At 38.9% G+C, this 71919-nt stretch overlaps 4 protein-coding genes across 8 annotated transcripts; all 4 read right to left on the bottom strand.

The window, feature by feature from the left end:
* Positions 1 to 10821: 10821 nt before the first annotated feature.
* LOC149851398 (DHBP synthase RibB-like alpha/beta domain-containing protein) lies at positions 10822 to 23741 on the bottom strand. Of its 3 annotated transcripts, XM_090000575.1 has the most exons (9): positions 23436 to 23741; positions 22189 to 22304; positions 15983 to 16036; positions 13314 to 13338; positions 13087 to 13209; positions 12833 to 12996; positions 12668 to 12737; positions 12154 to 12252; positions 10822 to 11167 (listed from the first exon to the last, which is right to left on the bottom strand). In XM_090000575.1, the coding sequence occupies exons 1-9, from the start codon at positions 23640 to 23642 to the stop codon at positions 11123 to 11125; spliced, it is 903 nt and encodes a 300-aa protein (XP_089856701.1). In that variant the 5' UTR covers positions 23643 to 23741; the 3' UTR covers positions 10822 to 11122. The 3 variants fall into 3 exon arrangements, with proteins under 3 accessions (XP_089856701.1, XP_089856713.1, XP_089856706.1); XM_090000587.1 differs by lacking the exon at positions 13314 to 13338 and having other exon boundaries at positions 13146 to 13209; XM_090000580.1 differs by lacking the exon at positions 15983 to 16036 and having other exon boundaries at positions 23436 to 23740.
* A 4339-nt stretch (positions 23742 to 28080) lies between these two features.
* Positions 28081 to 31727, bottom strand: LOC149851397 (stress-related protein-like). Its single transcript, XM_090000566.1, has 3 exons — positions 31619 to 31727; positions 31137 to 31358; positions 28081 to 28684 (listed from the first exon to the last, which is right to left on the bottom strand). Exons 1-3 carry the CDS (start codon positions 31631 to 31633, stop codon positions 28247 to 28249), a joined length of 675 nt encoding a protein of 224 aa, XP_089856692.1. The 5' UTR covers positions 31634 to 31727; the 3' UTR covers positions 28081 to 28246.
* Positions 31728 to 40506: 8779 nt separating this feature from the next.
* ASY1 (DNA-binding HORMA family protein) lies at positions 40507 to 51962 on the bottom strand. Its single transcript, XM_090008352.1, has 22 exons — positions 51927 to 51962; positions 51493 to 51549; positions 50291 to 50387; positions 50116 to 50184; positions 49920 to 50012; positions 49508 to 49631; positions 49325 to 49394; positions 49182 to 49223; positions 48961 to 49092; positions 48753 to 48881; positions 48405 to 48432; positions 48275 to 48313; positions 47446 to 47570; positions 47335 to 47347; positions 46490 to 46566; positions 46293 to 46400; positions 46025 to 46175; positions 43577 to 43653; positions 43451 to 43493; positions 42266 to 42456; positions 41875 to 42009; positions 40507 to 40560 (listed from the first exon to the last, which is right to left on the bottom strand). The coding sequence occupies exons 1-22, from the start codon at positions 51960 to 51962 to the stop codon at positions 40507 to 40509; spliced, it is 1890 nt and encodes a 629-aa protein (XP_089864478.1).
* A 4782-nt stretch (positions 51963 to 56744) lies between these two features.
* On the bottom strand, positions 56745 to 65641 carry LOC149851395 (uncharacterized). 3 transcript variants are annotated; one of them, XM_090000548.1, is made up of 7 exons: positions 65537 to 65641; positions 64888 to 65256; positions 63868 to 64016; positions 60467 to 60592; positions 60044 to 60368; positions 57418 to 57755; positions 56745 to 57049 (listed from the first exon to the last, which is right to left on the bottom strand). In XM_090000548.1, the coding sequence occupies exons 2-7, from the start codon at positions 65033 to 65035 to the stop codon at positions 56831 to 56833; spliced, it is 1305 nt and encodes a 434-aa protein (XP_089856674.1). In that variant the 5' UTR covers positions 65036 to 65256; positions 65537 to 65641; the 3' UTR covers positions 56745 to 56830. The 3 variants fall into 3 exon arrangements, with proteins under 3 accessions (XP_089856674.1, XP_089856681.1, XP_089856685.1); XM_090000555.1 differs by having other exon boundaries at positions 64888 to 65303; positions 65537 to 65612; XM_090000559.1 differs by lacking the exons at positions 64888 to 65256; positions 65537 to 65641 and having other exon boundaries at positions 63873 to 63940.
* Between the last annotated feature and the right edge of the window lie 6278 nt (positions 65642 to 71919).

Below are 71919 nucleotides of genomic sequence, written 5' to 3'. Positions count from 1 at the left end.
CATAACCCAATGTAGGGAATCGGCAGGTGTTTTTCGGCGACGGCAACCTGCATCTCTGTACGTTGGTGGCCCTGCATAACAAACAGAAAAACAGAGCATACGCGTACCTGATGTCGCCATTGACGGAGCTGTTGTGGTCGCCGGAGAGGGACAATCTTCAACTCAGCCGGTATGCTGCCACCAAGAGCGCAGGACTCTGAATGCTACCGGTGAATCGACCTTTTCCCTCACTGAAATTTCTGTATTGCGCTTATGTAAAGGGTCGCTCATGAAACTCTTTTATAAGCCACGAAATGGGAACGGTTGAGTAACCGTTCCCTCTGATTTCAGGTTTAACGGAAGGAACACATTCATGTGGGGAAGCATTACCCACATCGTGGTAACCACCACCAACGTGGTGGTTAAACCCAACATATATTTTATGTGTAATATATGTTTTAATATATATAATACAGAGAAGTCCTCATTAACAGTGTCACCACAAAAGGAAGAATTATGTTATTCGAAAGAAAAAGGGATCTACTATATGCTTTACGTATGAATCTGAATAGAATGAAGCTTATGCTAGAAAGATGACTCAAACCTTCGTTTATTTAGAAACACATGCTCTCTCAATTGAGCTATTATTTCATCTCTAACTACGAAGCTCTCTACAATCCTCTAACTAAGCACAAAGAATGTTCTACTTCATGAACTGCCATGACCATGGTTTATATGGTCTTCATTTATAAGCATTTTTGACTATTGAATTTAATCCAGCACTAATTAGAGATAGTTCTTCATAAAAATCTAATAACTTTCTCTATAATCATTCTTGTGGTTCTTAGGGTTCCATTTAGGAGACCTTTGGATCCGGATCCAAAATCCAAAAGTACATGCTTGGTTTTATAAGAACTCATTTTTGGTCCATGATTTTTTTTAATGCTTTAAAATCACTCATATTCTTCATAAATATTCAAGGATTAAAAAAATCATATTTTTCATCGAAAATACATGAGCCATTAGTTGATTCTTAGCAAATTCACTATGCCAAGCACATCCACATGGTTGGATTTGCAAAAAAAAAAAAAGTGTTGAAAATGCCCATATTTTTAGTCCACATATTTTAGTTCTCATATTTTAGTGGTTGTATATATATATATATATATATATATATGTGTGTGTGTGTGTGTGAGAGAGAGAGAGAGAGAGAGATTGGTAGAGGCACTAAATGAGTGTCAAATGGGTTTTTCTAATCTTTTTTTATTTTATTTATAAATTTTGACTGTATAAATGTGATTTATTTACTTGGTTTTATAGGGATCGTGTTTGATTCCAACACATGGGTGAGATTTTATAAGGTTCGAACGGTCCAAAATCTTTTTAAAATTTCAAGGCTCCAAATATCATTTTTTTCATGGGAAACACATGATTCTGGTTAGCACCTAACTTGTGAGCAGCTCTCTCTCTCTCTCTCTCTCTCTCTCTCTCTCTCTCTCTCTCTATATATATATATATATATATATATATATATATATATATATATAAGCAAAAAATATTTTTAACGTGATAATATCATGTTAAAATATAGGATTTTCACAATAAAGAGCTTAAACCCATAGAGTTATATGTTGCCAAGACAGCAACCATAAGTACCACAGGCAAAGCTAGCAGGCTAGGTCTCTGATCCTGGGGGTGGTTTCTCCATGTAAATATAAAAAAAAATATCATGTGTTTTTATGGGATATCAGCCACCGAAAACATCATTGATAAAATTGAGATATTTAGCAAATATTAGCGATAGGTTACTTTGGAAAGCCAAAGCTTAGGCCTAGACAGTTCTGTTCCATGTACCACGTTTCAAGCTTTTTGAACGCAGATGAGGTCACCATCCATCTGCAATTGTGCCCACTTGATCTTATTCTAGATCCAACATAATATCATGATAATACTAGAGGCACTGCAACCACAGAACTCAAGAGTACAACAACAGAGCACCTGAGAACATATGGCACACTCAAATACGCGTCACCATTTTCATTATGAGCAACACTTTCAATAGTATCCAGGACTCAACTTAAGAATAAAAACTCTTGGTAAAAATGCAGCACACGAATATGGTTAGATCAACAAAAGACAACTTTTTAAATCACTAAGATAGTGTTTGAAAACTGATCAATTATATCAGACCTGAACTGTAAGGTCCACCCCTCCAAACCAGGTGGAAGCTGTGGTGCAACTGCTCTGTTTCTGGGTGGGGTGGGGACGATGGAGGTCGATGCCCCGACATGGTGAAGGTTTAGCAGAGGAGGCTAATCTGCGCATGGTGGTGGAAGCGTGAGGGTGGCCACTGAGAGTCAGGGTATTCCAGCCATGTATGCTTTTGCAAACAGGATGCTCCTGGGCCAAGTAATAGATAGAGAGAAGAGTAACTCCAGGGATACATCGGATGTTGGGGTGGTTAAAGCTACTAAAAGCAAAGAGCCAGGGAGGCTTAAGAGAAGTTGAGGCCCTAGGCATATTTCATTGGAGCCCATATTTCTTCATATTTTTTTTTATTAGAGGCCCTCAGTATATTTTTTTTCATTTGAGGAGCATCCCCAAGTGATTATCTCGGCATCCGGCTACCAGAAATTAATGGAACCGATGAAGTGGACGGCCCTGGCAGGTTTTCCTGGAGGATTGTTGGATAAAAACATGGGGTATCACTTTATGTTTGATTCCTGAGAGATCAATGGCAGTCGATTCAAAACCTTTTTTTCTTCTCTATCATGGAGAGTCGGAGGAGTGGAAGATTCTTACACATAGGGGAGCTTGGCGCGTTTCAGGAAGAACCTTAGTTATGAATACATGGAGACCTACCATGTCATTCAAGTAGAAAGAATCCACAATGGTTCCTATGTGGATCCAACCAAGGTTATCGGAAGCGAAAAATGATGCGAGAAGCGATGCACTTTAAAATGTATAGGAAGTGGGAAGTGAGGAATAAAAAAATAATATAAGAATTGAATGGAAATCGAAATGGAACGCAAATAAAAACTAAAATAAAAGTGACTTCTTAAATTTCATGATCTTTTAGTGTAAGAATTAAATTTTTAATAAAATCTAGAAATACTGACTGGCAATTTAAAGAAAGCACATGAAAGTGAGTAATAGACGTGAGAGAAAACACAAACAACATGAAAATTAGAGTGAGAATATACAAGAAGAATAGGTGAAGCCAGTGAAAAGCATAGGAAAAGCGTGGCAGAATCGAGAATCTCATCAAATTTTGAAAGTGAAAAGTATCATGCTTTTAAAGCGAGTTTTCAGAAACCGAGCTTCCCACGGCTTTTTGTAACTCTAGATCCAACTTTCAGAACTCTAGCCCTAGGATGTTTTTGAGGGTCATTGAGGCACTGGGGGGAGCCCTGTTGGGTATGGACTCGTTCACCCGAGCAAAGGAGAGGATTTAGTTTGCTAGACTAAGGATTGAGGTTCCTCTGGATTTGGGATGTCAAATGTACACGAGAACCATGTGGGATGAAGCAATGAACGGTGAAGATATTTGACAGATCACCTGATCTGCTATCACTCCCAAAGGTGAGGATCAGTGGGTATCGGACAGTGTTGTCAGTATCGGTGTTTATCGGCCTGAATCGGCCAGGCCTGAATCAGCTAATACATATTGTATTGCGAGAAAATCGATACGATACTAACCTGAATCGGATATTTTTTAATAAACATAAAAAAAATAGCTTAAAATTATTTTTTTAATATTATTTTGATGGCTTTAACATGTGTCACATTCTGATTGACACGTAATATTTTTTTAACCGATTCAGAACTATTCACTTGAGAATCGGTATCGGGCAATTCACCTGAATCGTTGGCCGAACGCTACAGGTCCGATTCCGATACTGACAACATTGTTCGGATCGGATACTTTAAGTGATATCTCCAGTGCAGTTGAAATGCACTCTAGGGCCAACTATTGGGAAAGCAAGCCAGAGCTGATCACACAAAGAAGAGGAAGCAAGTGCAGGATCAGCCTGCAAAGGAAAACATGGAGATGGCAACGGAGAGAAGATGAAGCACAAATCTTCATTCGGTGCTCAGTCACCCATAAACAATGTCCATGAAGATAGCGTCATGGAACATTAGAGGTGTGGAGCGGCGATGAGCCCACAGACATTTAACTGACACTGTTATCGCACAAAGTAGATGTGGCATTCCAAAGTCTCTGAAACTTATTCACAAATTAAGAAAGAGTTTCCTAAGTTAGAGATGAGAGGCAATTTTCATGCGGCCAATCATAGTCGTATCATTGTGTGCTTGAATCCTCTTTCAGTTAAGGTGGAGGTAATACTAGAAACTCAACTTTTTTTTTTTTGTTAGGCAAGTTGGGGTTAGGCAGACCCTTACCAAGTATACAACACCACCATTGAGATTCGAACTTTAAACGTACCAACACAAGGTGACCTGCACTAGCTGCTCCTACCAGACAAGCGGCGCCCCCCTTGGTAGAAACTGATCAACTTATGACCATTTTAGTACAAGGAGGAAATTATTATGATGACTGGTATTTAGGTCCCATAATGAGTGTAGAGACAGGCATCCATTATGGAAAATTCTCCAACAGCACCCTAACGAGCACCCATGGTTGCTGTTGGGGGACTGGAATACTACCAGATGCCCTGATGGAAGAAAAGGGTCAAAGATGGTCACCCAGACGGCGTCGAGTTCAATAATAAGATAGCATTTTGTGGGATGACCGAAATTGCAAATGAAGGACTGGGTTTCACCTGGCACAATAACCAAAACGGGCGAGACTTAAGAGCAGGAAAGCTAGTCCTAAACCCAAGGGGTTTGGCATAGTGGGACGGGGCCTAGACCGTTTGATGGGCAGTCTAGGTTCAAATCCCATGGGAGTCACTCTCCGGAATAAGCCCGAAGCTTGGTGACTCCCTAGGGTCGTGGGGTAAGCCTTCGGAATTTTACACCGACATGGACATGAACAGAGACCATAAGTATGACAGGCTGAGCCAGCACAGCTAGGTCTCTGCACGTGGGGTGGTTTCTAGGGGTGGCAATCGGGTCGGGTTGGCGGGTCAGCATACCTCAACCCGAACCCGACACGTTTATTAAACGGGTCGGCTGTGGCAAACACGAACCCGACCCGTTTAATAAACGGGTAACCCGACACGACCCGCCAACCCATTTAATAAATGGGTTGGGTCGGGTAAACGGGTTTTCAGGTTCGCGGGTCAGGTTGGCGGTCGGGTTGGCGGGTTGACGGATCGGGTTGGCAGGTTGGCGGGTCGGGTTGATGGGTCGAGCAGACGGGTTGGCGGGTTGACCCACCCGCCTAACCCGTTTATTAAACGGGTCAGTCGGGTTGGCGGGTTGGCATACCCCCAACCCGAACCCGACCTGTTTAATAAACGGGTTACACGGGTCGACCCATTTATTAAACGGGTTGGCTTAAGCCCAACCCGAACCCGCCTAAGAGGCGGGTTGGCGGGTCGTGTCAGAAATTGCCACCCCTAGTGGTTTCTCCGAGTAAAAAAAAAATCTAGACCGAGTCCTAGCTAATACTCATTGGGTGAGCAGATTCACCCAATCGCAGGTGTCTTTCCTGCCGAGGGGGTGATCTTAGACCATAATGGGCTCCTGGTGAAGGTTAATCAATTGTCTCAGGTATGTTCTTCATTTAAGTATTTTAAATTTTGGGCAGATAAAGAGGGATACTGGTATGTGGTTGAGTCAAGTTTGAGCATTGAGGCCCGAGGGAACATGTTCAAGCTCACTATGAAGCTAGACTCAGTTAAACGTAATCTCAAAAGATGGCCTAGCCATTACGCCATCTTTTGGACCAATTCAGGTCGATCAACCTTTGTAACTTCGTTTATAAAATTATCACAAAGTTAATGGTGTCCAGAATGAAAAGTATATTAATGAGAATTGTGAGTCCAAACCAAAACCAAAGGGCCTTCCTTAAAGGAAGATCCATCCAAGATGGTATTTTGTTGGCCCACGAATTGGTGGATAGCATGGCCAAAAGGAAAAAGAAAGGGGTGTTGTTCCAAACGAATTTTGTGAAAGCCTATGATCCCATAGAATGGAGATTCCTTATGAGCTCCCTCCAGATCTTTGGTTTCAGTATTTCCTGGTGCCAGAGAATATAGAAATGTGTTAGCTCCCCTTTCTTTGCAGTAATTATAGACTAGAGCTGAGCAATCTCACCCAGCCTTTACAACCACAAACCCCACCCCTCTGCGGGATCCAATGTTCTGGTATCTCTTTATACTGATTATGGATCGACTGTAAGAAAATCTCAATCTCGCTGTCAAATGCGGTTTAATTTACGCGATATCATATGGAAGTTTCAAGTGGCATCACACGTTGTATAATGAGGCTGGAATCGTGGAAAGGACCACATGCTATATCGATGGCAGCAAGGTTAGTCACAATAAAGAGTTTAGCAGGGAGGACTGGGCATCCGGAAGTTGGAGGAGTTGAATGATTCCTGACTAGCAAAGCTGGCATGGACAGTGGTAACTCAGGAAGATAACCCCTTATCCCAACTTGTTAAATCAAAGTATTGCAGTTGTTCCCTTGCGACTTACATGCTTAGAGTCTGTTTTGCTTTTGTTGAGTGTGATGTAAAGTGCCCGGTTCAAGTGAAACAATACCTCGAAGGGGCAGCCCGTATGTTTGAACTGTAATAGCTCTCGGGCAAAATTGTGAATAAATTAAATGCGTTGAGCTTTCTTTTGTTTCCCCTCGTAATTGTTTCTTGTGATTGCAATGTTCTCCTTCTATTCTCTCTTACTCTCTTATTATAAGCTTTCGCGACTGGCAAACGAGCTGACAAGTAAGCTTGCGGTGGTAAGGAAGGATCGTCGCGTCGCGCTGGCCCATTGAAGGAAATAAGCCTGTGACAAATGGTACCAGAGCCCGTTCTCGTGCTGAGGAAGAAACTCCGGAGTCGGTGTCGATAGACACGCCGACATGCTGCGATTTGTGAGCAAGACATTGTGGCGCCTTATCAAAATATGTGCATCACCAAAGGCAAGGCAGTTGCCGAAGCTGAGGAGATGGGTTCACCTCGGGGCCAAGAAGAGATAGTTGCAACTATCAACAAGCTGGTAGAAGATGTGACTTCGCACGAGGAAGCGATTTCACGCGCAGTTGAATCATTCGGTGGACTGAATGATATGGTGGCAAGCCTGCAAAAGCAGGTGAACTTACAGATGGGGCAGATCATTTCGTTGACGACAACAGTGACTAACTTACAGACTGAAATAGGGGAGCTTCAGTTGAAAAACCACACATTGCAACGGTCAGTGACCCTAAATGGCAGAAATTGTGAGAGGCCATCAAGGATTGATGTGTCAAGACCCGCAAAGTTCAATGGTTCTCGAGACAGCAAGGCCATTGAGAACTTTTTGTTCCAAGTAGAAGACTACTTGGATATTCAAAATTTGATGCTTGAACATCTCCGGATTAAGGCTACAGCAGCAGCATGGAGGAACATGTCGAACACTTGCGAACAGTATTTCAGGTGCTGAAAGAGAATGACCTCTGTGTCAAACAAGAGAAGTGTCTCTTCGGGCAGAAGGAGATCAGTTTTCTTGGTCACGTTGTGGGGCGTGGTGTGCTGCGTATGGATAAGCAGAAGATAAGGGTCATCCAGGAATGGGTTCCACCAAGCAAAGTGCTAGAATTACGGTCATTCCTTGGTTTGGCAAATTATTATCGATGTTTTATCGAAGGTTATTCCCTTATTATTGCGCCCCTCACAGATTTGTTAAAGAAGAATCAGGTATGACTCTAGACAGGAGCGTGTCAAGATGCCTTTGATGGCTTGAAGAAAGCTTTAGTGAGAAAGCTAGTGTTGTGACTGCCTGATCACTCAAAACCCTTTGAGGTCCACACAAACGCCTCACACTTTGCCATTGGCGGAGTTATTATGCAAGAGGGTCATCTGATTGCATATGACAGTCGAAAGTTGAAGGATGCAAAGGTGTTACACGATGCATGAACATAAGATGGCCGCCATCGTATATTAACTCAGGACCAACGGCACTACCTTCTGAGTGCCAAGTTCGTCGTCAAGACGGACAATGTGGCCACGAGCTACTTTCAGACACAGAACAAGCTGACGCCTAAACAAGCTCGGTGGCAGATGTTTTTGGTAGAGTTCGACTTTGCCTTGGAGTACAAGATTGGAAAGTTCAATGTTGTTGTGAATGCCCTGAGCCGCAGGGCTGAACTGGCAATTGCGCGTGCGGAGCCTTCTGAAGTGCATTTGGAGGGCACATTGTTGAGCCGCATACGCGAAGGGACGCAGCAGGATCCGATAGCACAACATCTTATTTCTCTGACGCAGGCAGGAAAGACTCAACGATTTTGGTTATAGGATGACCTCCTCATGACAAAAGGGGGACGCATCTTTGTGTCGCTGTGGAGAAACCTCCACCGAGAACTGCTTAAGGAGTGTCATGATACACTATGGGTTGGTCATCCTGGTCAGAAGCGGACCTTAGTACTCCTTGAGTGCGGCTACTATTGGCCGCAGATGAGGGACGACGTTGAGGGGTATGTACGAACATGCCTTATCTGCCATCAAGATAAGAAAACAAATCAGAAGGTTGTCGGTCTCCTTGAGCCTCTGTCAATTTCAGAATATCCTTAGAATAGCATCTCCATGGACTTCATTGTTAGTCTGCCAAAGGTAGAGGGCGTCAGTTCTATTTTGGTTGTGGTGAATTGTTTCTCAAAGTATGTCACATTTATCTCAGCTTCTAAAGAGTGCTCTGTAGAGAAGATTGCAGAGTTGTTCGTAAAGCATGGGGTGAAGCACTGGGGCATACCAAAGAGCATTGTGAGTGATCGCGATGCTCGTTTCACGGGTAAGTTCTGGCGTGAAGTATTTCGGTTACTTCACTCTGATTTGTTGTTTTCAACAAGCTTCCATCCGCAGAGTGATGGGCAGATAGAGTACATCAATGGGATACTTGAATAGTACCTTAGGCACTTTGTTAGTGTCAATCAGAAAAACTGGGTGAAGCTCCTTGACGTGGCACAGTTTTGTTACAATCTGCAGAATAGCGAGTCTTCAGGCCACAGCCTGTTTGAGATAGCCACGGGGCAGCAGCCACTGACCCCGCACATTCTTGCCGCACAAGAAAAAGAAAGGTCATCATTCGCCTATCAGTTTGTTCGTGATTGGCACAAGCAGAATGAGTTGGCAAAGGCATTCTTACACAAGGCAGCAAAGAAAATGAAAAAATGGGCGGACAAGTATCGTCGGCCCGCTGAGTTCCAAGTTGGGGACCAAGTGTTGGTGAAGTTATATCCTGGGCGTACAGGCATCTTCCGCGGACGACACCGCAAACTGCTCAGAAAGTATGAAGGACCCCTCACCATCACAAAGAAGGTGAGAAAGCTGGCGTATAAGCTGGAGTTGCCCCCATACTTCAAGGTGCACCCAGTGTTCCACGTGTGCAACCTCAAGCAGTTCCATCTAGACGATGGAGATCTAAAACGCGGTGTATCACAACGCGCACCCATTATGCAAAAGGCCCCCGCAGCACAACGGGCCGAGAAGCGCCTAAGTAAGATCCTTCGTCACAAGGTCAACTAGCGAAGCAAAGAAATATCTAGTGCAGTGGGAGAAAACAGTGTAACCAACGTGAGAACCTGCATTCCAAATGAACAGCAGCTACCCAGCTGAAGTCAGGGATTACCATGAAACAGATGGCGCCGACGGCACATGATTTTAAGGAGGGAACATGTTCCCTTGCGACTTACATTGTAAAGTTGTGCTTAGAGTTTGTTTTGTTTTTGTTGAGTCTGATGTAAGCTGCCCAGTTCAGGTGAATCAATACCCCGAAGGGGCAACCCGTATGCTTGAGTTGTAATAGCCCTCGAGCAAAATTGTGAATGAATTAAATGCGTTGAGCTTTCTTTTGTTCACCCTCGTTATGATTGCTTCTTGTGATTGCAATTTTTCTCCCTCTATTCTTTTTTGCTCTCTTGCACTCTGATTACAAGCTTCCGCAACTGGCAAGCGAGCTGACAAGTAGGCTTGCGGTGGTCAGGAAGGACCGTCGCGCAGCGCTGGCCCATTGAAGAAAATAGGCTCGTGACAGCAGTAGAGATTCTATTTGGGTTCCTAAACCCAAGTCCAAAGGATCTCATGCGTGGTTTGGGGATCAAGAGGGGGGAGCAAAAAATCAGTGAAGGTGGCTTGAGATGGAAGGCAGGAAGAGGAGATGACATCGAGTTTTGGTTCGACCCATGGTGTGCAGTGGGTCCCATCTTTAAAACCGTTCCAAGCAGCACCCAAGAGGTCATGTATGAATCCCTGGAAGGAATCCAACTCTGTGATGTTTTGAGAATAAGTGCTGCATTGAAGAATCAGGTGACAGCTAGATGGCTAGGTCTGAACTGGTGGAAAACCCCGGAAAGGGGCTAGATCAGAGTAAACATGGTTGGCCTTTTCAGTCACGATTGGCACATGGGGTTCTCTATCTGGGATGAGACAGGAGCTTTCACTGAAGCTAGTTGTTTCACACAACCAGAAATAATAGCTGACAGAGAATGGAGTGGATGGAACTCCAATCTTCAAACAGTTGTTTCCACAGCGAAGGTCATTGTTGAAGGCGGGAGACCAGACTTGGTAGCCAGACTCAAGAATTGGATGGAAGGTAGGGGGGCTAGAGCAGGAGTCCTCCAAATACTGACTGATTTATGCTGTAAATTCTGTAGATTCAATATAGTATATGTGTCTAAACATACCAAATATTTGCCCAATAACCTAGCTAAATTAGCTATGTCGGGGGATGAACAGTAGTTGGAAGGATCGTCCCCCTGATTGGCATCCTCTCAAGGAGGCTTTTTTATGTAAACTGCTTTATACATGAATAAACTGGTAGGGATCCACCCAACCCCAGCTTGCCTATCGAAAAGAAAAAAGAAAAAAAAGCTTTTACATCACTTAAAAAAATTTATGTGGGAAAATAAATAATTGCATACTATCATTTACAAGCATTTACACAAGAACTTGATGCAAGTTTTGGCTGAGCCTATAATACAGTCGGAAGTATAAGATGCATGAGATAGGCACCTTTCTCTGTTGTAGAGATGTGCAGCATCAGTCTTCATCACTTGGTGAGACCATCCAGTCAAGCTTAGGCCCCTGCATGATGAGACAAATTAACACTGCAAGTGAGAAAAAGGTGAATATCCTACAATCTACAATAAAGTCACTATGGGGCTTGGTTCTATGAACATGGAATCCATCCCAGGGATGGGGCATCAACTAGTTAGCAGCAAATGTAGTCCAAAGTTAGCTGCCAGGTGATCACATCACACGCATATACCCAACACCACACATAATAATAAACCACTAACTCAAGGCAAAAAGAGACTGATTAAGAGCCTACTGGGGAAGCTCAGTAGCATATCATTTTCCTTTGCCTCTTAAGATTACAGCTTCAATTATGCATATCATACCCAAGACCGGCACTAGATGCTAGGTATGCAGAGCAGGTGATCTACTATGGGAAGAAAGACTGGATTGAGGCAAGAAGGTATTATAGGCCATCAGCTCAAAGCTTCTAAGGTAAAGCAGCTTTACTTGTTCCACAGAGTAGATGCTTACATTGATTTTTGCCTGATAGTCCGAGCAGTTCCTCATAAGGCTCCAAGCCTTCAGATCAGATACTCAAGCCCGAATACTATAAACCCAACTTAGGATTCACGGTGATCTCAAATGTGTGAAAAGAACATGTGTCTGTGTGTACTTATGAATAATACTTGTGCTCTTTATAGTGACACATTTATTGCAGACACTAATGCAACTTAATCATCATTGTGAATTTTCTTGATTTTGAAACTCCCTATCAGGTACCTATCATGCCGCAGGTTGAACCCGGTGTCGAATGTCCTTTCTTAGACCAATACATCACAACCTTAAACTGGAATATGCCCCAAATGTGCACTTGAATTCAAGCATAAATCATCAATATAAGTGGACAACAGTGGCCACGGGCTTGATCAACCTCTCACAAATGGGAGGATAACATGAGAGATTGGAAAAATTGAAACATAGCCATGGTGTGGCGAATAGATGGCAAATAGAAAAAATTGCTATCTTCAGGATTTCAACATAGAAAAGTTTACCTTGCCTTGCCGGATGATGGTTGGTAAACTTCCTGTCATATCCACTATGGTAGAAGGATCAGCAACTCTGATCCCTCCATCAACAATAAAATTAAGTCCCTGAAAATTACAAGGCAGGGATTTAATCAATATTTCTCATACTATATAAAACCATAAATTTCAGGAGGTCTAAATTTCCGCTAGGTACTAGACAAACCCAAAATACATTGGAAACTATCTGCATAGCCCAAACAAATCAAAAAATTCCAGCATGGCTACCCCAGGACCACCCATTGTTTCTATTAATCATAGTTAATAATAGAATCACTCAAGTTGGCAAATAGTAGCATTCTCATTAAGGAAACAATTCAACCTGGAATATTATCAAAACTTTTTCTTCCAAAAATAAGAAAAAAAATCTAGAAAATGGTCATCTGGTAAAAACAAGTACTGGCAATCATACAACATGAATCACAAGGGAAGTGTCACTAGGTTAGAAATGCAAACTTCATAAAAGAAAAGTCTAGAAGCATACCCTTTCTCCATAGATGTCAGCCATTACAGCAGGATCCACCATCCATTGATCTTCTGTTGGTGACTTTACACTGACCAAATAAGACTAGTTGCATATTAGGAAAAGATAGAGATGCTACTTGGCAAGAGGACATTCACCGTGCAAAGGTAAATCTTGTAGTAGAACCTTGTGCAGATCAGAGGCTGATCTAGCTTTTCCAAAATTGCTTGACATATAACATCGTCAGGCATGCGAACTCCAACAGTTTTCCTCAAAACACACTTAGCTACAGTCCCATAAAATGTACACTGCTTCGGCAATTCTTTGCTTGCTGGAAGGATGAAAGTATACTGTACCCAAACAACATTCAAGTGACAAATCTAAAAGTGATACAAAAACCAAGAGTTCAGATGCATATTAAACATAGTAATCATGCTTACAGGCCCAGGCAGGCAATGCTTGATAGCCCGAAATATGCTAGTTTGGCCATGATTATTACCACAAGGAAATCCCAACGTGTAAGTATCAACATCATGAAACGAGCGGCATAATATACTGAGTGGCTGCATAAGATGTATAAATGATGAGCTTCATGAATGCATGCAAACATGAATGCTCTATATCATTCAATAAACTGTACAAGCAACAAGAGTTATATTATTCTTGCCTTTGAAGCTTCGATATCTTTGATTCTGCAGAAAAATAAGCACAATCATGTTAAACATCCACAAAATTGTTAATTTGTATGATATATATATATACATATATATACACATTATGTGTATATGTATCGGGTACATATATATGTATATATGTATTTTTTATTTTTATGTCATGCATGTAATAGGTTATGCATATGGTTTTTATTGATTTAGAGAAGGCATACGATAGAGTACCTAGGGACGTTCTCTGGTGGACAATGATGAAGAAAGGTGTTTCCCTAAAGTACATTAGTATAATTAAAGATATGTATGAAGGAGTAGTAACCAATGTCCGCACTTGTGGAGGGGTGACAACCAATTTTCCGATAACAGTTGGGTTACATCAAGGATCTGCTTTAAGCCCTTTCCTATTTGCGATAGTGATGGATGAGCTTACGAGATCAATTCAAGAAAAGGTACCATGGTGTATGTTGTTTGCTGATGATATTGTTTTGATTGATGAGTCTAGAGCTGGGGTTAATGCTAAGCTAGAATTATGGAGACAGACATTGGAAGCTAGAGGTTTTAAGTTGAGTAAGAGTAAGACTGAATATATGGAATGTCGGTTTAGTAAGCAACGAAGTAGTGATGGGAGTGTAGTGAAGCTTGGTGAGCAAGAAATACCGGTGAATGATTATTTCAAATATTTGGGATCCATCATTCAAAAGTATGGAGAAATTGATGGAGATGTAAATCATAGGATAAAGGTTAGGTGGATGAAATGGAAAAGTGCAACTGGAGTGTTGTGCGATCGTAGAATGCCATTGCGGTTGAAGGGAAAGTTTTATAGGACGACTATTAGACCCGCTTTACTATATGGTACGAAATGTTGGGCTGCCAAGAGACATCATATTCAAAAAATGAGTGTAGCTGAGATGCGGATGCTTAGATGGATGTGTGGAAATACAATAAAAGATAAGATTCGGAACGAGGAGATACGTAAGAAGGTAGGTGTTGCACCCATTGAAAATAAGATGCGAGAGAATCGTTTACGGTGGTTTGGACATATTCGGCGAAGGCCTAATGATGCTCCAGTTAGAAGGTTGGAGAAATGGGAAAATATATTAGTTAAAAGAGGTCGGGGTAGGCCTAGGAAGACTTGGATGGAGATGATAGGAAAGGATATGAATGCTTTGAACCTCACCGAGGACATGGCATTGGATAGAAATGATTGGAGGAAAAGGATTCTTGTGGAAGACCCAAAATGAATTTCTTTTTTGGTTCATATCGCTGACCCCAATTGTTTTGGGATGAAGGCGTAGTTGTTGTTGTTGTTGTTGTTGTTGTTGTTGTTGTATGTAATAGGTTATGCCCTTCAGGGCCATTTTTGTCTTTTTCTATTGTGTAATAGGGCCTGCCCATTAGAGGCAGTTTTGTAAATCCTTTTTTTGTTTTATTTTACTTGTGGCCAGCCCAACGACTAGTTGGACTAGCCTCTTGCTCTCCCTTTGTTCTATAAATATGGGATCTCTCCCATAGTATTATTTATGCTTTTCTCAAGCATTTAGTGATAAAAAATTTTATTTTTACATTGTGTAGCCCTTTGGTGGCTTGTGCTTGTGTTACTCTTTGTGAGTTTGTATCTTGCCCCATAAGTGGCTTGTTGTACTTGTGCACACTTGTGTATTCTTGTAGCCCTTAGAGGCATCTATTTGTGCACTTTTTCTTGTTTCATTACATGGTATCAGAGCCTTAAGCTCTTGGAGTTTGTGGGTTCGTGTTCGTACTCATGGAAAGTGTGTTAGAGGTTCGTGAGTTCGTGTGAAAGCCTCTTGGTGGAACCTTCATCAACTATTCTTACTCTCTTCTCCCATTCTCTTCTTCCCTTCTCATTCCAATGGCTGACAAAAGAGTCGTTACCGTTGTTCCCATCAAGTTTGATGGAAGCAACTACAACATGTGGGCCTCAGTGGTGAAGAGAATCCTCATGGGCAAAGATTTGTGGCAACATGTTCATGGCTCTGTTCCTGAATCTCAACCTATTTTCACAAAAAACATAGTAGAAGAATACCGAGCATCTAAAGAACAATCACTTAAAGTGAAAGAGAGAAGGTTTTGTTGAACTATAAGAAAGCTTATAAAGAATGGGAGGTTAGTCATGCCAAGGGTCTCCCTCTCTTCATAGGTCTCTAACATTCTTGAATTTCATAGGGCGGATGAAGCATGGGAGTTTGTTAAGCAAACTTATACTCAAAAAGGATATCGCACATAAATGGCACTTAAGAGATGGCATCCACAATTGTAAACAATGAGATAAGTCCGTTAGAGAGTATTATAGTACTCTTAAAAGACTCTGGGACCAAATGGCCAAGTTGGAGCCTATTTGGGAGACTCCAAATGATGCTCTTCAAAAGAAAAAATAAATCCTTGATGAGCAACTTTTCCAATTCACGAGGGGTCTAAGACCCGAATTTGAACAAGTTTGGATCTTAGACCCAAGTTGGATCATTTTGATTGTGGGCTGCACATAGTCAAAATCTTGCTGAAGGCGAGTCATAGTGTATTTCAAGTCATATTCCGTGTTGCATCCTATCTCAGGAGACACGCCAGGCTTTTGGCATGACCCTGCAACATAGACTTACAGTAGTGGTATCAAAAAACCATGCCCTAAATGCAAAGGAATGGATTGAATCACCTTCTCAGGCGTTCCACGGCAGAATAATTCTTAACATCACAAACAATAGCATACCTGCATAGATAAACAAAAAACGTGCAGCTAAGGTCAGATTAAATCAAAGGAGACAAAGAAAAGGTCAACAACGACAAATTATGTGACCATCAAGGATTTGCATTCCACTGCTGCATTTTCAAGTTTAACCAAAGACATGGATAGACCCTTTTAGATAATATAAATAAGAAACCATGCAATTCCAAAGAGAAAAAAAAAAGAATTTCAAAAGTTCATTTTCACGAGGATACATACAAGCAATTCTCAGATTCACCCCAAAATCAAGTTGGCAAGAAGAAATTTTACCATAACCATCTAGGAATGGAAAACTGTTAAAATATGTATCGATATTTGTAATCTCATATATATATATATATATATATATATATATATATATATATATATATATATTCATATATTCATATATTTTCTTGTTCACCCGAAAAGGGTATTTCTGTAAATTCCTGTTTTACGCATATTCCATTTTGAAATATGCTTGTAACATTTTTCCTTTTTATTTTTCTTTTTATTTTTCCTTTTTTTTTCTTTTCTGTTTTTGTAATTTGTGCCACATAGGGAGGCTCCCCCAAAGAGTCGTTGGGGAGCCACATATGTGACCGTTGGGGGCTCCCAACGATTCTCTTGGGAGCCCCCTATGTGGCTCCTTTGTTTGCTTATAAATAGGGGCTTCCCCCCCCTTGTATTTATTATGGCTTTGAGTCAAACCAAGTGCTCCATAAAGTGATTCCAATATTTTTTAATGCCGTTGTGCATTTGTGAGATTTTGTGAGTTGTGCTTTTGTGCACAAGTGTTCTAAAGTGTTCTTATGGTGGATGTGTGCCGAGTTTGTTATCAAGAATAATAAGGTCTTGATCTTAGTATCTTATTTGAGATACTTTTGTTAAAATGTATCATTCGACAATTGTAATATTATATATATTTTATATATATAAAGGATAATACATATTCATATATGGTATATATGCATATGTATTATCCTAATTATATATATAAAATATATATTTATCTATTTATAGGCATAGGGGTAGTTTAGACATTTCACAGTTTTTACGCATATTCCATTTGGAATATGTTTGTAATTTTATTTTTAATTTTTTTTTTTATTTTTCCCTTTTTTGTGGTTTGCGCCACCTATGAAGGCTCCCCAAAGAGTCGTTGGGGAGCCCCCAACGGTCACAAATGTGACCGTTGGGGGCTCCCAACGACTCCTTTGGGAGCCCCCTTGGTGGCCCCTCTCTTATGTTATAAATAGGGGTCTCCCCCTTTGTATTCTTTACTCTTTGGAGGAGCTTATGCTCCATTGTATGGGGTTTATACCCCCTTCTTCCTTCTTCTTCAATAATATTCAACTTATGACTTTATGTCATATTTTTGCCCCTTGTGTGGGTTTATGTGTTAGCACATTATGTGCTTGTGTTGTTCCCTTTAATGGGTTTATTCACACTTCATGTGCATGTGTATGGGTTCTTTATTGAACCTAATGTATTCAAAGCCACTTTCTAACAACTTTTACATGGTATCAGAGCCTCATTGAAGAAAGAGGATCGTGCATCTCTTCATTTTTAAGTGTCTCGAAAAACGTGCCTTCAAGCTATTAGAGTTTGAAGTGGATCATCTTCTTCGGGCAATTCTTTAGAACCCTCTTTTGTCAAGAAAGACTTGAAAATCTTTTGAGGTACGTATTATTTTTTATTTTCTTCCTTCTCTAATGGGTGAAAAAGACTCTCACTTCTCCCTTGGTTTTAAACTTAATGGTTCAAACTATCATGTATGGGCCAGCAATATGAAAGCTCATATCAAAGGAAAGGGCCTTTGGGGGTACGTTCAAGGTTCAATACCGGAACCCGAACCCAAACTTACCATCATTGAAAAAAAAAGATATTAAGATTCTTGAAGGAGAAGATAGACAAAAAGCCCTAGAAAATTATTCAAAAAAGCATGATGAGTGGGAGATGAAAAACTTCAAGATCTTGTCTTGGATTTTTTCATCCGTAGAAACCAAGATCAACGCCAACATTATTAAGTTCAAAAAGGCCTCTGAAGCTTGGTTGTACCTTGAAAATACGTATACTTCAAGGGATTTATCACACAAGTATTACCTCCAAAAGAAGGCATTGACCCTTCAACAAAACGATTTGTCTATTCGGAAATATTTTGCCAAATTATCGTCTATTTGGGATGAGCTAGCTATGCTAGAACCAAAATGAAATGGAGAAGCAATTGAGTTAAGACACAAACAACTAGAGGAAGATTGATTCTTCAATTTTCTAAATAGGCTTAGACCCGAATTTGAACAAATTCGGTCCTCTCTTCTATCCGCTTTCACATCGCCCTCTATTGAAGATGTAATCACTAAGCTAAGTGGTGAAGAAACCCGTATGGGGATTAGTAAAAATTATCCTAGCATCCTTGCTACATCTTCTTCTCAAGATAATTGTGAAGGGGTTAATGATGTATCAAGACCCGGGAATAATATGAAGACCTACAAACCTACTCATTTCAAAAATCAATGTAAGGAGGAAATGATCGATATGGCAAAAAGAGACTATAGCAAATTAACCTGCCATTTTTGTAAAGAACCCGAGCATATCAAACCCATTTGCCCCAAATGGAAGAAAATACTTGTTGCGGATATGGCATCCCAACCAGAGGAACAACCATATTCATCAAATGGGCCTCTTTCCCTTCAACAAATTGTGGATGCTCTACAACCTCTTCTTCTCAAGGGAGGCATTTCCGGAGCCGCTATGTCATCATCTTCACCTCCCTATAACAAAATGGGTTGGCTGAACGAAAACATAGGCATATCATTGAAACAACTAGAACCTTACTCATTTCACAGAATATTCCGATAATACTCTGGGCTGAGGCGTTACATCGGTTTATCTCATAAATAGACTCCCATCAAAAAATTTGAACAAAGTTTCTCCATTTGAACGATTATATGAAAAAGAACCTAATTATAGCAGGTTAAGGGTTTTTGGATGTAAATGTTTTGTTCTTAATGATAAAAATGACAAACTCTCCCCCAAGGTCATTCCTTGTGCCTTTCTTGGTTATTCCGAAACTCAAAAGGGTTTTCGGTGTTATGATATTAAAAATGATAAACTATATGTTTCCAGAAATGTAAGTTTTTTGAAAAATCTTAGTGGTTTCGAAAAACTTGAACCTAACGACAAGAATGTAGACTATTCTTTTCTATTTGATCTTTTAACTTAAGATGATGAAACTAGTGATGATGAGTCAAATCAGAGTGGCTCAAGTAACAACGAAACCAGTCCTGAGTCTTCTTCATTTCATCAACATGTCAATGAGGAACCGTATTGAGATCCCATAACCTATACTCATAGAGATAGAAATACTTTCAAAAGTGCCCTTAAAAGATATGATGATGCTGATGGGACTACTAACCAAAATAAGAAGAACCTTCGTAGAACCGAAAGATATAGAAAAATCTCTTCTAGGTTCATCTCATATGAGTCTTTTTCACCTAAACATAGAGCATGTCTAAGCGCCATTCATTCTTACATAGAACCTAAAAACTTCGAGGAAGCATGAAAATGTCTTGAATGAATAGCCACAATGGATAATGAACTCGAAGCTCTGAGAAGAGCCAATACATGAGAATTTCAAGACTTTCCTAAAGGTAAGAAAGCAATAGGGTGTAGATGGGTATTTAAGATTAAGACTAAGAGTGATGGGTCCCTCGAGAGATACAGGGCTCGTTTGGTTGCAAAAGAATATAGTCAAGAATATAGGATTGATTACGAAGAGACCTTTGTCCCGATAGCTAGAATGGTCATTGTCCGATGTCTTATAATTGTTGTCTCAATCAACAAGTGGAACATCTATCAAATGGATGTTAAGAATGCATTTCTAAACGGAGATCTAATTGAAGAAGTGTATATGGATGCTCCTCCTGGAATGGAGTCTCCTCAAAGAAAGGTGCTTCGCCTTCAAAAAACACTTTATGGCTTGAAACAAGCCCCCAAGGCTTGGCATGATAGGTTTAATTTCGTAATGATAGAAAATGGTTTTTCATCTTGTTTTACTGATACTGTTTTGTTTGTTAGAAAATCCAATGCAGGGATTATTATTTTACTTCTATACGTGGATGACATGCTTATAACCGGAAGTGATTCTAAAAGGATTAACAGCATAAAATCAATTTTAAAAGATAGGTCTGAAATGTCTGACTTGGGATTTCTAACTTATTTTTTGGGTATTGAAGTAGCATACTCTCATAAAGGGTATTTTTTGTCTCAAACAAAGCTTGATGATAAGGTTTGTGAAACTCCTGTTATAGTAGGAGCTAAAATGAAAATTGATGATGGTATTCTTCTCTCCGATCCTACTCCCTACAGACAGTTTCTAGGATCGTTGATGTACCTGAGTATTACCAGACCAGATATTTCACATGCAGTTCTTACGGCAAGTCAGTTTCAGCATGCACCAACTTCTGTTCACATGAGTGTCGTATTACGAGTTGTAAGATACCTAAAGGGTACTTTAAGAAAGTTTTTTTGTCATCTTCTTCTGATTTAAAATTAATTGCTTGTAGTGACTCTGATTAGGGAGGTGACTCAAATAACAGTCACTCCACCACCGGTTTTTGTGTGTTCTTAGGTGATTCACTAATATTGTGGAGATGTAAGAAGCAACAAAAAGTTTCTCTCTTCGATTGAATCTGAATATCGTGTCATGGCAACTACTACCATGGAAATTATATGGATCCATCAGCTGCTTGAGGACATAGGGATCACTATTGAAGGGCCCACTAAGCTATGCTGTGATAACAAGAGTGCAATTTATATTGCCAAAAATCATATTTTCCATGAGCGGACTAAGCATATTTAAATGGACTGCCATTATGTTCTTGAAGCCTATCTAAAAGGAATCATCGATCTACCTTATGTTACTTCAGAATATCAGTTGGCAGATTTCTTCACCAAAGCTTTATGTGCACCACGATTCAACTTTTTCCTTGGCAAACTTTCGGTCATCATGCCCTAAGTTTGAGGGGGGGGGTTACAATATGTATCAATATTTGTAATCTCATATATATATATATAGAAAGAGAGAGATACATATACATATGTACTATGTATATATGTATATGTATCTCTATCTATATATATAAATATATTTATATATTTTCTTGTTCACCCGAAAAATGGTATTTCTGTAAATTTCTGTTTTACGCATATTCCATTTTGGAATATGCTTATAACTTTTTTCCTTTTTATTTTTCCTTTTTTTTCTTTTTTGTTTTTGTAATTTGTGCCACATAGGGAGGCTCCCCAAAGAGTCGTTGGGGGCTCCCAACTACTCTCTTGGGAGCCCCCTATGTGGCTCCTTTGTTTGCTTATAAATAGGGGCTTCCCCCCTTGTATTTCTTATGGCTTTGAGTCAAAGCCCAAGTGCTCAATAAAGTGATTCCAATATTTTTTATGCCGTTGTGCATTTGTGAGATTTTGTGAGTTGTGCTTTTGTGCACAAGTGTTCTAAAGTGTTCTTATCGTGCATGTGTGCAGAGTTTGTTATCAAGAATATTAAGGTCTTGATCTTAGTATCTTGTTTGAGATACTTTTACAAAAACATGGTTCTATTTGAATCCTATGTACCATATGGGAATTTCAAAATGTCAATGATAGGTTGCATCTTGCAAAAAGTCTGCTACACAGCAAGACCTATGGTCAAACTTGTTCACCACATACCACTAAAGAAATTAATAAAAAAAAAAATCAAAGATGTCAACATACTTAAAAAAATTAAATGTAACGTGAACAAATATCTGACATGGTGCATCATAAAGACATAATCAGATGAGCACAAGGTGTGAATTCAGTATCTGACATATCTGCCATGCCGATAGAGATGAAGGCCTCTGTGTGTCATTTCCATGCTCTATGTATAATGTTGGACGGACTGCAAATGTATCATTACAAGAAGACTTGTTTTATATACACACACAAGATGATTCCAAGTCCCAAACTTCCAAAACTTCAAATTAGGCAAGCATTAAAGGCATTACCAACAGTAGATCTGATAACCTTATGTAATTAAAAGTCTTACAAATGTGGCTGCATTTAAAAAATGCATACTACCAAGATACCAAAAGTAATTTGATAAAGATGCTGGATGGACGTACACAGTGTCGGTGGGAATTATACCAACTGCCCCATCTTTTAAAAGTTGAACGACCGGTTCTAACATCCAAGTATTTGCACCGGAATGGTCAACTTCAACATAAAATAGCCGATCCTCCTATAAATGAAGTTACCCAGTCAAAAGCTTGTTACAATCAATTTTTTTCTGAACAATCATCAACAAACATTTAAGATAGATCAAATTCTCAACTCAAGAGAAAAAAGGAAGCAGATATTACACACAAGATACAAAAGAAAAGGGCATACTACTCGTTACTCAACAATCTTGGAGTTGTAGAATGACTTGTACCATCTTTAAGCAGAACATTTTCTCATTCCTTAAAGCCACAACTTGGTTTCTCCACAAAAACTTTAAAATCTTTAGAACTCCGAAAAAACATCCATTTTCTGCTTTGGTTATCAACTACTTTTATAATGCACCAATCACGTGAGATAGCGTAAGGGCTTTGGAGATCCTCCCAGCGCCAACTAAAAATGAACTGCTTGTTGCTTTCTAGGCATGCATCACCCATACAATTCATTCAAGTGGTGGACTGATGTCAGTATTTCCATCATTTTGCACCTCAACGAAAACCATAAGCGACTATACTCAAGATCCACAACCATGTTTCAAAGCACCTTCTCAATAAAACAATTTTCTTATCTTTCAACTCTGATTCTCAACAGCAGAATACATTGTTTGGCTCGCAAGCAACGTTCAGTCTAAATAGCCATAGCTCTATATTAATCATCACTACCATACCCGTAAGAAGGGGCTCTTACATCTCTGTGTTTCCATGGAGTGGTCAGAATTTAAATACGCCCACTTACCCAAAAAAAAAAGTCATTCCTGTATGAGATTCAATATCCTAGATTATCCCATTCTTCCTTATCAAAAAAAAATGGCTTTAGGGATGCTCCACCCATTTAACCAGATAAACATGATAAATTGAGCTCTACTTGATTCAATAACCAGGAATTATCCTCCGCCCCGTGTAGATAAACATTTCCTGATATCCAATCCTAGCAGAATTTTCACCAAATCAAGAGGCCCAAAAGCTCCTCTTCAGTGCACTAAAGAATCAAAGAAACCTCACGGTTGGTGAAAACCGACCAGGATAACCAAACAGGCTCTATTCAGAGCTATCAATAACTGTACCCAATCCAAACGAAACCACACGAAATAGATCCGGGAGAGGAAAACCAAGCCAGGATTTCTAGGATTTACAGAGAGCGCGGGAGAGGTTACCTTGTTGAGGCGAGGGAGGGAGTATTTGAGGCGTTTAGGGCTCCGCTTCACCACCGCCTGAATGTGACCGGAGACGACCGTCCTGCGGCCCGCAGCTCGGAGTGGACGCGGGACGGCGAGGCAGAGGCGGTGCGCCGCCACCTCGGAGGCGGAGGAGGGCGGAGGTGGACGAGCAACGGCAACGGTGGCGTACGCGACGATGCTCATCTCCTGCGAGGCAACCGACTTCGCCGATTCTGTGGGCGTTGCCTTAAAAGCTGACGTTTGCCCATAATAAGGAAAGGAAGGCAGATACTTCACGACTCCTTCCTGGCGCGAGTCTTCCCTTATCAGCTTCCCTATCCAATCGTGGCTGGACATTGGATCGGATCACTAATTGATATCCGTTATACTATATCCTGATTCGGGCTCTCGGTCACACTTGCGAATTGTTAAAGTTAAGCTTCTCAAAACCACAGTTAACCCAAAGAGGTTAGCCTAGTTGTTTAGGGCCTTCGGCTGTCAGACCAGCAGTCCGGGTTCATGTTATTTATACAAAGTATACATATTTATATATATTATACTTAAAATACATATAGTATATATTACACTTAATAGTTTATATTTTATGTATATATTTTTCATTTATTCTTGTTATATATATTATATTTTTATATTAAAATTAAAATATATATTATATGTAATATTTTTTATCTACACTAGCTCTCTCAAGCCGAGCCGAACACCTTGTATTTGGGCTCGATTCGTTTAAGCTAAACGATGGTGCAACTCACCAACTATATGAACTGATCATGAACAAGTTCCTGACGAGCCGAACCGAACCGAGTGATGAGCTGATCAGTTCTTTTACCAGCCCTACTCTCTCTCTCTCTCTTTCTCCTTAGTTGGAAAGAACACTTGAATAAGTTTTGTGGCTCTGCTTAATGGGTGCGACTCATCTCTTTCATTGTTATAAGTGGTTTTAAAAAAGGCAGTTTGATCTTTTCCTTCATTAATTAAGTTAAGGTTAACTCACTGGATTTAGGAAGAGGAGGGTCTTTGAATTATAACTTTTAAATGCAAAAAATGTAGTAATTCAAACCTTAAGTACTTATTTTGTAAACAGCTTATTAGTTAGGTACCTTTTGTAAATTGTCAAAAAAAAAAAACTCTGATTGTTTTACAATGGTTCCATGGACTATTTGAAATATATCCATCAACTTAACAAGCTTATACAAGCCGAACCAATCCCACCAAACACACATTGTTCAAGTTCAGCTTGCCAAGCTTATTTCACAAGTTCAAACGAGTCCTTTTATGAGACAAACACAAACCAAGCCCGAGTAGCTTGTCTCATTTACCCACAAGTTCAAACGAGCCCTTTATGAGCCAAACACAAAACCCACCATGAGTGGCTCATCTCGTTTACCCAGCCCCATTTAACTGCATTTGTACTCGTACCTATAACCAAAAGGACCCCGGTCAAACCCAAATGAGTTGGACTCAATCCCCTCATTGGGATTTCATTTATGCAAGTTGTTTTCATCAAATCGGACTCCATACATGTGATTCATACCATTTATTTAGTGAAAGATCAATAGTTTGCCGACATCCAACTTGTGTGCAGCTTTTTGGCAATCCAAAAATCGATCAACGGATGACAAAACACAAAATTTTGTGATTTAAAAATCAAAAAATCATCATCATGTATCACAAATATGATGTATTTTTTGAAATTCTCTATAATTTTTTGTTATTCTTTTCTGTGTCTAAAATCATAAATACCTTATTTTATAAAGACCTTTGTACTTTTCACACATATAATTTTTTAAATATATGTGAATTTTTTCTTAAATATATATATTTTTTTTGCATAACAGTATCTCTTCTAAGATTTGTATTTTTCTAATCTAACGTTAAAAACTTACATATTTATAATTATTGAAAAGTTGGGACATAGGCTTGTAACTTTTTTGTTTTGAGTCATAACTAAAGACTACTCTAAGGTTTCTGTTTTTGTTTCTGCATTTCAAAAATAGAATAGAAGCATGTTATGCAGACCAGAACAGATGCATGCTATTTTTAAACTAAATGCACTAAAAATTGAAAAAATAAAAAAATATGAGAAAGATAGATCATAACATTAGCTTTTTAATGCCACCAAAATCACATTGATCTGATGAGAGACTGTTTGGTTGGAGAGAAATGTCTGATGTACATAGATTGTTTGGTTGTTTAATGTGAAATGCTTGCTTCTATTCTGAATTTGGAGATAAAAAATAAAAAGTCTAGCGAGGTTCTTGACTCCTAAAAAAAATGTTATAAGCTTATGTCTTAGCTTTCTAACGATTGTAAAAATGCAGATTTTCAACGTCGGAATAGAGAGATACAAACCTGATAACCTGAAGACAATGATTGTTCTGTAAAAAAAATATCATTTTAACATATATTTTATGTGATTTTCTCTTAAATATATGTGGAGTTCCTCATATATATATATATATATATATATATATATATATATATATATATATATATATATATATATATATATATATATGTAATTTTCTCCTAAATATATGTGATTTTTTTCCTAAATATATTATTATTTTTAAATATATATTTTTTTCTCTTATATATATATATATATATATATATATATATATATATGTTTTTCATGAATGAAAAAACACATATATAAGAGAAACTTCATATATATTTAGGAGGAATTCGCATATATAAGAGAAACTCTGCATATATTTTTTTAAAAATCATAAAAAATATAAGCAAAAATCGCATGTTTAAGATAAAAATCTCATATATACGAGAAACTTCGTATATAATTAATATATATATTTATATTTAAGAAAAAATCACATATATAGGTGAAACTCTGCATATAGAAAAAAAATCACATTTTTAGGAAGAAAATCGTATATATAAGAGAAACTCAGCATATATTTAAGAAAAAATTGCATATATTTAAAAAAAAATTACACATATTCAAAAAAACACATAAAAAATTGCATATGTAAAAATAACTTTGAATATATAGAAAAAAATCACATGTTTAAGAAGAAAAATTATATATGTAGAAATAACTCTGCATATATAGAAAAAAATCACATGTTTAAGAGAAATTTTATATATAGAAGAAACCCTAGATATATTTAAAAAAAATTATAAAAAATATATGAAAAAATTACATGTTTAAAAGCAAAATCGTATATATAAGAGAGACTCCACATATATTTAAGAGAAAATTGCATATATATAAAAAATACATATATAAGAAAAACTCTAAATATATAAGTAAAAATCACATGCTTAAAAAAATGCATATATATATATATGAGAAACTCCTCATATATTTAAGAGAAAGTCTAATATATATATATATATAGAAGAAACTCCACATATATATATAAAAAAAATCATATATATGTATATAATCACATATATTTAAAAAAAATAACATATATCCAAGAAACTCCGCATATATTTAAGAAAAAATTATAAAAAATATATATAAAAATCGCTTATATATTTTTTGCATAAGAGTAGTCAATTTTTATCACATTTTTACAATCATTAAAAAGTTGAAATGTAACTTGTTTTAAGTCTGAGCTAAAAATCCACTAGAATTAGTATTTTTTTCTCTAAAATCAAAATAAAAGCATGCTCTACATATTAAAATGACTGAACAATCTATCTTTCAAATAATGTCTCTCTTCCACCCCCTCATCAAATCAAGATAATCATCACTCTTCCATCCCTCATCAAATCACGATAATCTTGATGAGATTGCAAAGCTATCACCTAATCTATCTCATTAATTTTTCTGTTTTTCTAAATTTTTAATGCATGTAATTGAAAAATAAAATAAAAAATAAAAACAAAAAAAATGCTTCTATTTCGGTTTTAGAACGAGAACCCTAAACAAGTTTTTAACTCAAAATAGGAAATTTATAAACTTATATCTTAGCTTGTCGACAACTATAAAAAACACCGAGATCAAATCTTATAACAAAAATTATTCCACAAAAAATAATCGCATATTTGAGAAAATTTATATATATATATATATATATATATATATATATATATATTTAAAAAATCACATGTGCAAAGAGTAAAAAGGCCGTTATAAAACCATATATTTGTGATTTCAAACATAAGTAAAATAACAAAAATTGCAAGGCATTTCAAGAAACGAATCGATCATTTTCCATTTAAAAATTTATAATATTTTTTCTTTAAAAAAATACAATCCAAAAGTCTTACCATGCTGAATTCATCAAATTAAAACCGAACCTAGTCAAAACCTGCTTAAGTTTGGCCAGCAAATTATTCACCATACCAATTTCATTTACACGTCTCATGTACAAAAAGTTCACATGTCAAGTACCCCGAGGTGGTATGGTATCTATGTGGTAAGCAAGGATCGAATCCCTCTGCCACATGGGGCAGCTGGTAAGGGCCCGCCTAACCCCAGCTTGCCTTTGGAAAACAAAAAAATCACGTCGAGTATTTTAACCCTGGCCAAGGGAGGTTGGGGTAGTGGGAAGGGGCCTTGGCAGATAGACGGGGCAGCCAACACGTAGCATAAGTCTCAGGGGCAGGGGTCCTAACCTCAGAGTTTTGCAAACAGTATGGCCAAGAGGGATAATGGAAGTCCAACCACAGCCGTTAAACCAAGTTACGCAGAATAACAGAGCAAATTGTACAGTCCGAACAGATGAACAGAATATACAACAAACTTATCAAAGCATAACCACACATCTAAAACTTTGACACCTTCCCAGCTCATAAATCCTAACACAGCGCCACCATCAATCAGACACTTCGGTGATGCCTTCAATCTCACCTGATTCTTTCTTCTTCTTCCCCTCGAAGGTTTTGGCAATCTCCACAACAGGAACCAGAGGAAGATAGCTAAACAAGTGGTGGCCGTTCTTGGTCATCTGAACGACAGTCTTGTTGTACTTCTCAGACAGGTGTGCTGCAGTGGGGATCACAACCTCAGCGAGCTGCGGGAACAACGGCAATGCGTACAGCGCATGATATACCTTCACCGTGTATTCCACGACGACTGGCTCGTACTTGGCATAGAAGCTCTTGCTAGCAACCATGACTCCCTCCTGCTGGACCTCAGATACAAATGACTTGGCCACCTCAGGCACCTTGTGAGCTGCTCCATAGGCTTCACAGGAGACTTTCTTCACGGGAGTGGGGACATATAGATCCAACTTGGTCGCTGTTTCATCCACCTGAAATAAACACGAGATGGGTAAAGTAGCAAATTCCAAGATTTTATCAACCGTATAAAAGCTTGTGCTGTAGAAAAACCACGCACTGTGAACAAGCACAAGAAATTAGGACACCACGAAATTGTTTCAGAATCACAGTTTGACTAGCAATCATAAGGTGAAAAGACCTTGCCTTCCGAGCACCACAAGTATTCATATCAGTTATGAAGGGCCCCAGTTACACAGCAGTACTTTAAAAGCGCACGCAACACCACTCATAAGGGGCACGAGACATAACGTATAACAACAGAACCAACATTTATAGATTAATGCCCATACCAATTTGAAATAATATGATTATATAAGATAAAAGTGTTGTGTGCAGCTATGATTAGCACAAACTACAAAGAAGCTTTTAACAGAGAAATTTGCAAAAGCAGACCATGCAACTGATATGTTGAACATGCCAGTTTTGAAGGAAAAGTCCATCCAATGTTTGGACCTACTTGATACTAAAAGATAAGCTTGGAAAGGTTCAGGCCAAAGTGGAGATTGTTGATGTGGCTCTCAATAGTAAGACTTTGGATCTCAATAGGTTGGCTAGAGTATACGGCATGGAGAGAGAGAGAGAGAGAGAGAGGTAGGTGTGTGTGTCATCCACCACTCCCGGCAGGTGATATACGTATTAAAAAAAAATAGCCACCATTCTTAACAAATGGTGGTCGATAGAGAACGTGTGATTTAAGGTGGCATATGACAGGTGAAGGCCTTCTATAATAGAGAACCAGTGAACCCAAAGGATCATCAACCAATAGTGCAAATCAGATGAACACAAACTTGGGTGAAAGGTTAATAGTTGAGAGAGCAGTTAATAATTGTGAGTTATCAATCGAGTTTATGAATCGATTTGCAAGTTTATAGTAATCCGCTTTTTTATAATTTAATCTTCATCATTAGTAACAATTAAGTCTTATAAGAGTGATGCGCTAATCGTAGTTGTGCACAACAAAAAGTTCATCCATGACTGAGCATGAGGGTTGTTCCACTAAGACATTTCGACAAAAAATGTACGGTCAATGCTTTACCTACATGTCTTACAATACGAATGTGTTAAAATGCTGAATAAACTACCAGCAACTTGGCCTAGTCCACAAAGAAACCCCAACCATAACAGGTCCTAACCTTCCCTTGCCTTCGTCCCTGAACTCATCCTCCAACCACTACACAATTTATCAGGATCTTCAACAAGAACAACAACAAATCTTAAGACACAGCGAGTCTAGGCTTCCGAAAACGTTGAGCCTTCTCTCCATGAAGATGGACAGGCAGGTAATGGAATCTCCAGACTTGAGTCAGTAACTCAGTGCCCAAGCAGATGGAGTTCTTGAACAGAGAGTGACTCGCCCCAATTGCCCTCCAGAAGTCATGATAAACCAGGTAAACCTGATGGGTGCCCCTCAAATCTTCGTGACATATGACCCTATGTTTACGGCAGAAGTTTGTGCCCAAACCTATGGAGTTCTTAAACAGAGAGTGGCTCGCCCCAATTGCCCTCCAGAAGTCATGATAAACCAGGTAAACCTGATGGGTGCCCCTCAAATCTTCGTGACATATGACCCTATGTTTAGGGCAGAAGTTTGTGCCCAAACCTATGGAGTTCTTAAACAGAGAGTGGCTCGCCCCAACCGCCCTCTAGAAGTCTTGATAGACCAGGGAAACCTGATGGGAGACCCTCAAAACTTCTTAACATGACCCTATGTTACTGCAGAATTTTGTGCCCAAACCTATGGAGTCCTTGAACAGAGAGTGACTCGCCCCAACCGCCCTCCAGAAGTCTTGAGAGACCAGAGAAACCAGATAGGCCCCCCTCAACACTTCTTAACATATGACCCTATGTTACTGCATAAAGAAGGATCTAAAAGAAAGTGAATTACAGATCAACAGCAAATTTAACACTGCATGCCATTCATCATGTTCAAAAAAACAAATAACGGACTCAACATGGTTGCAATCAGATCTTCAACCCCATATGTATTCAAAGACGAAAAAACATTCAAGTAGATACATAGGGCTCAAGATCAAGTCGGATTATCCCCCAAAAACACAACTCAACGATCAACTAGACCAGCATGAATCTACGCTCAGCCTCCAAAATCAATCCTAGAAAATCTAGAACGAAAATCGGAATCTGAATCCCAAACAACTTTCGACTCCAATCCAATCCCCAAATCTCTGATTCCATTGTCTATAGAAAACGAGGAAAGCAATCTAAACAACCCAATTTACAAAGGGCGCGAAAAATTGGAAAACCACATTAAACTGCAATAGCAAATCTACATATCTCAGATACCCCAATTCTAACAAAATCAACTATTATGGAAAATTAGAGACCAAGAGAAAAGCCAAAAACCAACTCGTTCATGACAAAAAAAAACTCATCACATATCACATATCAGGAACCAGAAACCCAAACCTTCTTATCGAGAAAAACCAGAAGATCGGAAGGGACTCCCTTCAGCTTCTCATAGACCGGGCCGACGACCGCCTTCACGGTGCCCTCGACGGCGTCGACGCCCGATCGCAGCGGCCCAGAATTCTCCTTCGCATACCCGTACAAGCTAGAGACGCAAACCAGGATTCTGATCGCCACGACCCTGAAGAACCCCAAGTACTTGAGATCGCCCTCGCGGTATTCCTGCAGCACCAATCAGAAACCCCAATCCACCAAAGGAAGAAAGGGGGGAAAAGAGACCCAAACGAGTTTCTCAGATGCAACAACTTATCCAGCACAACAGGATAATCTTGGATATTGTGTTAAGAACCAAAGCAACAATATCGCAACATATCCTACTTTTTCTCGATACTCGGTGTACATCCAGAAAATCCACAAAAGATCGAAGAACGAAGCAAAGAGAAGACCAGAAAGAGAAAACCGATGACCAATTTCTTGCTTACCGTATTCGTCGCCATGATCGATCGACGCTTCCTCTTCGCTTCTCTCTCTCTCTCTCTCTCTCTCTCTCTCTCTCTCGTTTTTGTGGGCTTCTGCAAAACAATTCGCTGAGCCCAAGGGGCTCCTTGTGACTGCATAAGCAGAAGGAACTTTGAATCGTGACCGTTCGTTTGAAATCGAAGAACCTCATCGCTGCACGTTTCGCTTTTTGTGGGCCCACATTTCTTGCAACGTGGCAGTTGCCTGGAGTTTCCTTCGATCACAAGCGAAGGCGAGCTGCGAGAAGATTCCCTTGAGTCGTCTCGGAATCGGAACTGGTCTCATATAGTTATCTCGTATCGGTTGTGGCAAGATGTAAACGGATCAGGTTCGGCACAGATGTGGGTTTCCATCAATCCGACCTAATCGGCTATTGCATAATAGGATGCGGATCCAAATTTGAAGTGGGATGGGAAAACGTAATACCGGATCCAGACTCGACGAGATAATAGCATCTATTTTATATGTAACTGAATGCTAATTATCTGTCAGATTGGAATTCAGTTTGGGTTTGGATGTAAAATTGCATACTGAATCTGAATCCAATTACCAATTAAATGTTATTTGCACTACCAAATTTGATTTGGGTCCAGTCGAATTTCCAACATAAATTCTTTTAATTGAAAACACTGGAAACCCAAATTCTATTAATTGAAAGCACTGTATCGGACCCTGAATTCAGGGAATCGGAAGATTCCCATTCGGGACTAAATCGAACTGAATGGGCCAATCTTTAACCACAAAAAGTCATGCATAAAATTATTAAAATAATATAAAAATATTAAAAAACCATTTTTTACCAATTTGCAGATTTTATTTAAAAATAGATCGATTCAGGTCAGTTTAGTTTTCCTATCGGCCAATTCTGGCCCATTGACAATGATACTAATGGCCTGTTTGGAATCTGGTCGTTGGGATGGGTGTTTCCCTGAGATGGGAAACCTTTTTCCTCCATATAAGAAAATGTAGATAGAAAAAAAAATTTGTATTTCAATGTGAAGAACATGTGACAGATAAGGTAATTCTATAATCTAAATAATCAAATTAGTTTTACTTTACTCTTTGATGATGTTTATTTAAACCCTAACGCTCTACTGTACATTTAAACAACTTATTTCATGAGATTCTTTTTTAATATCTCAATTATACATTTGTTTTTTATGATTTCCAAAAACTTTTGCAATTGTAAGAAGCAAATAAATTTTGGTTAGCTTAGTGGGGTGGGTCATTGGCCACTAGATGAGTGGTCAAGGTTGGATTCCCATGAGTGTCTCCTCCTTGTGCAACCAGACACCCAACATAGTCCCCGAGGCCGGGGTCCTAGCCTCAAAGTTTTACGCTGCCGATACAATGACCATAGGTTAAGGGTGGCAAAATCTAACACAACCCGCCAACCCGCTTCTTAGCCGGGTTCGTGTCGTAAATGGGTTGACCCGCCTAACCCATTTATTAAACTGGTTGGGTTCGTGTTAGGGGTATGCCAACCCGGCTGTCCCGCTTAATAAACGGGTTAGGCGGGCGGGTCAACCCGTTTACCCATTTACTCGAACCCGACCTGCCAACCCGTTTACCCGAACCCGACCCGTCAACCCGCCCGCTAACCCGCCAACCAGTTTACCCGACTCGTTTATTAAACGGATTAACCATGTCGTGTCGGGTTACCCGTTTAATAAATAGGTCGGGTTCGTGTTTGCCACAGCCGACCCGTTTAATAAACAGGTCGGGTTCGTGTTGAGGTATGCTGACCCGCCAACCCGACCCAATTGCCACCCCTACCATAGGTATAGCTGGCTGAGACAGCATGACCAGGTCTTACTGCTAAATACGGTTTCTTCGGGTAATAAAAAAAATGACAATTAAATATAGCAAGTGAAAAAGAAGGGACGAATAAAAGAAAATGTTACATGTGTAGATTATGATATGGATAACAATAGCAATAGTAGTATATCAGCCATTATTTACAAATTTTACCCAGCATTTGAAACAATTGAAGAGCAGTATCAGCCATTATTTACAAAATCTTACCAAGCATTTGAAAACAATTGAAAAGCGCGCCTAAATTTTTACATAACAATTCCATGGAAACATTGATTTTAAACTCATTTTCTTCTTCTTCAAATTTTACAATTTTTGCCATTATAAGCATAACATGCTCACCATCTTATCCATGAACTTTTCCCTCATTGCTTCTCATATTTTTTTTCATAATCCAAGGGAAAACCCATCACCGTCTGCACACTAGCCTCTAATTGGTAAAACCCTTTATCTCCCTCCTGCCCATCGGGTTTTGTCCCAAAACTATTGGGGGTAATACTTAGGATTTCTCAGCTATTTTTCTACATTTAAATAAGTTAATGGGTATTCATTTATTCTTAAAAAGTTTAGTCTTAATTGAAAAGTTGAAGAACTTCACATGAGTTTACATACTTGAGAGTTGCATTTAAAAGCAAGGTCCATCGAGGGCATGTCGATTGAACTTTGAACATTTGACCTAGGGATGGCAGTGGATCGGGGGACAACGGGCCCTCGTCCTGCCTCGCCCCATTTGGACAGGGGATGAAGGGCATCAACCAAGGATGGAGGTGGGGATGAAGGTTAAAATTTATCCCCGTGTGGGGATGGAGGCAGGGATGGACTTACGCTTTCCCCCGCTCCGCCCCATCCCCATCTTAATCCCTGCCTTGCCCCATCCCTAATCCTTTAAGGGATGTCTATAGACCAAGGGGAAATGGGGCCTCGCCCCGCCTTGCCTCGCCCCCGTTTGGACCGGGGATGGAGGACATGAAACGGGGATGAAGGCAGGGGTGGAGGTTAAAGTCCATTCTCGTGCAGGGATGAAGGTTCGGATTTTGAAACGGGGCGGGGGTGGAGACCTTGTCCCCCGCCCATCCCTAATTTTACCTTCAACTTTGAAATTAGGATTTGAATTTGGACTTGAGTTTAAGTTTTGGTCCAGCTGGTCTCAACTCATTCTTGGACTTTGAGCATTTTTTTGGTACCCATGATGGTTTTATTTCAAAGACTAATATTGACCCTCTTTAATCTTTGACCAATCCTCTGTGTAAGCATTGACCAATGGTTTTGGATTTAGGCTTAGTTAACCCAAAAGTCGGAGCCCCCCCTGACTTAGTCCAACATTCCCATTTATTAGTCAAACGTTTTGAGATCCTCCCTTTTTATTATAAGATGTTTAATTGTTGACCTCTCCCCTTTTGCTGAACATTTTTTTCATCTTAGTAGGGTCATTTTGGACCCTTACCTTACTCTTTTGGTTTGTTGACCATACCCAGGTAGTGGGCCTGCATTGAGTGGTCGTTTGGGCTTTTTATGGCTAGCTATTTGATCGGACTAAGCACTTTATTGTTAGTTGTTGGGACTAGGGCAACATATACCCCAATCTTCACCCATTCTCTTTTATCACTTACAACTCTCTCTCTCTCTCTCTCTCTCTCTCTCTCTCTCTCTCTCTCTCTCTCTCTCTCTCAAGTGAGCTTAGGCCTTGACTTAGTACTAACCTTAGTTTAACCTAGGGTCTACTAACTTATTTAAGAGGTTATTCAAGGTGGTTTGTTTTCAGTTCTTGGTCTCACCTAGTGAGTGTGTGAGCCATATTTGCAAGTAAAAGCTCGCTTGTTTCGTAACAACAAAGTTTTATGAATACTCATTGCACTAGGGATTCTAACTATGGCACACTTTTATTTTTTTGGTTGAAACAACAGATAAACATTGCTGCTAAACACCATTTTTGCATATGTGCATCATGCGCACTATATATATATATATGTGTGTGTGTGAGAGAGAGAGAGAGAGTAATGATAGGTGTCACACCTTGAAATTTAAAAAACATGAAAATTTATCAAAAATTTCAAAAAACAATTCTTTTTCTATATAGGTAACGAAAAATAAAGTTTTATGTTGTTATTGGGTTTCACAATTTCATGTTGGTAATAAGGGTTAATCAACATCCAGCATATCAGAGTAAAACCAAAATATTATTTACATAATTACTGTAAAAATGTACTGCTCAAAATACAAAGCTTGGAAAAAAACAAAATTTCAAGCTGGGCTCTTGATCCTCTGCAGAGTGTTGGCATTGACTGTCTTGTACCTAAACAAAACTTCATTAAAGGGTCAGACTGTTCTGGTAAGTTTGTACCAATTTCAAGATTTAGAATATTAAAATATATTCAAGTACCATAATTTAGCTCTACTGATGCAACTTAGATGTTACAGTTCATTTGTAGCTAGGACTAAAGTCATTCTACAAAAATATATAAACAACACATAGAAAGGAACATACTTAGTTGTTTTCTATTATCATGGCATATTTTTACTTCGAATTGTGTGGTTCAAAGGTCTTTGTTTTAATATTTAATCATTCACCCTCGTACGTGAGAGACAACCATTGCATACAATTGAAGTATACTAAGAGTATATTATTCTCAGATATTTTAACCTGGGTGTCAAACTGAAGTAAACCCAAAACAGGCGATTCCTGACCATGAAAAGTCAGTGCTACATCTTGACTAACTTCAGTAATTAGGGATCTATCACCTAAGATACGTGAATAGCTCTGGCCTCTAAAACCTACTAGTGAATAGTGACCACTAGTATACCTTGCTCCTACAAACAAATAGAAATCACTCGAGGTCATACTATCTACTTTCTTTAAGGCCGATATCATTTCAGAATGGGCATTAAAGGCTATCTTAATTACAAAGAACATTATTTTATGTGCTTCAGCCTTGTACGTCAAAACAAGGTTCAGTACTGTGTAACCAACCCACTTAGTATTTGCTCGGTATATATACAAGCACTTTGCCTATGAGGTGAATCAATTTTTGGTATGTTTAGGCATGTTTTACTTATCATACAGTGTCTTTTTCTACACTTCAAGAGTTTAAATTATCTCAAGCTCACATAAGAGCCAAACCCTAAACAAATATATGTCTTACACTCTATTGTGCACTTATGGCATCAAAAAGGTTCTTCAAACCTTGGCCTTTTTTAGCTGCAATTTATTTATTTTTTCATCTTTAGGTATGAAAAATTCATTGTATTCAGGGTTTCGCACACCCTAGCTCCAATATTGAGCTATCACAAATATGTATGCTTGGAATAACTTATATGAGGCATTATTTTACCCGTAAGGTGATGCATGCAAATGATTTTCCTTGTAAAGCAGTGCATACGAATTTAAAATGATTTTACTTGCAAATTGATTCATGCATAGTGAATATTGTTTTATTCCTAAGGTGAATTATAAAATATTATTTTATTCGTAAAGTGATGCATACAAAGTAAATATTATTTTTATTTGTAAAGCAATGCATATAGATTAAATATTATTTTATTTACGAAGTGTTGCATAAAATATTATTTTATTTGTAAAGTGATGCATGAATATTGTTTGATTCATAAATCGATCTATAAAATATTATTGTATTTGTAAAGTAATGCATGCAAATTAAATATTATTTTATTCATAAAGTGATGTATAAAATATTATTTTATTTGTAAAGCGATGCATGTGAATTGAATATTATTTTATTCATCAAGTGATGCATAAAATTTTACTTTATTTGTAAAGTGATGCATGTGAATTGAATATTGTTTTATTCATAAAGTGAAGCATACAATTTTATTTTATTTAGTAAAATAATGCATGTGAATTAAATGTTTTTATTATTATTTTATTTATAAAGTGATGCATGCAAATTAAAGATGAATCAAATATTAATTTATTCATAAAATGGTGCATGTAATTTAAATATTGTTTCTTTCCTTTTTTTTCCATGTCAAATTATGCATGAAAATTAAATATTATTTGTTCACACAACACGATGCATGTAACAAAAACACATGAGAGTTTAACGAAATATAAACAAATCATATATGAGTACCAACATAACAACAATATGAATTTAATATCGAAACTACGGGTTTTTGGTATAGAAACCTACCTTGTAGAGCTTGTCAGAAAGAAACAAAAAATGCTCTAAATATCTCAAAAGAATTTTCCTCCAAGATGAATTTCCAACGTGCGTAGGTCAATTGAGTCAAACAGCAATAGAGGATGGAACTGAACCGAGTCAGGGGCAGTGGAGGTCACAACCTAACCGAACCGGGTAGCTCAGGAGAACCGATTTGCAAGGGGAATCGGGTCAGCTGAGGTGAGCTAACAAGGGACCGGGTCAGGTGGGCTAGCAGGGAACCCAGCTTGGCTTGGTACAGCTGAGCTCGGTGGGTTCAATACAGGCATATCTAAGGGCATCAAGTGCAGCTTGGTCAAGTGAAAGCTCGGCAGTGTGGAGTGTGGTATGGCTAGGTGCGGGGCAACTCAGTTGGGTGATCCGATGGCGGCATAATTAGGTGGTTCAGTGTTGTAGTGTAGAAGGGAGAAGTTGGGTGCAGCGCAGTGGGTGATTAGGTTCAAACAAACAGGGCTTGACTGGACACAAGGGGGGGGGGGGAGCTAACTTAGTAGTTAGGCGAGTGGCTAGCTGGGTCGACCTAGGGCTGAGCTGAGCTCGGTCAGGGAGAGTCACTAGTGTGAGGGACTGAACCAGGTGTTGGGTCACCACCAATAGTGGTGGTGACAAGGCTAGGCAATAAAGACTATTGAGGCACCACCACTCGTTGGTGGTGGAAAAGAAGAGAGAGAGAGAGAGATTCTCGGATGAGTGAAAGAAAGAAGAGAGTGGGCTCTTTAAATAGGGTAAGGAGGAGAGGCTGGTGTTGCAAAATGGCACCACCAAGCCTAACTCGTGTGAGGCTCCCAATTTACAAGTACTGAATTTAATCCATAAAATCATGAGAAGCAAAACCACTTGTGCCCTTGGAGGGAAAAGATATATTTGGATCTTGAGTAAGATCCAGATTCATATTCATCTAGATCTAGTCCTGTTGGGTAGGGGGTAACAAACCCAGCTTAGTTAGGGTTCTTAATTGGGTTTAGTTTCTCTAACTAGACTCCTAACCTTTTTTTATTTTTTTCTTTTTAATACCTAATTATATTTTTTTATAAAATATAAATTTATTTATATACAGTTGGCTGAGCTTAGTCAACATAGGCATGGACCGATATGACCCTCTAATAATAAATACCTCCACAATGTACTCAAAATGACGATCTTGCCCTTAACATGGTTGGGTATGGTTAGAGCTCATACAAACTCTGATTTTGACAAAATCACTTTAATTCTATTCAAAATTTCGATGAGGACACAAATGTGCATTCAAAAATCATAAAATAAGTCATCAAATTATCCAACATTTAGATATTATAACAAGTCAGAAATACCGAAGGGTTCTCTCCAAGCACCTATTCCCACCTAATAGGAGTTTTTTTTTTTGTTGATAAGACATTATAGATATGATCTACAATCATTATTTAAGTAGAAAACAAGTTTTGCATCATGTGATTATGGCATATGTATAGGTTTATATGATATTCAAAAATCAATGCCCCATAATGTACCAAATTTTCATGACTTAAAAACCTATTTTTATGTAAAAACAAACATGATTCCCATCAAATAAACTATATTAAGTACTTCTATAAAGTCTGATTGGGAAGATGCAACCTACAATTATAATTTCAAGTATGTGGAAGTAGATGCTTCTGGAGCACCGGAGTATTGCTCTCTCTCACTCTCTTTATAACGTAGTAGGCAGAGGCACAACTAATAACATGGTGGCATCCAATGGGCCACTAAAGCTGCACGGGATCACATGATCGCGTAATTCATCTCCAACATTTCCCATTTGGTTACAATCAATCATATGGTAGCATTCCATGGTTCTACAGCAACAAAATATGGAGCAAATCCAGCGATCAGGCTCAAGTATTTTACAAAACACTGCCGCTACACAGAAAATCGCTAAACAGATAATGATTTTCTGTATTTGTGGTTTACACAAAATCACTGCACACATTAGCGAGTTTCTGTGTATTGTGTGACTGTACTCGGCTCGATCACCTAACCACGCCTTGACAGAATACAGCGTCACAAGAAAAGCTAACATGTGATTGGCTGTGAACACAATAGACGCGAGTTAAGAGGTGATAGCATACCGGTTCTCTTACAAAGGTAGGTGCGCACGATGTGCCACCGCAGGCCAAACGCTAGGGTTGGGTCACCCCAGGCCTAAAAAAATCTGACCCCAGCAAAAGGACAGGCAACAGGTTGGTCTGGTCCATCCCATCTCATAAAAAGGACAGGCCAATGGACCGATTGATTGGCTAATACGCCCGACCGGGCCACACAAACCCAACCTGACCCACCCATGGTCGAAGGTGCGCATGCATCTAAACACTGACCAGACTCGCAGCAGGTCCAAGTAGATCACAAGATTCAAGCCCCAAGGTGGGTTGACATAGTGGGGTGGGGCCTTGGCTGCTCGGCCGTCTGTCAAGGTTCGATTCTCATGGGCATCACCCTTATGCACAAGCCAACGCATAGCATAGGCCCCAGAAGCAGGAGTCCTAGCCTCGGAGTTTTACACTGCCAGCACAATAGGTATGGCAGGCTGAGCCAGAGCGACCAGGTGGTTTCTTCGGGTCATAAATCCAAAAAGATCACAAGATTCAAAACAACATCAATCTACCACAGCTCGAATCCCATCACTTATGCAGATAAAACCTGACTGGACCCATAATACACACGTTCACGGGGCAAGGGCCGGGATCTTCAATCATATAAGGCCCCGAGCCGACTATTTTTATTTACTTTCACTGTTTCAGTATTTGTTAGCATCTAATATGACTCACGGAAGCAAAACAGTCAGCCTTTCAGTTGAAAACAAAGAAGAGAAACGGGTAAAACTGTTGCTATACATTTCATTGCCTTCACAAGGGCTGAGACTTCTGCCGCTTCACATACTGCACAATTGGCTCCCTTGCCTGACGAAAAGCTTCTAGCAGTCAGAACTTAGAAGACAATATGCAAGCATTATAACAGAAACAAGCACATGATCAATAAACAGCTTTTCTATCGGCTTCATTGGGTAGAGCCTAAAAAATCATTCTGCTAGAGCATAAATGCGTCACCATGAAAAGCTCAAAAGGCCGAGCACAATTCATAGAGAGGCATCACTCATTCAAGATACACAAGCAACAATTCAAATAGCGTGAGGAATTGATGCTTTCAAATATCCAACAATGAGAAAATATAAAATTAGGGAAAGGAAGAAAAAGTGATAGGTGTTCCAACTAGCACGTTAGTATGTTGTACAGCGTGCGCTAACCGGCATAAGCAAGCTAGGCATTTCATTTTTGGTGTCATTTAATGCCCAAGTCCACAAAAAAACTCAAGAGTGTTGCTGATCCTTGCATGCTTGCAGGGCCGACCACAACAAATGGCCATGCTGCCATTGATGGACGCAACAAACTATTCAAGTGCGCCCACGAGCGCGAAAAAGACAAAGCACTGTGACCAAAAAGGAGCAAAAATACCCCTGTAACGTTTGCGTCCACTCACCCTTCAAGCTAAGAAACTGGCATCCCCACTCTCTCTCTCTCTCTCCTTAGAGACCCGTCTTTTTCGTTTTTTGGTTCAATAATGGTAAGGAATAACCCCTATTAAATAATGTAATGTTTTTGTTTTTTATGCTTTTTATACAAATCTGACCCTTCAATGTGATCTACATGTTAAGTTTGAGGAAGAATCAGGTGCAATCATATTGCACAAATGCAATGTGCAGCTACACCTGATCACCCACCATCTTCTGTTGTAAAAGCTTGTCAGAGTGAGGCCCAACAGAAAATGGATGGTGATCAGGTGCAGCAGCACATTGCATTTGTGCAATGTGATTGCATCTGATCCCATCACATTAAGTTTAGTATAAACTGACTTTTGGATTATGTTTTACCCATGTATATGCAATGATCCCATCAGATTAAGTTTAGTATAAAGTTATAAACTGACTTTTGAATTATGTTTTTTCCATGTATATGTCAGATTTTATGAGGGTTGAAAATTCAAATGCCTACGATTTACCAAATTTTCATATATCAAAAAAACTATTTTTACATTGAAAAACTATATTTTAAAGGTCAATTCTTACTATTTTGACTATACTGAACACATCCACATCCGTGAAATCAGATTTGGTCAAAACAACCTCATGAATTCCTTACCCACGCGAGTGGCAAATGTTATCCTTTAAGGTGCAACGAGAAAGAGAGGGAGAGAGAGTTGTACAGATTATATCATACCGTGCTGACTTTTCTGGCTCTCTTCTCCTGAGTGGACTGGCTGCACCTGAAGCCATCAGGATCACCGCATCGGACGGTGCTTTTGGCTCCCTCGTTTGCTAAGTCAGGTATCTTACTTTCTCGAGAGGCTATTGGCTGCAAAATTTCAGTGCAGCAGTTAACCGGTTGCTTGTCTTTTATTTTTTATTTGAAAGGCAAGCTGAGGTTAGGCAGACCCCGCCAATTATTATTCAATCGTACCATTGGAGTTTTGAAACTGCAATGTCCCACCATAGGGAGACGTGCACTGACAGCTCCTACCAACCATGCGGAACCCCCGCTGGTGGGTGGATTATCTTTTAAGATGATGAAATAAAAGTCTGAAAAAAATGAAAAGCATTACGGCACTGACCACAGCCATGCTAGTGGGCGTACGTGCAGCTGCTCGCGTCTTTGCACAGGAAGTGTAGTCGCTGTGGATGGAAACGTTTTGCTGAACATCAGATCGCCCATGTGCACGTGTAAGGTCTGAGCCAATCGAGTGAAGGCCACCATATGTGGATCCATCCTTGAGGTTGCAACCTGGCGCATCCTGTTTCGGATCTGAATAACGGAAATCACAAAACCATGACTAAGCAAAGACACTGAACCGTGTCCAAGCGTCGCTTGGGAGAGCTCAAACGCAGCATCAGAAATTTATCAGCCATGTTTTTCGGAGCCCGGATCAGGTGCCATCACATGGCACATTTTGAGTGTGCCTCTGCATCTGGCTGCCCACCATCTGCTTTTGGGTTCCACAACTGACACCGTCAGCCAAAGATGGAAGGCATCGGCACACTTCAAAGTGTATTATGTGATGGCACCTCATCCTGGCTCTGTTTTTTCCATGATTTTCAAGATTTTTCTTTTTTCGCGCATTTTGTTCGAGAAAACCTTTGCCAAAAAACAAAACAAATAAATACAAAGAAGAAGGAATCCGTGGATGGCAAACAGTATTGATTGTATGCATTGTATTTTAGATGGGTCACACAAATTTTTTTTCAGAGCCATTGGCGCTCTAAACGAAGGGCAATCCAGAGTATACAGAATGAACTGCTCAAAATGAACCCAAAACCCTTGTGATTGGGATGATGCTCATCTTAAGAATGAACGGCACCAGAGGGACCCTGACCAATGTTGTCAGTATCCGAATCAGACCTGTATCATTTGGCCAACGATTCAGGAGAATCGACCCGATACCGATTCTCAAGTGAATCGTTCTGAATCGGCCAAAAAATAATTAAAAATAGTGTCAATCAAAACGTGACACGTGTTAAAACATTAAAACAATATTAAATTTTAATTTTAAGCTATTTTTGTATTTATTAAAAAATAGCCTATTCAGGTCAGTATCGTATGGATTTTCTGGCGATACAATAAGTATAGGCAGATTCAGGCCGATACACACACATACTGATAACATTGCCCTTTACAGTAATCCCCTGACCTGATCCGTTCTCTGCAAGCTAAGTACAGAGTCTGTAAAACCCACTTTGTTGTACAATGTATCTTGTGTCAGATATTGTCATACTTAAATGCAAATTGGTTAATAGCATACCTCCATTGTTGGACTTGGAAGACGGTCTGGTGTTTTCAACTTCCTGGTTTAACAGCAAAGAGCAGGCTGAACAAAAGCTATCATTGTAATGGATATAGATCTCAACAAAGAGGATAAAGTTCTCACTGATACGTTAATGATAAGGGCTTTTTTTATCTCCAGAAGCTTCCTGCTCGTTGTTTCTGAGTGAATAACACGCTTCCCTGTAGCCAGACAATGGAAACAAGAGTCGGAAGATGGAAAATGTGATAATGGCTTAGCGTGATAACTGAAACTAAGGCATTTTTCCAGCCAAACATATAGATTATTGCAGGAAACTAAGTTATCGATTTTTCTAACCATGACACTTCCATTGTATGGCTGAAACGCTGGTTAGTGATGTTATAGATAGACGTGCTCTAGCTTTAACGGTTTCACTTCACCAAATGACTCGTATGGCAAACTTATTTGTGCGGCTCAAGATAAGAAAGAAGGTCGATCAGATAAGGAAAGCAAGAATCCACAGAAAAGCAATAATCCTGAGAATCCTATTAACAGATTGTCTAATGTTACCATAGATTTTAGGAGACTCTTACAGAAATATAAAGAAGAGGTCTCCTCTATCTTGTAAATGAATATAAAATATAGTAGGCAATTCACAGTTGGTATTGAGAGCTGTGAGAATCATGGATGTAGGTGGTCTCCCCACCGAACCACGTTAAAGTGTTTTTTGTTCTTTGTGGTTTCCTGTGTTTTTTGCATGCTTTGTCAAGTGAAACTATATCTAAGCTATGCATAACAAGCTGGAAAATAAAGAAATCGTTAAAGTATAATTAATTATATGAGAATCAAGATGAAGAAATCTGCACGTCCCAGCTCAGAACCTCGGCCCATCCCTGGCCTAAGGGACCTTTTACTACCCTTAGCCCATTCCTGTTGCATACGGAATGGATGAACATATCCACAGATTTCAAAGGCATAACAAGTGCAATATCGCTGGTAGTCGTGGATTCTTGATATGCTAACCTTTTGCTAAGAACTATTACTTCCCAAGAGCGCAGGTGGCAGGAGCCTTTTGGAGTAAGACGTTATTTCACACCAGTCATAAATCTCATTCTCGTGAAAATATCAGTAAGGAAAACTCTCCCAATGAAAATATCATACATAGAAAAGTATTCAAAATATATAACATAAATAAAAATATGAATACAAGCGTTTGTATGGCATTAATTGCAGGTTAAAACCCTGATATCTTGAGAATATAATTTTTTTGGCATAATGTCAGCTGTCATGACATTTCAATAATTGTGACTGTTTGACACACATGGGTGATTCAAAAAAGACCACATCATCAAGTTTTAGGCTCTGTTTGGAAAGTGACCAGCGGAGCTCACCGGAGTGGTAAGTGTGGAATCCCCACTTCCAAAACTGTTTGGAAGGCAGGAAAAAGGGGGGAAATAGGAACTGGCATGACATTTGTCAGTTCCAATTCCACATTTCAGCTACAACCAGGGTGAGGAGGCAATTACCAGATGCTACACTAGTGTCACTTCCGATGGTCATACAGGTGAATTTCTGGTGACCATTTCAGTTCATTTATGAGGGTAAAAACTACATCCCAAACAACATGACCATGAAAGTGGGGAATCCCTATTGATTTCTAAAGACTGTTCCCAAAGAACTCTAAGGATTTGCTATATCCATGACCATTATAGAACCCACTTTCTCATCCCCAAGAGGCAGTCTCCAAATACAGCCTTAGTGCCTAGCACAATAAGAGGAAAGATACAACCCGGGAGGACTAGGTGGAATTTCACGAACCACTACCTGTCTTTCTCCACAAAGTTGAAGCTCAAGGAAGTGGAGCAACAAGGTATATTTTAGAACTGCTTATGATTATATGTTCTTCCAATAGGAAACCAAACCATTCTTTGATGGTATGGCCTATATGTAGTATCTCCTAAGGCCATTTGCACCAAGGATGGATTCCCAGAGGGGAAGCTGGAAACATAGCCATCCGCTCAAGTCTTCATTAAGAAATCTTTTTCATATTTTGTACAGTTGTAACCTAGCACTGGATCTTGCTCGTTTTCCTTTGTTAAAATTTAGATATATGTTTAATCCAAGATTTCAAAGGAACAAGCAAAAGAGGTTTTGGGATGGGAGCAATATTATAATGATTCCCTGGAACCTATGTCACATAGGTGCGGGTGAAGGTACCGGTACCGGTGCGGATGCAGCGATGTGGCACTTTAAAAAAACTTGGGTGTGGGGTGCGAGGATGATATATATATATATATAATTTTTAACAGTTTTAAGTTAACACACTGTGTATTTGTGTGCATTTATATATATATATATATAGACTTGATTAGGGTTAACTGAATCTACTTTTGGATAGAAATGAACATCAGTATGGTTGACTTCACCTAACATAGAGGAAAATGTGTCCAAGTGTCGCACCCGCGGTGCGACGCAGGTGCAGTGCCCTGTTAGAAGAGTCCGTGTGACATACCCTGGAACCATAAAGAAATATAGAAGGAATCTACATTTTTAAACTATTACCAGGCAATGGATCAAGATTCAAGTCAATACCAAGTTTTCTGTTTCCTCTGCCTTCAATATATCCATCATGTGCCATCCTGCCCATCAGCTTCCGGACAGCACTCTGGTTTGCCTCCCCTTCCAACTTGCTTTGAAGCTTAGCTACCGTGACATAGTCCATGGGCAGTGCATGGTACAAAGCCTGCAATTACGCGAGAGTCAAAGTGATGTTCCAAAAATAGAGATCTATAAAAACTTTACTGTTGTGGTTTTTCATTTACATATTAGAATTTGAATGGAAAGACAAATCTATAATCACCTTCATATACATGTAATCACCATCTCCTTCATTTTGGCATCTTACAGAATTTTCATTTTCTGCAACATCTGTTTCTTCCTTGACTAGCTTGAGGTCAACATCTGGTTTCTGAAAGAATAGGTCAGTTAGGAAATTCGCGCAGGGAAGCCTCTGTGAGGAGGCCCTGTGATAAGTACCAGCCCCAGCAAGTATCTCACCTTTGCCCTATTTATTGAATAGATATCTTTTCCAATCCTTGTAAGAATGCCTTCCTCTGAAAGCTTGCTCACAATGTCTGAAGTTTTTAGAGTTAGCCTTTCTCGAAAGAAAAGAACACAGTCTACACAGAGTCACAGACTATTCAAGGAATATGTGTTAAAAGCATAGAATGTCATTCCATGAGTAGATGATAGGCCTCTTCAACAATTGATGGCCCATTGAATTGGACACCAGGCACTGTATTTTATAAAGCCTACAGAACCCAAAGGAAATATGCTTGACCGATCACTGATTCCCCATTTATGTTCTAGAGTTGGGAGTCTAGCAGCAATTTTCCTACTTCTAGACCAAGTATACTGATAAATAGCTTATAAAACCGAAAAAAGAATGATTGAGTTAGCACAGCAGAATACAAGGAGCAAATGGTAAGGGAATAACCAAATTAGAACTGTGAAAAGTCCCAAAATGGAACCAATGGTTATTGGGTGGAGCATCATATGGGTTATATGTAAATAAGGGGGAAAAGGATTGTGTTCACCGCACCAGCAGCTGGATCACAGCATTTCTTCTAAAGTCTAAAGTGTGACATTGAGCATGCACCATGGCAACACTTCCACAAACTAGGACTTCTGGACCTTGAAACTAATTGTAGGAGAGTTCATTAGGAAGGAATTTGCATGAACAAATGCCGTATATAGGAGAAAGTTTTAGAATCAAGTAAATTCTGTGAAACACTAGAGAGTTCTAGTGATTCTGAGGAAAAGACGACGCCAGCACAATCTTTCCTTAAGTCAACATATTCCCATGATCCTTAAGCTCTTTCTTTTATATTAAAGCCAATTACCTTCTGTTAATACCTGCAATTCATCATAAACAAACAGAGTTCAATTATTAATAGCCCATCAGGCTAGATGTCTTAACTATGAACTGAATCTCATATATGATGCCCTCTTACAACTGATATATCCGGAAAATTTGAAAGAATGTCAGAGAGATCAACAATATCGGTGTGCCTTGAAATGATCCAGCCCCTTATGTGGGCCAATTTTTCCCCTTCTTGATCATCATCTTGTGTATCATCTGCATTTCACCGAGTTCAAACAATCAGACAGGACCATGAGAGAGGCAGAGTTCCAAGTCCCTAACCCATGCAGGTAAAAGTAGGTTTTACTATTCTGAAAAATGGCCTGAACTGGGAGACTCGGTTCTCCATTATAAATAGGACAACCTGAACAGACTAGAATTTATCAATCAATGCAGGATGCTTTGCTCACCATCCAAAGTCACATCGACTAGATTTAGGTTGAAGTACTCGGGTAGCTCTGAGTTAAACAATCGGCAAATGGAAATATGCAAGTAATCATCTTGGTGACATCAATGTTAACAGAAGACAAAGCGAACCAAGAAATTTGTACTATCAAATTAAAGAAAGAATCAGAACGAGCAGAGATTGTATAAGCATTGCTCATCGGCCAATGTAGCCAATAGTTTGGATGGCCCGTCATCTGAATTCTGAACCACCAAACAGGAAACTTGACCATCAAGGACCTTTATTTCTAGAAGCATGGCCACACGTGCCTGCAGTAATTGGTATATCAACAACATCCGAATTGCAAGACAGGATAGTCACACATATTGGACATGATGATGATGCAAGGCACATGAGGACCGCACTCACGTAATCAGAATTTCTTCAGAAAATGTCACTTCAAAGCATTCAGGGTTTCAAGTTCCCGTCACAAAAATGTCAGTTCAAAGCATTCAGGGTTTTAAGTTCCAGTTACCCTCATCCAAGGTGCCATTGTCTCCACTTTGGTTCTTTTCTACTCGATTCCTACCTGCACAAGATCTTGTTAACATGGCGAATGAAGCTCCACCACGTTAAACACTCAAGGATAAGACTGAAAATGATACCAGCAGGCGCCACAATGTATTGACCGTCCTGCAAAAAATAAGCCAGTGATAAAGCAAAATTGCATATTTATTACAGCTATAATGAGGGAGATTCTGATTTTCTTTCTGTTTATTTCCTTTTAACCAAATTCTTCCCCAAAAAAGCAAAGATTTACGTTTCTAACATTCTACACTTGGGTTCTCATGCAGGCATCGTCCATAAAACAAATTGCAGTCTTTCCTTTTACAAGGAACAAGTCACACTTTCCAAGACCACAAAAAGGAAGAAAAACAACTAGAATTGCCAACATTTGAAAACCTTTTCTAAATAGATCTTCATGGGTCTCTGGATAGCAAGTTCAGGCCTACCAGACTTACATCTGTATCGGTTGAGGAAGAATCCTCACACTTCTCTCCCATGGAGTCCAACCCCAAGCTTACTTCATCTTCTTGAAGTTCATCATTCTCATCCTCGCAAGGATCCAGGATACTCTTGACCTGCATACGTTGAAAAGATATCATAAAAATAGAACACCCAGTTGACCATCCATTTCTCAGGATAAGTCCAGGTATCCACCTTGAGAGCTAACACAAGATGCTTGCTGTCGACACTCCCAACTGCCATTTTTAATGGCTTTCTTGCCCATTGATTATAGCCGAGTTCTTCATCAGAGCAACTCCTAAAGAAAGGAGGCTCATAATCAGGAGGCTGCAAACAACAGCATTAAAGGATTAACAAACACACAAAAACTAAATTGCATTAGGGAAAATAGAATTTGTCATAGATCTGTTACATACCGTCACCTCATCATGGTACAGGAGCTTCATCAAAATAATGCGCTGAATTGAATGAAGACAATTAATCCTTTGCCAGAAATGTGTTCTTATTTTTTAGTTTTCTTGAAAAAAGAGATTAATTATTAGTCATGTCAAAGTCCTACCTCTTCAGGCATTCGATCAAGGGTTCTCATCAACTGAATTAATGTCCGCACCATCTTACAAGCTGAACTCCTAAAGGAGCCATATAATTAGCTTAGTCATTGTACTAAAGTTCTAGCTGACTATCTGACTCGGACTATATGCAGCACCCAAGCAATAGGCCTGAAGAGGAAAGATTATTATACCTCATCTGATTGGGAGTAATATCACTGGAGGTGGTCTTAAACGTGGTTCCATGCTTCTTGTTCCCATTACGGTTTATGTTCATGGAAACTTCATCGCTGTCAGAATTCGTATAACTGAAAGAAACTGCATGCATTGTCCAAAATTAATCAAACATATTTCAGAAGCACACAAGAAAACTCAGAGAAAAACAGGTGAATCGAATAATACACAAATCGAACGTGCATATAAGTGGTGTTCCCAGACTCAGGAAGTGCGGTTTTCATTCCAAATTGCTGAAGTCCAGCAGTTAAAATCTACTGGACCAACCACTACCAAATCCCCCATCGTCTACCACACAGACATGCATTATAAAGATCATTCACCTTTGAGCCTCTATTTAGGAAACTATTGTACTTCAGGCTTCCAACTTACATGTGTATTCTTCAATCATAGGACCCTCAATTTTTTCACAGATGCAGAAAAGCAGAGTCTTCAGGTACTTCTTCTGTAGTGCATCATAAACACCTGTATATGCAAATAAAGAAATGAGTTACAAATTTGTACATTTTCACCAGGCGATCAAAAGATTCAAAACCATATAAAATTCTTTTAGGGAGTCCATTTGCACCTTTCTCCATCCAATCAATAAGCCTTCGTGATTCAGCATCCATAGGCATAAGTTTCTTAATCTTCATCTCTGCAAGAAAAATGCAGAAAATTAAAACTGGTGAAAAACTCTAGCAACGGCCAATGGCTTTCTTTGAAACTTAAAATCACAAGAAATTATGTCATGGAGCTCTGACCTAATGCTGGAACGGACTTATCATTGAAATATTTCTCAGGAAAGAGACCTCTGATGTAGCTGATGTTGAATATTGCAATTCGGAGAAGGTTTCTTGTCTGCCATTCAGAAATTAACCACGAAAGCTTTTCAGTCAGCAAAAATTAGATATAATTAGCTTGAAATTCGTGTCATCTCTAGAACATTAATGAGCAAAAGATGCATCCATCTGATCATAAAAGATATAAAAAATACCAACAATTCATAATATTTAAGCTAAAATTAACAAGTTGATGACCAAACAGTGATCTGTTTTGTATAAGGGCTCTTACATAACTAAATATCTGCTATAATTAAGGCTTCTGAAGCTCATTTATTGCTTATTTGCACACACACACAAAGATAAATGTTCTTGGTGAATTTTATGCAAAAATAAGACACTGATAGATGAAAATGTGCTAAAGCTGCTATGAATTAAGGAATTTTTGGATCAATGAAGAACTTTAATAACTGAAATGAAGGTCTTAAGTCAAATATAGATTATCAAGAATGCCTTACTCAGAAAACTTCCATAGATCTAGTAGAATCATAACAGGAAATTAATTTTTTTTGACAATCAAGGTATCTGTAATTAGAAAAATCTCCAGATTTCAATATCAACAAATATATACACGAAAATCAAGTTAAAATTACGTGTATTTGACGAAAAAATTATGTTTTATAGAAATTGCCTCCAGACCACCGCTATATATTTAGATATATTTGAAATTTAAGCAATATCACATATCTGATGATTTGATGATGCTTAACCGGAACTATCTCCAGGTTATCAACTCAATGATGCATCTATTATAATCTTCAGTAATAATTATGCCTATCAGATAATCGATCCATGCTTTAACTCTATATACTTGCATACCTCTTATTCGCTACAGATCTGCTCGAAATAGCCAAAATCTAAGCATATTCGTCAGCAAATAATGGGAAAAATATTATCTAGCCCTAATTTATTCAGAATCACCATACATATGCTTGAGTTTTAAGCTAAAATCGAACGTATATATGGATCAAAGCATCGTCTGCTTTAACACTTCCAAGGCATTTGAATTCCTTGAAATTACTTCGTGAATTTATCTAAATTATCGATATTTGGCGTTCAAAGCCTGATTTGACGTGCATGATCTAGATCTCGTAGAAATTAAAGGGAGATAGGGCTATTCTCACCAGAAGAAGCGAGTCCTGCTCTGTGATTTCTGCTTCCTTCTGCCTTTGAGCCACTACCTACAGGTAGATCGGAAGATCGTCATCGTCATATATATATATATATATATATATATATATATATATATATATATATATATATATATATATAGAGAGAGAGAGAGAGAGAGAGAGAGAGAGAGAGAGAGAGAACCATTTTCGCGGGAGAGGAGGAGACGGAGGGCGACGATTTCGGATGAGCGTCTGGCGCGAGAAGAAATTTTGAAATGAAGATATGGGGAGCGGTTGGAGCTATTTATACCGTTTTTTCTTGCCATCTTAACCATGGTTAAGATAAAGACCGGCTGCAAAGCGTGCTTCATTCGAGCCATTTAACTCGGGTTAGGCAGAGCGATCAACTTCACTTGTAATAGTAATCTTGCGATACACTAGCATACGCGACCCATCACGGCTATGCCGTGCTTGATCACCATCTGATCGTTCATCTCAGGAATGCACGGCTGATTGAACCTCTCTGCCCGTTCCAGGTCAGGCTTGCCTTTTTTTAAGGCACGCTGGGGTTAAGCAGACCCCTACCAGTTATACAACTATACCATTGGGTTTTGAACCTGCAACGTCCCAACACAATGACGTGCACTAGCTGCTCCTACCAGACAACAGGCTTGTTACCTAAACTGGGCACGAGCCCACTTAGAGCTAACTTAGAGTGAGTTACTCTAAGGTTGCATTCACAGCGGGCAGGGTTTGTCCAGAACACACCAGTCGCACGACTGGTGGATCCCACCCTGACACGTTATAACGAGTCTTCCGTGCATGGAGCGTAGTCCTATGCGTATCAAACACAGGACCCCCACCGCTGGGAACGCTTTGTCCCAGCAGCACTATTTGTCTGGCGTGTCAAACACGCTCTAACGATGAGAATGGGTCTGATTCGAACCTAATCATGGTTGATCTGACCTCACTGTCAAATGACTCAAACTTCAGAGCCAACCGGCTTTCCTTTTTCCTTTTTAATGGTCAAAACTACAGATTGCCCTCCATAGGATTTGAACTAGGGTTGCAAACAGGTCGGATTCATGAAGGGATTTTTGCAAATTTTTGGTTGTTCTGGATCTAATTCAATCCAACTTTTCAGTGTATTTTGGAATCCGAAATCCAAACCGTTTGCATCCTTAATTTGAACCAAAGGTTCCTTAGTTAAGATAATGCCACCCTGCCGGTCAGGGCTCTACCCGCCGGGTTAGGGGCAACCATGATTTGTCGCCTGACATGTGATAAGGACAGTTCGTTCCAAGCTGATGTACTCCCTAGCGAGCGAAAGAGACCTCAAAAGTCTCATCAATGGCGGATTGGGGGTTGGCCTAACCAGGGAAAAAAAGAAAGGAAAAAGGAGAGAGTGATGGCACCACTTTAACCATTCCACTTATCTCATTAGTCCAAGTAAGAAATGAGATTTGAACCCTAGCAGAACATTTGTAGGTGTATTATGAGGGGTCGGGTTTACCCGGACCAAACCCTACACGGTCCAGGTATGGTGACAAATAAGAAAACCCGATTAAGACTTGGGTCCAGACCTGACGGTCTGATTAATGCATGGACCCAGGTATAGTTTGTGAAATTTTATACAAGACCTAGGCCCGACCCGAGTTCCGATTAAGACCCGCAATTTTTCAATGAAAAAATGATAAAAGAATTTATTTTACTGGGTCTGGTTCATGTAGTTCTTATCGGGTTCGGGTACAGTTTCTCTTATAGTAGACCCAATTAGACATGGGTCTGGACCCGATACCATACCCAAAAATGTGGTTAAAGTCCCGTTCCACTTGAGTCCGAACCGAGTTCCACTTGAGTCCGAACCGAACGAACGACCCATTGACACCCCTAATTATGAGTCTGGGCGGGTTGATCTTGTCGATGTAGAGTATAACCTTTGATCAAGTTATGCCAAATTAAAAAAAAAATGGAAGCCCAATCCTGATCCGTATAACTTTAAGAGTAACTAATATATATATATATATATATATATATATTAACTTAAAAATGCTTACAAAATACCTGAGTCAAGCCAAACCAAGTTGAACCATTGTCAATGACAGTGCCTCCCTAGGAGGGAGGCGCGCTTCCAAAATGGGCAGTGTCACGCTTCCTCCAAAGAGGGAGAAGCATGGGAAAACTCCTTTGCCATTTGAGGGAAGTGTGCTTCCCACTTGCTTTTGGAATCATTTTCCTCTTGATTTCTCCTTGTTTTCCTTTCACTTCTCACTCGATTCCTATCATTTCTCTCACTTCCTCCTCATTTTCTTTTTGTATTTTTCATGTTAATATTTATCATTTTTCACTTCCCCCCTTGCTTCTTACATTTTTTTTCTCTCACGTTTCTCCAATCCTTCCAAAATGAATTTTGCTTCTTGCTTCCTAGTACTTTTTAACACTCTCACTTCCCTAGTTTCACTTATTGTTTCTTGTATGCATTTCAATGATTTCATAATTCAACAAAATCAAAACGGAAACTTGACCCACATATTACTGGGTTAGGTATTCAGGTTGAAGTCTATTCTAATTAGGGGTGTCAATAGGTCGGGTTTGATTCGGACTCAGGTGGAATCAGACTTGGACCGGATTTTTGGGGTATGTTATTAGGTCTGGACTCCGGTCTAATCAGGTCCACTATAAAAAACTATACCCAAACCTCATAAAAACTACATGAATCAGACCCGGACCATACCCAGTAAAACCATATCTTTTTATCTTTTTTACATTTCAAAAATGTGGGTCTTAATTGTAACTCAGGTCTGGTATAAAATTTCACAAACTATACCTGTGTCCATGTATTAGTTGGACCTTCGGGTCCAAACCCTGGTCTTAATCGAGTCTTATTATTTATCACCATACCCGAACCCTATAGGGTTTGGTTCGGGTCGGGTCTAGGTAACCCAACCCTTTGACACCCCTAATTCTAATTCTAATTCTAATAGACAACACAAACTTAGCCCATTGACTACCCTATCCAAAAGAACGCCTTTTACTAAAGCAAATACTAACTATAAATCGTTATGTTAAAAGAGAATATGCATCCCATCATACTAGTCGTTCGTAGAGGTCCACGCAATAAGTAGGATTCGTCTACAATCTTGATGAGTTATTGAGCTTGATTCAGAGCTTTTTGCCCTTGCAGTAAGGGGGTCTGGGGGCTCCCCCCGGTGCGTATCTCGCTTTGTTTAGGTTTAGGGTCGTCGCCCTTGCTTTGTATAAATTCTTTCTTTTTTTTCTCTCTTGTATCTGTCGAAAAGAGCAATAAAGTTTTCTCTCTTGGCGGCCGTGGTTTTTTACTCTCGCTGAGATTTGAGAGAAGATTTTTTTCACGTAAATTTGTGTGTCCTTGTGTTTGGTTTGATCGTTCTTGTTTATTGTTTCCTTCGGTTGTTTCTTGCTCGCGGTTTTCATAACAAATTTCACTTGAGATGTAGAGTAATTCTAGCCCTCTAAATGCATCAGTTAGCTAGGATTAAAATAAGATCATACAGGATTGTCTTAGGATAGGATCCTTTCATCCTGAAAGATGCAGGGTCTGTTATTACTAAAAACTTGCCCCAAGGGGTTTGGCATAGTGGGGTGGGGCCTTGGCAGCTAGATGTACAGTTAAGGTTCAATTCTCATGGGCGTCACCCTTCTACGAGAGCTGACACACAGCATAGGCTTCGGGGGCAAGGATCCTATTCTTGGAGTTTTACACTGCCAGCATTATGTTAGGCCGAGCCAGTGCGATCAGATTTTTGTGTCGGCGGTTTCTTCAGGTTATAAATAGAAAAAAAAAACTTAGATAAACAGGATATGCCAGCCAAACCATTAAAGAAAGAAAATATGCAATCGGATTGGCTCAGCTTTAAATATAATGAATCGAGTGTTAAACCCAATATCGGCAAGCTTGGGCCTGCAGATATAACATTAATCTCAAGGGCTCTGATCATTTGGTAAGGGAGACTTGCATACATTACTACCAAGTTGATGGCACATCACGAATTTGAAACCCATGCAGGCAAAGGCTGAAATTGGGTATACTCTCTTGTGAGCAGAAAAGACCTGAAAGGTTTTATCAACCGAAGACCAGCCAATGTTTGTTTGGGGTAATGACAAGGTGCTCCCCTACCAGTTATACAACTATACAATTGGGATTCGAATTTGCAACGTCCCAACCTACCAGACAATCAGAGACTCCTTTGGTCATAATACTGCAAATTTACTGGAGGTACACACTTGCCAAAATAAAAACAGAAGATTATGCGAGCTCAAGTCCAGCTTTCTCTAGCACCCCTAGGGAAGGCAGTGGACCGGAGAAAAATAAGGATTCGTCTTTACCAGCTCAGTTTGGACCGGGGATGAAGGAATGAAGGTGAAAATCAAAACCCGAATGGGGATGAAGGCGGGGATAGAATCTTTTACCCTCACCCCACCCCGCCCCATACCCGATCCTCATTAATGAAATTCTTAATATACTTTTACATATTATAAAATCTTTATATATACACATATATTCTTAACCCTAAACTATTTCTCTTCTTATTTTCTTCGAAAATTTTGAAACGGGGCAGGAGTGGAGACCTTGTCCTCGGCCCCGATCTGGTCCACTGCCATCCCTAAACACCCCAAGATACAGGATCATATTAGATATGTCTCTTTAGCAGTGGAATGAAGCTTTTCTCGGTCAGAACAAGTTAGCATTAATCCGACCAGGCATGCAGTAGAAGTGAAGACTGCGTTCAAACAGACTGCAGATGGCATTATGTGGCAGTGAGAACCCACATCAAAACCTGCAGGACCTACCAAGGTTGTTAAATGCGATGAGGCAAAGCAAGGCATTGAGCCTGCGCTTCGCCTCTGAGGCGTACGCCTCTCACAACAAGAGATGATTTCAATATTTTTAATATATGTTTATTTTTTACACAGTACCTGATTTCAATATTTACCTTAGGCGCATCACTGCAACGCCTCGGTACCTTCAGCGTGCGTTTTTCCTCTGAAGCGTACGCTTCAGGTACTGAGGCGTACGCCTCTCACAACACTGGGACCTACAGCACCAGATCTGCAGTGCACCCACTCCAGCCTAACATAAAGACTCGGATTCCCCCAAAGCATTCGTTCAACCACAACCAGCAACCAAACATGCCAGTCAGAAATTTCCGTGAACCATTCACGAGTATGAAGCTAAACACCAGTTAGTCAGGTTACCACCCCCTACAGAGAGAGAGAGAGAGAGAGAGCAGCAGCAAAACAGCCTAGATATAGAGCAAAACAGAAAGTCAATACAGCCATCTACATGATCACTGAAGCCCAAAATTTAGATTCACCGATCAAAAGGATCCCCCTTATTCATACAATAAGAAGGATCTATTGCAGCAGCCACCTTTTGTCTAAGGTTGAATTTCTTCGCGATGAGGGGCCGCACATCATTAACACCAACTAAACTCTCCAAGAAGGGCAGAAGAGAAAGAAGTGCATCATCTGAACGATCATCAAACCAGCTTTCAATTGGGATCCCGTTGTCCACTTGAAATCCAAATACCTGGAACAAGAAGTCAATTTTGTATTGGCAGTTTGATGCATAAATTAGTGACTAGACCAATGATTTTGTCCCTTAAACAAGGTATCCAAACAAGTTTGAGACGAGTTTATGTGAATGACTAAGCTGTTCAATTAGGCCAACATGTTTGAGACGAGTTTATGTGAATGACTAAGCTGTTCAATTAGGCCTGTTGCCATGATCCTAGTCAAGCTCAGGATGCACAACAATTTCCTGTCGAAGATTTTATAGCATTCCCACCATGCAATATCAAAACAAGATCAAGTTCCCAAATAAAGAATATGGTTTACAAATAGAGCATGGGAACAAATGGGAAAAGAAAACATTAGCATACACCTGAAACCACCAACCTGTGGAGAGTTGTCTATTATTGCAATTTGTGCCAAGTCACGACCTAGAACTGTCAGATCCTTGAGGTAATTCCCCTCCACAAACACGCAGGCTTCTCGATATACGCGATGACGAAATATTCGCCTTTTGGGGTCCAACATGTTGAGAAGTTGTTCAGCATAGATGCTTTGGCTGGCAGTGAAGACAATAATTTCGAACATGCTTGCGACCCTCTCCATGAAATCCATGAGATGAGGACGACATCGCACATAAATTGTATGCTCATTGAGATTAAAATTCACAGGAAATGTGAAATCAGCATCAACACAGTGTTCAAGAGTTGAGTGCACTAAAGTCTCTGCAAAGGAGGCAAAGGAGCAAGTCAGGTCATGGCAATAACTGCATAAGAGAAATACATCTAACATGAGAAAGGGAGAGAGAGAGAGGATACATATGAAAAAGAAAAAGAATGGGAGGAAAACAAGAAGCAGTGTGTCAAACTTCATACAAATTGCAGAAATTTTAACATTCAATGAAATCAATGCTTATATCACCAACAAGAAAGATGATACATGCCAAACATGAACTGGAGAGACAAATATTCAGGTGACAGGTGTTACCTAGCAGTCTATTAGCAAGAGATGGGAAGCAAAATTCCCAACACACTGCATTAGCACTAACTCAGACCAAACAATGAAGAGATTGTTAAATGTTAATAGAACAAACACACAAACCAAACAGACTGCTGTGCGAGCTTCTACAAAGCACCAGATTCACTGAACTTTATTTCCACACCCAATTCTTATAAAAGTTCCAGACAATAACTCTCATATGGAAAATATTGACTTTTATAATGTTTTTAACTTGTTTCCCTCCATGGTCACTCTAGTAGTGACTTGGGGTTAATGGAATACATTATCAATCACAGGTGGTCCAGGACCCTTTGCAGTGCTCGGGCAGGAAGCTCCTTTGATAAGGTCATTTACATTAAACTTCAACGCATATATGAAGACATAACTATACAAACAAGTCATATGCCTTTTACGCCAATGTAGCAGATAATGTGGATATAAAGAACAAGTGCAGCATAAAACATTATCCATTTTTCCAACATTGTATTTGAATGGTTCCCCAAGAGAGAGAATCCAGTGCTTTTATTCCCCCATTATTCAAGCAGACAAGCATTATCAATTTTTCCAATCTTTCCTTGGGTTTTTCATTTGTTCCAGTGACATCATGGTTCGAAGCACTAAAAAATTCATCTGTTGAACACGCACTCAATAAAAAATATAACAAACCTGTCTGCACATACATAGGATATCATAAAAAGTATTCTCCAATTTCTTTCAACTTTCACCCATACAAACCTAACCTTCAAAATGCAGGGTTAATGTTTTTAAAGTGGCAGGCCCAGGCAAAGTGGCACTTTTACACAATTGCAAAACTTTACCACATATGGGTGAAAAAGTGCACCTAATAGCCATCAGTATTGTTCTTGGCAAGTTTTTTTTGAGAAGTTATTCAAAAAAATGGTTTTTCTCAGTAGAATCTTGGAAGTTTTAAAAGTTGAGGGAGGAAAAGGTAAATGATAATAAAAATATAAGAAATAATAGGTTTTAGTAGTATTTTTCTTACAAAAATATAAACAGTCAGAAAATTATTTAAATATAAAGGAAACAAATAATCAGAAAAAATACACACAGAATATACATATATATATATAACAAGATTTTTTTTAAATATCATGATAATATTGCAGCATATATGTTATGGCACTATTTGAAAATATAATGACATTTTCACATTATTTTGGGTTGTGATAAAAAAAACGTTAATATCACTATATTTTCAAATATTGGTGGTATTGGTGAATCATAGTTGGCAAACTCGTGACTCGGATCCGGATCGCCTGATCCTTGACTCACGAGTCAGCGGGTTGACTCGGTAACTCGGACATTTTTTAGTGTTAAAACATGGTAAAAATCAAACTCCAAACTGTATAATCATTAAATTTAGCACATGACATCAATGACTAAGCTATATAAATATTCAACTATACATAATTGCTGATATTATGATTTAAAAATAGATGATTCTTTATAAAAGTTATCATTTTATAAGAATGATGCATTAAAACCACGAAATGGATGACAAAAGACACAAGTGGAATGTGGATCGGTGGTCCTGAATCAGTGACAGATCCAGGTCGACTCAGGCGATTCCGGAGTCAACTCGCCGGGTTTGCCAACTATGCGGTGAATATGCTTAGAAGTTAGAACATCAAGTACATGTGCCACACAACATGTACAAAATGGAAAGGAAAAAGGTCCAGCAAAACCCCCAATAAGACAATAAAATAAGAGAATAAAATAGTAAAAAAACGTGTCGTTGATATCCAACTACAAAGCATAATAGATCCATTCATACAGCCAGAAAGTAAAACGAGAATTTGAAGAATCGCTAACAAGCCAAACAACATTAAGGAAAACCAAGTACCACTCTTTAAACAAAAAGAAAAACTGCAAACAAAATCAAGACCCATAAGAAGTCAGCAAAATAGTTAGTCTACCTAGTCGGAATAAGCTAGCTAGACAATGACACAACTTGAGCAAAAATAAAAGAAAGGGACCTAAGTTTTACAAGTACCATCCAAATCCAAAACGAGAGTGGTTGATGGGCAGCTTCTCGTTTGCTTTGGCAGTAGCAGTTGCCGAAAAGTAGGCACCACGGTTGACAGTTCAGGCAAATTCCTTATAAATAAATAGGGATCAAAATCAACCATTTCATCATCCTCATCAGCTTCAGCATAAACCTGCAGAGATGTTGACTCTGAATTCAGATCATCATCACAATCCATCTTTGCACATTGGATTTCCAGGCATAAAGGTGAATCTTTAGCAGACAATAGATTGCCCTCCTGTTCCTCCATTTCAGAACTGCAAACAGAATCATTTCCATCTTCAAGCGACCTCTGCACACAATTATCACATACATCAGATTTTGCACATCCATCTGCTAAAATTTTAGGAACCAAATACCAGTGCATCTTTCTTGTCTATCAGTTCTCACATTCTCAGAAATATCCTTGGCCCGTTCTGCAGCTACTCCATCAGATCCACCAACACTGTTAGAAAAGTGAAATCCTGGAGAAAATATCGTCTCAAGTGCACACTGAGAAGCATTTTGTGGACATCCCTGAAACAGGTTCATTTAATAAAAAATTATCACAGGATGGAACTATCATAGAACATGAAAATGTCATATCCAAGCAAATATTTGTGAGAGAGACAAAACAAATGAGACAATACAAGTGATGAAGACACTAAGAGGGCAATCAATTGACTACAAGGGCTCCACACCATAGTAAACGGAAGTTTCTTAGGTAGGCAGGAAGCGCGCTTCCTAGAAACTCGCTTTAGAAGCACGAAACTCCTTGCTTCCGAAACTTCATGGAAATCTCGATTCACCCACAGTTCTCCTATGCTTCCTACATGCATCGTCCATGATTCCTATATGATTTTCTCACATTTCTTTTCATGTTTTTCATGTACTTCCTCTCACTCTTCCACTCACTTCCCATGTGCTTTCTCTAAATTGGTAATCATCATTGTTTGATTTTAACAAAAATTTAATTCTTACATTAAAAAATCATGAAATATAAGTATAGTCATTTTTATTTTAGTTTTTATGTGCTTCTTGTTCAATTCTAATATTGTTTTCTTTTTTATTCTTGTTTAACTTTCAAATCGATACCTCGTTTATTGCTTCCTATAAATTTTAAAATACCCCACTTACCGCCTTCGCTTCCTAGTATGGCAATCTTGCTCTGCACACCCAGCTAGGTGAGTCAGATTTATGTGCTTCTTGTTTAATTCTTATTCAATTCTCATTTCGATTCTTATTCAATTCTCATATTGTTTTCTTGTTTATTCTTGTTTTCACTTTCAAATTGAAACCTCGCTTCTCGCTTCCTATAAATTTTTAAATGCCCTGCTTCACGCTTTTGCTCCCCGTATTGTTTCCCGCTTTTGCCTCCTAGTATGGCAAACTTGCTCCGCATACCTGGCTAGGTGGGTCGGATTAAGGTTTTCAAGTTGAAGAAGGTTGATGGTTTGATACCCAAGGTGAGTGTCTTTTGCCACAAGGCCAAAGCCAAATGAGAAACTGTCCTTAGTGGGCAGACGGAGAGTACTGATGGAGTTTACACTGTGGACACTGATTGAGGTTCATGGTCCACATGACATCCCTCAGCCCATACCAGGTCGTCCATACCATAGTGGTAATTTCTCCATGTTAGATAAAAAATATAGGGCAATCATTTCGTGAAAGGATCTCTTTTTTTTTAACGAGTGGTGTTGTTGGGGTGAGGAGGAGGAGGATAAACAAGCTGGGGGATAACCTCTGTGGGATTTGAACCCAAGACCCCTAGGTTATGATAGTGCAACCTTACCATCCAGCAATTCCATTCGATGCCAAACGGTCTAATTCTTAGTGCAATGATACTTTGGAAGTTGCATCAGAAGTGAGCACACAAAATCAAAGGAAGAGATGTCAGTTTAAACTAGACAACAAAAAGCACTTGACCTTCAACCTTAAAAGTATGATGCTTAAAAGTTGAGATGAATGGAGTATATAACACAAAATCCCTACCCAAGATGGAAAATTTTCCTTAACCAGTAGGAAAAAAATCCATTAGGTATTAAAAACTATAGAGGAGCTGCAATAGGCACTAAAAGCATCAAAAAGTTTAGCTAACATCAGCTTGGTCAATGATTTTGGTTATAAAGCAAAGACCAAAATTTCCAAACACCCTTCAGTTTCTGCAGTGGCCAAAATTATCAGAGGGAACCAGCTGGATGTCAGATAAAGTAAATCGACTGAATTAATAGGCATTAATATAACTGGAGGAAACCCATTAACCAGGAATTAAATATTTCCAGACTATTTTATATATTTTTTAACCCCTTAGTAGGAGCTAGAGGTTGAACACTTTTCATTAAAAATCGACAGGTATATATGGCATTCAGTGGCACTTGTATCTTTAAGTATTCTTTTATTCATCTATATCTACACTTCATGAGTTATCATTGCAATATCCTTTTATATAGGTGTTCTGGTTCTTTTTCTAGGACTTGTAGGCACCAGTGTTATAAAAAATGTGCCTTGAGGTGCAAAAGCCGTGCCTCGCCTTGAGGCGCAGCCCTCTATGCCTCAAGGCACAAGCCTGAGGCAAAAAAAAAGAAAAAAGAAGAAGAAACGCAAAAAAAAAGGAAGAAGAAGAATTTTCCCAGTTATGTAAACAGAAGAAGAATTTTCCCAGTTATGTAATCAGTTTACTTTTATATGTTACATTTAATTAGTTTTTGCTTCTTATATGTTAATCTCATATATTTTAACTTTTATAGGTTAATCTCATATTTTTTTAGTACTTATTTGAGATTTTCTATTGCTTATTGGTTGCTTTATAAGACACTATATTTTTTAATTATATAATTAGTTTTTCAGTTATGTAATCAGTTTCTTAGTTACTTTTATATGTTAATCTCATATTTTTTAGTACTTATTTGAGATTTTCTATTTTTTATTGGTTGTTGCTTCATCAATAAAGCATTTCTTTATTTATTTGTATTTTTTATATATTTTTTTATAATTTTTTTAAAGTTTTCAAAAAAAAATAGGCTTACGCTTTACGCCCCCGCCTCAATGCTTTTCACAACACTGGTAGGCACCATAGTCACAAATGTTGTTTCTTAGATTTTTTCAGCAAGTGAAGTTCCCGTAATCAATAAAAAATGTTTGTTTTTCTTAGAGAAAATATCGGAAAAATCTCAAGACAAATTCATTGTTAAAAGAAATGTAAGAAAATAGCAAAGATGCTTGTCAAAAGTGCACAAGGCAGTGAGACCAACATGATAACAGTGGGATACTGCAAAGCTAAAATATAACTCAAGCTCACAGTTAGAGCAAACTCTCATTATGAAGAAACCACATAGAGTATAAGGTTTGATGTATCAGTCTCAGTCAAGGCCCTATGATTTATTTCTGAAACAAAACTGTGTGAAAATTAGCATTAAGTTATTAACAAATGAAAGAGGAAAAGTATTGGGCAGGAGCTTGGCTAAAAAGATAGAATAAAGTTAAAAATAAATTATACCCAGAATAAATTAGCAAGAATAGACATACAAGAGAAGAGGAGAAAGAATATAAGGTTTCAGTTCCCTCAAAGAGACCAGTAAATTATAATCAAAAGATGGATATAGCAAAACAATGTTCATGTTCATAGACATGTCTATCAAGTGATAAAATATGTTACTGGATCATTAAGAAAAATGGAACAAAAGGACTGTTTCCAAATACGCAAATCTAAGTCGCGTTCATCTTTTCAAGAGAATAAATGCTTCCGTGCTTGCCTCTCTCTTTTTCAAATTTACATGATGCAAAGATCTGGAGAAATATATGTACTCAATCACCTTACATTCAACAGATGCTCCATAATCGAAATCTGTTGCCAACCTAGCATCTTCATCCAGATCTCTTACCAACAAATAGTGGTCGCCTAAATCCCTTGAAACTTCTGTGCACCCAATTTTCCTCAATCGAACTTCAGCAGCAAGATGCACTGAGAAAGAAATTGTCAAGGTCAAATTACGGTTGCAACAAAAATGAAAGTAACCTAAACCTCATCATATCCTAAAAAGTTTAATCAAAAGAGAACTGCCTTACTAGATAAATCAAATCCATCGACATAAACATCAAATGAAACTTTTTCTAAGAAATTATCAACTCAAAGAATCAAGCACTAGGCAGAGCCTTGTAGTAATGTAACTTTTGCCTAGACTGCACGAAAATGTTATCTCTGAAGCCCAAATAGGGACATGATGGTTAATAAGAATCAATATATTAAATTATTTTAACAAACAATTTACCTCAAAAGAAACCTTCTTTTCTCAATCAGAAAAAACGACCACAGGACAGTAAGAACCAGACAATGTAATTAATGTTATGACCATACATCAGATCAATCGTTTCTATATATCAAACATTTAGTCCTACTGAGTATAAATTAGGCAATCATCACAATATGACCAATGAAAACTATGTCAAGTCGAATTTAGTTGCATGTGCCATAATCAAGAAATCTTGGGCTCAACTAACAAATTTGACAAAGTGGGAGTCTCAGTAAACCATGAGAACAGAAACAGCAGCAGCAACAACAATAACAACAATGACAAGCTCTAATAAATTGATACAGGAATTTACAAGACTAACACAAATAAGCAAGTTAGGATGCTGGTGTCAGCATCATAGCCCAAACTGAACAGCATATGTTCAATTTCTAATTTTCCAATAATATACACTTCATGAAATGCCTTCAAAGGATTGTCTACAGGTAGCAAAATTCAAAAAAACTAAAGCTCCAACCTAAAAAAAATAAGCAAAAGAACAGCTACATGAAAGGAAACAGAAAAGGACTGAGCAGGATTATTTACCAATTCTTTGCTTTCTTGCAGAAGATGTAATCAGCTCAGTTACTTTCTTTTCTGGTATCTGTGCATTGTCATCAACCTGTTTACGCTGACTGGAAAATCTAGGATTGGCATGTGCAGCAGTTCTTGAAGAATGTTTCCTTGTTTTCATTTTCTATGGCAAAGAAAATATGATTTACCAAGTAGAACTATTCCACTTCAAAACGAAAACGTTGACTCAAAATCAGAGAATCTTCAAAAGGAATAACGTTCTAAATAGCTCCACTAGTTGTCTGCTATCGAAAATCAGCATGTCAATGTCCCAGCTAATGATGTGCAAGCTTTAGAGCACACAGGTTTTATGCTGAATCCACAATTACTAAACCACACACTCTGCAATATGAAAAGGAAAACGTGATACATTGCATCAGGTCCAATCCCTACACAATCCAAAAAACTTGGAGATCATGAAGATAACAACATTGATAGAAGGTAATACAGAAAGCAACGACAGAAACAATTAAAATGACATCAAACAAAAAGAGTGCCAAAACACTAAAAAATATAGCTCAATGTTCAAACCAAGATATTTGGCCCAAAAGTTTCAAAATCACAAACAATGACACCAAATGAAATAAAAGGCCCAAAAGTTTCAAAATGAGATCAGGTATACCTTTCTTCTTCTTCTTCTTATTCTTCTTCTTCTTCTTCCTCTTCTTCTTCTTCTTCTTCTTCTTCTTCTTCTTCTTCTTCTTCTTCTTCTTCTTCGCCGTCGTCGTCTTCTTCTTCTTTCGAAAGGCAAGCTCGGGTTAGGTTGACAGACGATACAGAGAGAGGTGGGAGAGAGCAGAGAGACCAGGAAAGACGAGCAGAGAGGTGGGAGAGAGCAGAGAGACGAGAGAAAGCAGACGAGTGAGAGGCGAGAGAGAAGATGAGTGGGAGACGAGAGAGCAGCGAGTGAGAGAATGAGGGCCCCGACCCTACTGATTTGCAACCCTAAATTTTGGACAAATGAGGGTTTTGACCTTTATTTGACCAAAAAATGAGGTGCATACGCCTTACACCTTGTACGGACTAGTTTGTCATTAACTGTTGTGCATCTAAATCAAGTTGTTTTCATCACCACAAAAATGATGGGACCATATTTTTAGGCTCATCTCAGAAGATCATATCTCTTGAAGTGTTATTTACAAGATAAATGAGAAGATGTGATCACTTTATTAAAAAAATATATCTCAATTGATTGTATTGAACTACTCTTAGGGAGCTTCAAACTTCTGATATGCCTGAAAGTAGGGGAAGATTTGAGAAATCCACTTCCAAGATATGGAAAACTCAATTCCCTTTTAGTGGGGAGCCCGCTTCACTTTCTGTCTTCCAAATCGATTCCCTTTCACTTCCTTAAAGTTTTCCTCTGGTTTCTTGTCACTTCCCACTCACTTTCCCCACACTTTCTATGTTTTTCATATTTGAAAATTATAATTTTCCTTTATATTTGTGTTCATGTCATTTAGTACATGCTTCCGCTCGTGCTTCATATTGCTTTCTATGTGTTTCCTTTCATTGTTTCGTGCACTTGCATAATCATATCCCGCTTCTCGCTTCCTTGTTTCTGCTTCGCGCATCACTTCTCCTATAATTTTGTTTTCTGATAACTACGAAACAAACACTTCAAGAAAATCAAGACAACACGACTATTTTAACCAAAACTACCTTCAGGTTGTAACTCCTATCAGCAATGGCCTTCCTTCCTTCAAAATTGTGAATCTAAAAATGGTGAAATTGAAAAGATTTTTCAGAGTTGACATTCTTGTCTAAGCGAAACAGCCAAATGATGCTTCTTACACGCAACGAAATTCAATAACATAGGCCTGTCAAAGTTACTCCAAGATTCAAACTAGAATACAAGCAACTACATGGTACATCTGATACACAAAGATATGCCTATAACACAACCCATATACCAATGGGCATCGCTATCACCAAGTATATCACCCTAGTCATTAGCTTATAGCACAAAATTAAAAAAAGCATCAGTATCAAAGGGTTCAACCATTACAACAAACTATCAATTTAGTGAAGTAACACGACATCGTTTCCCCCTCAAAGGAACAATATATTTTTACATAAGCTAAAAAGGAAAACATCAGTAAAAGGAAAATTGTCATTAGTCTATTCCTTGTTTCAGTGATGGGACTAAGTTAAAATTTTCATGATTTTTTTCTTTTTTTGCAACGAAACTTAAAAAAGCTTTTAGCAACGGAATCAGATGCTAATGAGTCGTCGGTTTTAGAAAACTTTGGGCATATCATAGGTATGTGGCCAAGCACCCCTTGACCACCATGGTATTCTATTTATTAAAACCACTTGTTTATTACAAACATAACTGCTTGAAAAAGCAACATGGATTCAATAAAAAGAAACAGTACAACATTGTCTAGAGAAACCCTGGAACTCGATGTCGTCTTGCTCCGCATATCGCAACGCAGATCCAACACCTGAAATCCCCATTAAACGGAGTCAGAACCACTAATGGTCTGGTAAGCAAGCAATCATATATCCATTCAACTCAAGTAAAATGCATTGACCACTCAGGGTCACAATTCGCAATAATGACGCTCAAGTCTCCAAGACTTAGCGTATATCGCAAGACCCTCCTCAGGGCTATGAGTTGAACATTCGCTCAAGTCTTCATGACTTAGCGCAAGCCTTTTCAGGGTTGTGATTGGAATAACTTGCTCAAGTCTCAAAGACTTAGCATTGACCTCTTTCAGGTCTCAATTGGGATGTCAAAGTTAAAGTCTTCATACTTGGCACATTTGTATCTTACGAGTCTAAGGCGCAAGCCTTTTGAGCTTTGCTTAGTCGTGCAGATACAATATGGGTCTTTGCCCAATCGGTCCAGTAGTATACCGACCATGACACCTTTCATAAGGTTATGCATGACTTGACACAACAACATTCATCCACTCATACATTCAATACATCGCTAAACCTAGAGCTAATGCATTATTTTGATATTAACATTTCACCCCCTGGTACACGGGAGAACTCTTTGTTCAGGCATCAACGCAACGTTCTCGGGGTTGATTATTCTATGTATTTTTGATACGCCAGAGGCTTGATGACCTCATCTATATTAGGACAGTATTCTCGTACTGGGAGAACACTAATAGGTCAATTCGGATGCATCATCTACTTGCAGTAGTTGGGTTCAATCCTTAGATCTTAAGGATAACCACAACCTTAAACCCCTTGAGTGACTAAAGTCTCATTGAACTCTATCAGGTTCAGTATCAAATATATGTCACTCGAGTTGTACCATCACTATCTTTCACTATAAGCAAGTTCTGAAGGGGTCCGTCAGTCTAACCGTTACTTGTGGGATATGATATTGTCATTCGGACAAGCCAGTGCTTTCCGCACTAAGGATATATGTACCCGACCCCATTCAGTAATCTCCCATAACATGAACATTTAACCATGAGGTTCATGAGACATTTAAGTCTTATTCATATGCATGCTTAACTGAGCTCTTTGTTCTTCAACCATCACGAGCATCTCACCCCTTCAGGTGGATAACGTACTCTGACACGCCAGCCCTTAAGATTCTAGTTGTATAACAGTATCCATGAGCATGTATATGACTCGATCTCTTTTAGATCGGTTGCCCGACGTGTTTTATCCCAACAAGCAGTTGGCCTAGTCAAGGCGCAACAACCACTCTGGCTCAGCGGCCCTTACGAGTGAAGTGCCCTTACAGGCAAACACTAAAACGGGCCTTTCTTGAAGCGTTCCAACAACAGGGCATCTTTGTGTCATTCAACTGGTTCTGGTAGCTCTTCTGTCAACCATCTTGTCAGCACTTCTCCTGCTTTGACGACAGAAGTGTGACGAACCTTTCTACATTGTATAAAGTACATAGGGCATATGGGAAACACCTCAGTTATATGATGGAGTAACATGTCTGCTCTTTCTGAGCTTGGTTGAGCTTCTTGAGAAAAAATCTGCAGCACTCCCTCTCTTTAACTGAGGAAGCATGCATTTCTTTTAAGTTTGGTGAGCATCTTTTCAAAATTTTCAGCAGCACTTCCCCTCTTTGACCGGAAAATCGCTACGCTTTAACTCGAGAATGGATGTGCATTATTGTGCGTACTTTGCATCCATTAAAGTTTATTAGAACCTTGGGTCATAGTCAGGCCATACACAAATGACTTAGTCTTTACGAAAAAGCAGTTTTGGGCAAAAGTGAAGCCTTTTCAATAGGAGCTTCATTTGTCAAGCAAAATCTTAATCGAGGAACAGTAATAGAATCACATTGACGATTTGGAGTTGATCTCCATTTGAACGCTCACTTACGTGTCATATATGTAATATAAGTAGAAGCATGTGCTTTATATGGCGGCAACGTAAAGGAATGCATATACTTATTGTTTGGGGGGTAAAACTGAACGAAATATTCTACATATATAATTGCAGAAAGCAGAGAAGCATTGGCATTGTTCAATGCGATGGCAAGACAAAATGCGTAATTTAAATGCATAATCAGAAATTGCAGAAAGCATAGAGCCTTAGCATCATACGACGCGATGACAAATTATAAATTACATTTAAGCAGAAGCCTTGGCGGTATATAACACGATGGCAGTCTCAAGACAATATATGAGAGAATCGGCATCCAACGACAGTTACAAAGCGAGCGCGTGAACATCGAAGTATCCTAGAGGGTTCAACCAAGAACTAGGGTGAGATATTACTTTTAAGAACACATATACTACGCATTCAAACATATATATCCAATGATAGTCACAAGGCGAGTGCGTGAATACCGAAGTATCTTAGAGGGCTCAACCAAGGACTAGGGTGAGATATTACTTCATAAGGTATATGTTATATACAAACAAGCAAATACTTGAGAGAGATGGATCAACAAAGCGAACTTACTTCAAATCGCGGAACAAATGGCTCTGGAACGCTCTGACTGCTTCGAACGAGGTTTGATCCTTCCTTCAAGAGGTCAGACTAGGTCAGATGAGATCAACCTAGTTGAGAAAAAGGAAGAGCAAATGAAGCTGCTAAGCCTAGGTGGTTTGAACCAAACTGGGTTCGGTCCAAGTAGGTTCAGACTTAGCCCAAGTAAGTTGGGTCTGGGTCAAGTGAACCAAATCAGGGTTCAGGACCAAAAAAGGACTTTGACTTTGACTTCAAATTCAACTAAGTTTAAGTCAAGTCAACTGGCTTTGGACTATGAAAGGTGATCTAGGACCAGGTCAGGTAGGCTAGGACCAGATCAAGCAGGCTCAAACCAGGTCAGGCAGGCTTAGACCAAGTGGGCTAGGTAGAGAGGTTTAGGAGAGAGAGAGGAGAGAGAAGGAGAAGGGGGGTCAATTTTTATAAAAGGAGAGAGAGGGGGGCATGGATATTTATAGCCAAGATTACTTGGCCCCCAAGTAATCCCACCTCTTCTGGATTTTTCTAGAAAAAGCTAGAAAAATCCAAAGCCTTCTTTCCCCTTCTTGCCTTTTCTAGAATTTTCCAAGAAGTTCATTTTTTGTGTGGGGCCCACATGAAAATTCTATGGGATATTTTATGGGTCCCACTAGATATTTTTTGAGGAATATTTTTATGGGTTCCACCAACATTTCCATGGGTCCCACAAAATTTTCGGGTTTTCGGTTATTTTTTTCTGAAAAATTCTGAGTGTGTCATTCTCTTCGTATTGACGTAACTAAGAAAGTTGGCTCGTACAAATCTCTTGATTTTATTTAGGAAGAAAGTTATGACTCTCTGATGGTTTAAGCATATATTCGCAAAGATATGAATATCCGAAGTATAATTGGTTTGTAGAAATCGATTCATTTCGCATTTCAAGTATAAATGCTATTTTCACCTGGAAATGCCTCATGAATTTTATTCAAAAGTTGTCTGAAAATTTGCAGGTCTTACATGTTGCATTGAGGAGTGACCTAAAGGGTTGATCCCCTATGTTGATGAGTTTTTTCAGAGTGGACCTAAATAGCTGATTCTTGAGTTAGGAAAGTTGAACCCAACTATGTATGTTTGGATATTTTATTGATATTGGCCGACTCTAGGACCTGGCGAGTTCTTTCTTCCTTGAGCATCCAACCTTGTGAGGTTTTTCGAGTGTTGGCTCATGTTTTGGCCTTATGTGAAAGTTTCATTGTTGAGGGTTGAGTCAAGTACTTGGGGACCATACTGTGTGACACTTGGATCTCGAGAGTATTTTTTTTTAAAATAGATTTAAGAAAAATATTGATGAAATAACATTTAAATAATCATCCCAAGATCAAGAAAGGAAATGGGTTTCAATACTTCAATAAAAAAATCCATACTCATTTACAACAAAATATGAAGTTTACATCACACAATTCATTATTACGGCAAAACCCAAAATCTTGAAAAGGGTTCCCAATAAGAAAGTTCAAGAGTCTATCTGTCAAGGTCCACGAGCCTTCGGTGTCCATTGTGCTCTATTCTACCTTTGCCTTAGTCCATAAAATTCTTAATGACAACAATGAGAAATAACTGATCATCACACAGTCCCACTACTCACATGATCACCAGTGAGTATGAGCCAAAGCAAAAGTCTATTTGTCAAAAATCCTTAATTTTCAAATATGAAGAATCGACTTCTCCCATAGAATTGACATTCATGTTTACTCAAAACAAGAGAACAACTCAAAAGAGTCTACTCGCCCCAATTAGAGTCGACTTACAAACCAAAGAGCACACACACATATATATAAGAAACTCAAAAGGAGTCAACCATGCAATCCCAAGAGTCAACCCTTAGCAACATGACATGCCTAACATCAGTAGACCCAAAAAGGAGTCGACCCTTGAAAATACAAAACATCAATTACACAAGTGGAGTCGATACTCCCAACACAAGGGTCTACTCTCAGAACAGGAAATCACAACTACATTAAGAAATGAGTCGACACCTCAAACATAGGAGTCAACCCTCAGATGCCCCACTCACCAAGCTCTTAAACTCATGTCATGTCGTCCTACATGCGTGAATATTTTGTTAAA

Source organism: Nuphar pumila, chromosome 1 (assembly GCF_984573655.1).
Source record: "Nuphar pumila chromosome 1, dmNupPumi1.hap1.1, whole genome shotgun sequence".
Classification (NCBI taxonomy): domain Eukaryota; kingdom Viridiplantae; phylum Streptophyta; class Magnoliopsida; order Nymphaeales; family Nymphaeaceae; genus Nuphar; species Nuphar pumila.
Note: the sequence above shows the minus strand (reverse complement) of the source record. Positions and strands in the feature narration are given on the sequence as shown.

What these genes read in the sequence shown, in the direction of transcription:
- LOC149851398 (XM_090000575.1), bottom strand. Translation starts at nt 23,642, where the DNA reads ATGAGCATCGTCGCGTACGCCACCGTTGCCGTTGCTCGTCCACCTCCG. An exon ending in GCCGTGGAACGCCTGAGAAG is followed by an intron (nt 13,339 to 15,982) that starts GTGATTCAATCC and finishes ATTTTTCTGCAG; the next exon opens with AATCAAAGATATCGAAGCTT. An exon ending in CCATCATCCGGCAAGGCAAG is followed by an intron (nt 11,168 to 12,153) that starts GTAAACTTTTCT and finishes CTCATCATGCAG; the next exon opens with GGGCCTAAGCTTGACTGGAT.
- LOC149851397 (XM_090000566.1), bottom strand. An exon ending in TGGTTTTTCTCGATAAGAAG is followed by an intron (nt 28,685 to 31,136) that starts GTTTGGGTTTCT and finishes TGTTTATTTCAG; the next exon opens with GTGGATGAAACAGCGACCAA.
- ASY1 (XM_090008352.1), bottom strand. Translation starts at nt 51,962, where the DNA reads ATGGTGATCAAGCACGGCATAGCCGTGATGGGTCGC. An exon ending in ATCTTGTGTTAGCTCTCAAG is followed by an intron (nt 48,882 to 48,960) that starts GTGGATACCTGG and finishes CAACGTATGCAG; the next exon opens with GTCAAGAGTATCCTGGATCC. An exon ending in GTGATTACATGTATATGAAG is followed by an intron (nt 46,176 to 46,292) that starts GTGATTATAGAT and finishes GCGTAATTGCAG; the next exon opens with GCTTTGTACCATGCACTGCC.
- LOC149851395 (XM_090000548.1), bottom strand. Translation starts at nt 65,035, where the DNA reads ATGAAAACAAGGAAACATTCTTCAAGAACTGCTGCACATGCCAATCCT. An exon ending in TGCAAGAAAGCAAAGAATTG is followed by an intron (nt 64,017 to 64,887) that starts GTAAATAATCCT and finishes TTTCTTTCTCAG; the next exon opens with TGCATCTTGCTGCTGAAGTT. An exon ending in TCTCGTTTTGGATTTGGATG is followed by an intron (nt 57,756 to 60,043) that starts GTACTTGTAAAA and finishes CCTCCTTTGCAG; the next exon opens with AGACTTTAGTGCACTCAACT.